At 33.6% G+C, this 72,089-nt stretch overlaps 3 protein-coding genes across 5 annotated transcripts; 2 read left to right on the forward strand and 1 right to left on the reverse strand.

Annotated features, from left to right (window-relative positions):
* The first annotated feature begins 12,428 nt into the window (after positions 1-12,428).
* On the forward strand, positions 12,429-15,434 carry LOC112789935 (DNA-directed RNA polymerase subunit 10-like protein). 3 transcript variants are annotated; one of them, XM_025832107.2, is made up of 5 exons: positions 12,429-14,008; positions 14,179-14,271; positions 14,384-14,442; positions 15,015-15,109; positions 15,212-15,434. In XM_025832107.2, exons 2-5 carry the CDS (start codon positions 14,236-14,238, stop codon positions 15,235-15,237), a joined length of 216 nt encoding a protein of 71 aa, XP_025687892.1. In that variant the 5' UTR covers positions 12,429-14,008; positions 14,179-14,235; the 3' UTR covers positions 15,238-15,434. The 3 variants fall into 3 exon arrangements, with proteins under 3 accessions (XP_025687892.1, XP_025687893.1, XP_025687895.1); XM_025832108.3 differs by having other exon boundaries at positions 13,747-14,008; positions 14,192-14,271; XM_025832110.3 differs by having other exon boundaries at positions 13,779-14,008; positions 14,189-14,271.
* An 8,977-nt stretch (positions 15,435-24,411) lies between these two features.
* On the forward strand, positions 24,412-33,013 carry LOC112789936 (protein disulfide-isomerase 5-4). The gene is made up of 15 exons (XM_025832111.3): positions 24,412-24,693; positions 25,753-25,843; positions 25,955-26,049; positions 26,694-26,751; positions 27,151-27,335; positions 27,441-27,498; positions 27,885-27,925; positions 28,072-28,146; positions 29,112-29,168; positions 30,626-30,692; positions 30,841-30,978; positions 31,161-31,382; positions 32,082-32,234; positions 32,323-32,400; positions 32,732-33,013. Exons 1-15 carry the CDS (start codon positions 24,653-24,655, stop codon positions 32,807-32,809), a joined length of 1,437 nt encoding a protein of 478 aa, XP_025687896.1. The 5' UTR covers positions 24,412-24,652; the 3' UTR covers positions 32,810-33,013.
* Positions 33,014-48,147: 15,134 nt separating this feature from the next.
* Positions 48,148-50,651, reverse strand: LOC112789937 (early nodulin-like protein 9). Its single transcript, XM_025832112.3, has 2 exons — positions 50,365-50,651; positions 48,148-48,923 (listed from the first exon to the last, which is right to left on the reverse strand). Exons 1-2 carry the CDS (start codon positions 50,561-50,563, stop codon positions 48,454-48,456), a joined length of 669 nt encoding a protein of 222 aa, XP_025687897.1. The 5' UTR covers positions 50,564-50,651; the 3' UTR covers positions 48,148-48,453.
* Positions 50,652-72,089: the final 21,438 nt, after the last annotated feature.

Consider the following 72,089-nt stretch of genomic DNA (forward strand, 5'->3'; position numbering starts at 1 on the left):
CTTTCATGCGGTCGTTGGATTTGGAGGCTATGCATGCACCGGAATTTCTCCAATATATGAATGCATGTATGTAAAGAAAGATAGTTGTATGATAGTTTGAAATAGTAGATCAATAAGGTCAGATGAGTAATGTATGTGATCTGTGGATTGTAATTTGTGATAATAGCATTTGAATACTTTATTAGTTAATTGTTATTATGGATTATATTTACTAGTTCTTTATGTAGATAGAATAGCTAAAATATAGACAATTATAATTATATCTGTTTAAGTGTATTTATTAATTGTTTAAATAATAAAATATTTATGACTGTTTATACATAATAAATGTTTTATTACTTATAATGTATAGAGAGATTTTAATTGTTAAGATATATATTTACTGATTATTTATTAAAGTATATATCCTGCGGTGTGATTGTAGCAGAGTTTCCTGTTGTGGTGGATGGTAAATTCACGATGGGAATGGAATTCAGTTCAAGGGAGGCAGTAATCAAGGCAATGAAAGATTATACCATCCGTAGAGGTATAGACTATCGGGTATATGAGTCAGAACCGACGATATTCTATGCTAAATGTACACAATATGGCGCAGGTTGTGATTAGTTGATCAGGGTTACCAAACTGCAGAAGAAGTATTGTTGGGAGATAAGGAGGTACAATGGTAGTCACACTTGTACCAAGTCTACCATTTCTTAAGACCATTCGAAACTGGATTCCAAGATAGTTGCAGAAGCAATTAGGCCATTGGTAGAGGTTGACCCATCTATAAAGGTGAAATCAGTCATTGTGAAAGTACAGTCGAGGTTTAACTACACCATCAGTTATCGCAAGGCATGGTTAGCAAAGAAGAAGGTGATGGAGTCAATTTTCGGAGGTTGGGAAGCATCGTATGAAGTTTTGCCCATATGGTTTGAGGCTATGTCTCACAAGGAGCCGTCAGCAGTGGTTCACTTTGAAACAATGCTTGCGTACTAGGGGGATGATTTGGTTCCTGATATCCGTGTACTACATCGAGTCTTCTGGAGTTATTATCCTTGTATTAGGGCCTTCAGACACTGCAAGCCAATAATGTAAGTGGACAGGACTCATTTGAATGGAAAATACCAATGTTCTGAAAATCGGTTCGAACCGGCCGGTCGAACCGCGAACCGGTGAGAATTACGATTCGGTTATATGCTAAAACCGGAAAAATAAAAACCGTTGTTGAACCGTTAAACCGGCCGGTAACCGATCAGTCGAACTGAACCAGAACCCAGCCGGTTTTTTTACTTTGCATAAAAATGCTCAAAACGCACTGTTTAGACGTTTAGCATTCAGCAAGTAAGCCCCAACCCTTACCAGTTGCCAACCCTAACTCCAACTCTCCAACGGCGCAGCATCACACCCTCTCTCATCCTTCCCATCACCCTTGAGCTAGCCATTCCTCTCAACGTCGACGAGCTCAGTCCCTCCCTTTCGTTCAGCCGCCGGACTTCCTGACGCCGTCGCCGGTTGGAACTTCGAAGCTCACTCGGTCCTTCACTCAATTAACGTCTCAGACTCTCAGTAGTGGAAGAATAGTCGTTGGGCTCGCCTCCTGCCTCCGTCGCGAAGCTCTGTTCCACTGTCGCCGGTGCCATCTCTGTTCCTGCCTCCGTCGCCAGCTCTTCGTTTCCAGCGCCGTCATCCTTCCTTGCATTTGAATCTGTAATGGAGCCTCTGTTTGATTTTGATTCTAATTTGTTTTTATTCTGAACTTTTTTATTCTTATTGTTGGTTTGATTCTGATTTAGTTTTATTCTTCCATTGTCCTCCCTATGGTTGATTCTAATTTGTTCTTTGGTGGGGTTGTTCTTGATTCTTTGGTTGGGTTGTTAATTTTTTTTAGTATTATCATAATTTCTAAGCGTACTTGATTTATAATCTACTTTCTTTTTAATTGTCTCTAAGCGTACTTGATTTTCTGGATTTAGAGTTATTTTTATTGAATTTTGAATTCATGCTTGATCTGCAATTTCTGTTTGATTCTTCTTTGTGTTCATGTAGCAATTTGAGTATGGGCTATAGAATACATTTTTGTAGTCTTTGCGTGATTTAGGCAGGCTTAATGTTTATTCGATCTGTTCTCTGCTCTTATATCTTATCCCCTTTGGGCTGAGCAGAATGAGAAGAGTTAGCAATTAGCTTGACTTTACTACTTTGTAGAGTCTTGTAGCTGATGCTATGGCATACTCAGTCATACTTTCTGACTCTTAATGTGAGTTTCTGCTGAAGCTATGCTTTGCACTGCATTTGTAGTGAGTGCCCTAATAAATTTTTGTACTCTCCTTCAGTAGCTAATTAATCTGGACAATTAATCTTGAGTGGGACATAGCTTGATGATTCAAATTATCCATGAATTGAAAGAAATTGGCTTGTTGCAAATAATAGAAAATCTTTGTGCTTCCAGAAACAAAGAGGGATTTAGACAGAGCAATATGCACATGTAACTTATTACCAGAAAATTTCTTAAAAGTCTTTTAATTCTTTAATTTTAATTCTCTCTTGAACAGTTCATTATTGGTAATGGCAATAACATGTATGATTTCACTTATGTTGCAAACGTGGCTCATTCCCATTTATGTGCTGACCGAGCTCTAGCTTCAGAGGGGGAAGTTTCAAAAAAAGCTGCAGGAGATGTACCTTTGAAAGATTCTCTCATTACATTTTTTGGTATATAAATATTTGTTTAGTTATGTAAATGAAGATTAAACATGGACATCTTAGAAGGCGGTGATGATGATCCTGCTCTATTGTAGATGGGTTGTTAGTTATTCACAGGTATACATTCTTTAGAAACCACGGTTGCTAACATGATGATGAGTTGATGATACATTTAAGGATAGAATTTCTTCTTTTGGGTGAATGACAAGACCTAGAAAATATATGTTTCAGCAAATCCTAATCAAATACTTAAGCTAAAATAAGAAAGATATACAACAAAAAACCTTATTCCACTTGGTAGGGTTGATGATTGATGACAAACTTGGATCATTTTGATGCTGCTATGTTATGTTTGATTGGTTGTTTTGTTTTTTGACTTTTGAATTTGTAGTTGAATGAGATTATAGCATTCTAGTTTATGTAGTACTTTTAATTTGAATGATATTTTAAAGTTTAGATTAGACTATAATTATATTTTCATGTGTTTATTTATATTTTATTTATTATTTTATTATAAAACGATTTTTTCGATTCAACCACGGTCGAACCGATTGAACCTATAAACCAGTGAACCAGTAGCTAGAGCGGTTCGATGATCGGTTCGGTTTTCAGAACCTTGGAAAATACAATGGTTGTTTATTCGTTGCAGTCTCACAAGATGGTAATAACAATATCGTGCCTATTGCATTTGCCATAGTGGAGGGAGAGACTTCTGATGCATGGTACTTTTTTCTAAGTAACTTGCGTCAATATGTGGTGACACGCATGGTGTCGGACTTATCTCTGATCGACACGATTCTATTAGGTCAGCTATTGGTCGTAGTAATGGGGCTCGGTCTCCTCGTAGAGCTTTTTATATGTTTTGTATCCGGTATATTGAGTCAAACTTCTTGAGGAAGTTCAAGGCACCTTATCTACAGAAGTTTATCGTCAATATCGGTAAGTTTGAATAACATGAACTCTGTTGTTATTGTAAATACGATTGAATAGAATGTTGTTCATAGTTGAATGTTTTTTATTGTAGGATATTCGAGGATGATTTGGGAGTACCAGATGCGCTATCAACGATTACGCAAACGGAGTGAGGCTTACACCAACTGGCTTGACTGGATCACACGTGAGCAGTATCCTTTGGCATTTGATGGTGGATACCTATGGGGTCATATGACCACCAATCTTGTGGAGTGCATCAACTCTATCTTGAAGGGGCACGCAATCTCCCAGTGACTGTGCTTGTTAAGGTTACATTTTACAGACTGAATGAGTTGTTCACTAGAAAAAGAGCCGAGGTTGAGGCTCGAATTAATGCTGGACATGTGTTCTTTGAGCTGGTGACCTCTAAGTTGCATGCAAATCAATGAGCATTGGGAAACATACAGGTTAGCTGCTTTGACAGAGAAAATAAGTCTTTGAAGTACGTGAGATGCCTAATGAGGTTGAGTATGCAGTTGACTTACGCCGACAACGGTGCGACTGTGGTAAATTCTAAGTTGACCGAATTCTGTGTTGACATGTATTTGCTTGTTGTGCAAATCAGCGGTTGGATTAGCAAGTGTACGTTCATGACGTATACAAGATGGACTAAGTTTGAAGAGTATACAGGGCTAGGTTTAAACCACTGAAAAATCCTACAACGTGGCCTGCTTATCATGGCCCTCGATTCATTGGCAATCCGTTCCTCTGATGGGTTGCCAAAGATCGGCCTAAGATGACCCGCTTCTTGAATGAGATGGACACTCGTATGTTACATGGTCCTAGGCACTGCAAGCAATGTGGTGCCGAGAGCCACAACCATAGTAGATGTCGTCAAAGTGGTGGTCCAAGTGCGGGACCAGTCGGAGAGTAGGAGTTACTATTGTTACATTTCATTTGACTTTATATTACTGTATGACATTGGCATTTTGATATATTGTATCCAACTCAATTAAAACCAAAATAGGTCACAACTTTTTAATTAACATAGTCGATCCATAAAGTCAAACCTAAATAGTAACAACAACCTAATTATCCATACAACTTAATTAACGTAGTCGATCTGTACATGTCCTTCTTGCAAATCATCCAACAACCTCCTGTAGTGCGCAAGCGAATGGTATCGGTAAGCATAGTTTTCACGATCCTAGTTACACCACTTGCCGTTAGAAATCTCTTATTTAACTTATTTTGTAAAAGATAAAATATAATTTCTAGTACTTCTTTCAATGCATATATTAATTCATTTTACCTGTTCGCAATCGAAAACACTCGAGGATTGCTGGGAATCGGCGCAAAAAATGGTATACGGATCCAAACCCAAGTAGGGGTGCACATGGCCCGGTCCGGTTCGAAGACCCGGTCCGGTCCCAAACACTTTAGGGACTAATTTGGTGTGATTTTACTGGGTTTAGGGCCGGGTAAGGGTCTCAAAAATAGACCCGGTCATTATTTCGGGTCAGGTCTGGGCCATAACTCGGGTCACCCGAACTCGGCACGGTGGCCCGGTCATCATACACAATTAATATTTTGTGTTATTAGTGTTGGATTATGGCTATTCTTATGTGGAATTTAAGTATTGTAAACCTTAATATTTTGGTTATTAGTCATTATAAGACTATAAGTTAATATTTTATTATTTTATGTTTAGAATGCATAATATTATGTTATTTGTATTGATTTAAATATTTGGTGTTATTAGACAATATTAGTATTGATTGTGGTTATGCTTTAATTTTGAAGAAGGGTTGATTCTTGTGTTATTATGTGAATGTTGTGATGTTATAGAATAATTATTTTCCAAAATTTAGAGGTTTAAGAGATGTAGAATCCAACTTTTGGTGATGTCGTGATAAAGTTGATCAAGACCCGGACTTCACCCGGTCTAGACCCAGCTTTAGTGTGGCCCGAAAATAACACGATTTCATCAGGTCTAGGGTCGGGTAAGGGTCTCATAAATAGACCCGGTCATTATTTAGGGTCGGGTTCGGGTCAACGCGAACCCGGCTTCACCCGGCCCCATGTGCACCCCTAAACCCAAGTAAGCAAAAGTGTCAATGGACCATCCATCTCCTTGCAGTCGACACGAGTTGCCCTACACAATGATCTATACAAGTGTGCGAGGCATGCGGAACCCAAACTAAACTGTATGATCCCAGCGAAGTTACGGAGCAAAAGCAGAAATTTTCAGTGCACTGCTGCACCCGACTTGTCTCCAAACAAAATTGTCCTAAATAACAACATTATGTGACACTTTACTACCTCTGAATGTGAATATCATCAGTCAACACTATGCGATCTTCAAACCCCTAAACCACGTCAATTTTATAAAGCTTCTTCTATAGTCTGTCTTTCTCGGTGCAATCCCAAACTGGTGCAAGCACTCGGCCTCCAAAGTCTCAAAACTACTCATGGTCAGTCCTGTAACCGAAATTCCATTTATCGGTAGACCAAGAATTATCGCCACATCCTCCAGCGTCACAGCACACTCACCAATCAGAAAATGAAATGTGTGAGTTTTTGGCTGCCATCTCCCGATTAGAGCATTAATAATTGCTGATTGGCATTGGATGACTCCAATATGAGAAACATGATAAAAACTAATCTCCCATAAATGCCCATCAACAATTTGATTGTACGGATCCAGCAACATAAAGTGATCACATATCAACATCCATAAACCCTACAATATTACATTTTCGTTATAATTACCAGTATATAATTATATTAACAATAACATAATTATGCTCACATCTCTATTATAATTACCAGTAAAATTATATTTCACACTCATATTTATTAACTTATAACAAAAACTAATTAACTTTAAATGCATAACCACAATAAGTTCAATAATGATAAATTATTTAAAAAACTTATATATATATTTTCTTTACTTTACAAAACATAACATAATATATAATAACATAACTAGAATAAGTTCACAAGTGTCTTTCACACTATTATTATTATTATTATTATTATTATTATTATTATTATTATTATTATTATTATTAAAAACCAACGTTATTATTAATAATAATCATAAAACAATATATTAAAATTGCATTTTAAGTTTGGTCTTTACTAATTTATTGTCAAAATTACACTAAATTATGTTAAGTTCAATTATCAATAATTATAAATAATTTATTAAATTCATATTTTTTTCTTAACTTAAATATCATAAATTCATACTTCTACTTCTAAATTCATATTTCTACTTCTAGTACAATACAATTAAAACAAAAATATATTAACAAAAATTTCCTTCCAACATATAATAATAATAATAATAATAATAATAATAATAATAATAATAATAATAATAATAAATTGATTTCATTTATTCCATCCAAAACATAATAATCAATAATCATACATGTCATTCCAAAACAAAACATATTATTAATCAAAATTATTCGCAGACTTTTAAACTAATTAATTCTACTCTATTAACTATTTCTAAAACTTAACAATAATCACACCACCCGTATACATTTAATTAGTGTTACTATAATATTGTTACTAAAATCTAATATGATCACTATTATTTTTATTAAATTAAAATATTAGATAATAAAAACTTACATAATTTGGATGTCCAAGATAATTAATAATGTGAAATTTTGGTTGATTCACTTCTTTAATTCTTGGTCTTTTTGGCATTGTGTTCAAATTCTTTTCCTGCTGCTATGTGGTCCACCAATAGCCGAAAATGGAGATGGTTGTGGGGTTGGGGAGCAAACAGAGAGGAATTTGTGTGTGAGAGTGAAAATGATGGTTACTGGGAGGGGGGTAACATTCCAAAGGGTTATTGGAAGCAACGAAGCCAACCAAAGACCAGCTGCATGCGTGCCACGTAGAAGCCAGTACCCAAATTGAACCCACTGTTTTCTGTATCGCCTGATTACTGTACTTGGACGGTCCGATTACAGTACCCCATCGGACGGTCCGATTTGTCTTGCGCAACCCTCTTATCCAGATGAAACACCATATATCTCCATAACCATGCTATACACCAACCCTCTCTCCATATTAAAATTTAAAAACTCTCTATAAACCCTACAAAAGAATAAATAGTATCATTTTTTCAGAAATTTATTAAGTCTAACATTTTTTTAAGAAACTTGATAATTATTGTTTTGTGGGAAATTGTATAGTACATAACTTATTAAATAAATAAAGGGGTAAATCACATATATAAATCAAATCCAGGCAAATATTACACAATTCTACCAAAAGAGAAAATGTTACAAAGATCTATCAGAAGGACAATTTCATGTAATTCGAATGAGACTCATTCGAATTACATAAACTAACAGTAATTTGAATCACCTAAATTCGAATGACTAAAGATCAACGTAATTTGAATTGAACCAATTTGAATTATGCATGTATTGAATCCTAGGGGTAATTCGAATCACATTGATTCGAACTACATGCAAACATGACCCACACTAGTTCGAATCAGCCTAATTCAAACTAGCCCACCATTTTGACACACATAATAATTCGAAACAGCCTGTTTCAAATTACACACGGATTTGGCTGCACATGGTAATTCGAATCCCACTCATTCAAAGTAAAGGGCTTTTCCCTATAAATAAAGTTCGAATTGAGCTCATTCAAACTATAATCCCAAACCCCTGCCCCACCAAATCCCAGAGAAAGCTCTTTCCTTATGACTCCAACAAAGTATTCAACATCACATTCAGCTGATGGGGGATAACCCGGACCAATTTTATCGTTTGGATGGGATCACTCATATAGCTGGTGTCATCTATGAAGAGGTTAGTGCGCACTTGTCCTTTTAAAATAGGATCTAATGTGCTGTTTTTATATTCTTGCCTTTTGTTTGTTATAATGGTTGTTGTTATTTACTGTTGTTTAGTTAGATAGAGTTGTTATATTAGTGGTTATATTATTGGTTTATTAGTGAGTACAAATAAACAGAAAAGTATAAATAGTAAGGGTAACAGAGGGTGAAACTAAGTTAGAGTAAGATTTTCTTTGTTAAGATGAATAGTAATCATTGAAGTGAAATTTTTATTTTAATATTATACTATTTTTAAGAAAATTTTTTTTAAGACAATATTTTTTTATTAACCCCAATTTGATGTATATATGATGTTATTTTCCATTTTAATCCGTAACATTATTTGTTAGACTAGAAGCTGTATTATTTGGATTAAGATGCGCATTAGTGAATCATGTTGTATAAATATGTTCCGAGCTAAGAGATAATCTGATACGTTCTTTATGTAGCCCCATCGATGTATCTCGAGCATGCGACGGCAGCAGGGTATGAACCTCGACAAGAGGTACATTCCGTACTTGCAAATGGCCGGGTTATACCATCTTGCAAGGCTGAACGAGAGTTGGTTTAGGTTGGATGAGCCACTGGTCAGTGCATTCGTGGAGCGCTGGCGGCCGGAGATGCACACCTTTCATATGTCATTTGGGGAGTGCACGATTACACTGTAGGACGTGGTGTACCAATTAGGGCTGCCGATCGATGGACATTATGTTAGTAGTTGCCTGACAGATTTTCAGACGTACATCGAGGGTGGTCGCCCAGCTTGGGTGTGGTTCGAGGAGCTGCTGGGTGTGTTGCCTCCTACGAACTGCATCCAGAAGTTTGCAGTGAACTGCAGCTGGTTCTAGGAGACATTTGGAGAGCTTCCTGGTGGTGCCGATGAGCCCACTGTTAGGAGGTATGCTCGGGCCTATATCATGATTCTGGTGGGGACTCAGTTATTTTATGATAAGTCCGATAATCGCATTTACATTAGGTGGCTACCATACGTAGCCAGACTTGAGGACATGGGTGGGTACAGTTGGGGATTAGCTGCTCTCTCGTGGTTATACTGATGCATATGCCGCGTGACGAACAGACATGTGGTCAAGTTAACCAGACCGTTACAGCTACTCCAGTCATAGTTGTAAAAACCGGACCGGACCGGTCGATTCGACCAGAAAACCGGTGAATCAGACTCTATACCGATCCGGTCCAGTGTTTGAACCGCACATGAAATTGAATCGGTCAAACTCGGTGTGAACCGATACGAACCGGTGAGGTGGTCTGACTGAACCGTTTGGAAGAAAATATTTCCAAAATGCTTAAGGTAGGGTTCGAACCCTTGCCCTCAAGGAAACAAAAAGGCTCCACAACCACCAAACCACTATGTTTTCTATTAAACTTTATGCAAATTAAAGTCCATATAGATATCTTCTATCAAATAGTTTACTTTTATTTAATTTATTTTAATTTTAATTATAAACTTACTCATTCTTAAATTAATTATATTTTTATTTAACAATAATTATAAACTCACTTATTTTTTTATAATTATATAATATCTATTAATATTATTTTTTAATAAATACTTGGAGTATATAATAGTATAAAAGATATAAACTAATTAATAAATTATTAAAATTTAAAAATAATAGTTATTTTAATATAAAAATAAAATAAAAATATTTATGATAGAGTAAAAATAATAAAATATTTATTGTTCATGTTCCATATTATTTTAAAATAACTTGATATTTTAAAATGTTAGTAAAAATATGTATTTTAAATTTTAATTTTAAACTTTTGACTATTTTTTATTTTTTATTTACATAGGACCGAATCAACCGGTTTAACCAGTAACCCAGCGGTTGAACCAATGACCCAGTGCTCCAGTGACCTAACCGGTTCGATCACCGGTTCGGTTCTGACAACTATGACTCCAATCATAGATCTTCTGGCGGTTTTTTGGATTTAGTCCTGCTGGATATAATACGTTCGGCTGGCCTTTGGCCTCAAGGTACTATTATATTCAAATGCTTTATTTGTCACAATTATTAGGTTTTAGGTTCATCCCATGCTATTATTTTATCCTATTCAATTTTTTATTCTATTATTTGGTGTTACCTTCATTTGGTGATAACCTGGGTGTTGGTTGCAGGTGATCAGGTCACAACCCTACAGCGAGCGAGAAGGGACCTTGAGTTGCGAGTTGGAGGCTTAGGATAGATCTCTTACAGGTTGGGGATATGAGTATTTCAACCACTCCTAATAATTAAAAGATCCCTTAGATTAGCAATGCTGTGTGACATATAATGATGTTTCGTTATTTTTTTCTATCCCTTAGAATTAGGTGCCCCACGCTGTAATGAAATCGGTGCCGTATCAATTATACCAACTTCTCTATCACCAATGCGGTTGAGATCAACTGCGAAAGACGGGAAGGCAACCACAATTTCATGAGGTGCAATCACAGGCACGGATGAAGATGCACCAATAGGTCTCGAACTAGAATAGGCTACCATTGCTGGAGTATGGGTATTCCGGTTCGAACCACCCGAGCTAGAGACCACATCTACAAGCTTTGCCAACAGCTCGGGTGTCTTGACCTCAAGAAACTGTCGACGACAATGGAACAAAACCTCCAAATCTTCATCACTCTCAATGACAAACGAATCGTATTTCACATCATCTCGCAAAACTGAAATCGGAATGTGATAGAATAACTTCTCAACCCGTTTCATGCCTTGCAACCCCAGTTTCTGTATTATAGAACTCAGGAACTCAACGAAGCTCATTGTAGGTTTCAAAAAAATATTGAGGGGATCCTTATCGGTAAACTTAATACCAAAATGTGTTTTTTTCTTAATCGACCCTCTATAGTGCACCAACACTAAAAAACTCTCTTCACTAGCCATTGTGTTTCACTCTAATGAAAGAAATTCACGTTCACACCATATTTACACACGTCGGGGGCTTAGTAATTTGAAACAGTCAATTTCGAATTATATATATAATTCAAAAGAGCCTAATTCGAATTACTATGTAATACCTTCCATGAATAATTCGAAACACTTTGATTCGAACTGCTCTAACACAACATGCATGCATAATTTGAATCAAGCTGATTTGAACTACCCTAGAAGTACATGCATGCATAATTTGAATTGAGCAAATTCGAATTATGCTTCTCTATTAATTCGAATTGGTTTAGTTCGAATTACTCTTAGTTTTCCTAATTCGAATGAGTCTCATTCGAATTACATAATAATATGCTTTTGGGTAATCCAGATAACGTTTTTGTCTTTAGTAGAATTTTGTAATTTTCTCTTTCATTTGGTTTAATATCGCATTTTACCCTAAATAAAGGGTACATAGAGTTACCGAGTTACGAGTTCTAAAAATTGATTTAAATCAATAGTTGGAATTGTAAATCCATAAAATTGACCAAAACCAATGTATTTGATATTTATTTTTAGCCATTAAATTACTATGTATACTAAAAAATTTCGAAATATCGACATTTATTTAAATGGATGAGTTAATTGACCATTCAATCAATTCCAATTGATTAGATCCAATCATAATATTTAACTGAATTTATTTTGACATAAACCTAAATTAATCTAAAATAAATCTATTAAATTGAATTAACCTAATTTAAAATTAATATATATAAATTCGAGTTTATAGAATAAATTAATAATTTAAAAAAATTAACAAATACTATATTATATTTATAATAAAATAAAGGATTAAGTACTTTTTTCATCTCTAAGGTCTAAGACCAAAATCAAAATCGTCCCTGACCTTTTTTTGTTATTAAAATCATCCTCAACGTTATAAAACGTAATAAAATCATCCTTTTCTACTTCAATTTTAATTTTTTTTACTAAATTACCCTTAATAATTAATAAAAATAATATTAAAAAATAAAAACAAAACACCCCTTCCCCTAACCCACCCACCCCCTATCTCTTCACTTTCTTCCCTCCCCATCTCCTTCCTCCTTTCCCTCTTCGGAACTCCCCAACACTAAAGAAGTCCTCTCAGAGACGCCCAAATGGAACCCACCACCCACCTTCTCCAAATTCCAACCCCAACAACCCCACGAACCCAAAACCTTCCATACAAAGAACACCAACATGATGAAGAATTACGAGAACGACGATACTGATGCATTATTTGCAACAACAGGCACCACCAAACCCCAAGAGATCTCCCAACTCTCTGAGAAAGTTTGCAGTTTGAGCGAGAGTGTCTCCGCCACAACCTTCAACAAACAAGATACGCGCCAAAGGATAGTAAACAGATCACCCGCCAGAATACAGAAAAATTGCTCCTTTTCCAGTGACTTCGCCGCCAGGACGGTCGGGAAGTCTCCAGTCAGGAGGTCAGAGCAGTCTCCAACGAGGAGGAATGGTGGGTCAGTGAGGCTTGTTTAGAGCAGGGACCAAATGGGGAACGGATTATCGAGGAACCAGACTCGCTGCCGTGACACCGATGAGAATTCCACCCGGCGTTCTAGGTCTCCGGCAACCCAAATCGACAACATAGCAACTAGATCTGTCGTGGGTCGGAGCACATCTAAGAGGAGAGGAACAAATTAGTCCCTTGCAAAGGTGAGACAGGCCGCTACATCGGCAGTTGAGAGTGGTGACCGAAAAATGGATAATCCGGCCATGGAGGAAGGAAAGTGGTCATCTTCAGCTAAAAATGAGTCTCTGGAAGGGGATGGAGGAGGAGTTGGAAGAAGAAGATGGGGAGGAAAGAAGGTGAAAAGATATCTGGGAGGAGGGGATTGTTTTGTTTTTGATTTTAATATTATTTTTATTAATTATTAAGGATAATTTAGTAAAAAAAAATTAAAATTGAAGTAGAAAATGATGATTTTATAACATTTTATAACGTTAAGAATGATTTTAATAATAAAAAGTCAGAAACGATTTTGATTTTGATCTCAGACGTTAAAAACAAAAAAAGCATTTAACTCTAAAATAAATTATTTTAGAATAAAAATATTAACTAAAATATAAAGATATAATATTTTATTATTAATTTTGCTGTAAAATATATATTTTAATTATAAAATAAAACTTTAAACCAAACTGAATCATCTAAAACATGACACAATCTCAATCAAAAAATAATCCTAAATAAGAAAATAAAAAAATCTTAAAATCAACACTTTTATTAAAATTTAATCGACACTTAACCAACAAAAAAAAGTAATCCTACACCATTAAAAATACTAGCAATAACTACAAATTACAAAAAGTTGGCCAAACACTCTTCAAAAACAAATCCAAATCTAATAAAATATACTTTGGAACCGAGTAGAGTCGGGTATTGAAATATTGAACACCCCTTACTGTGAGCAAAGCAACGGGGTTTCGGGTTTAGAAAAGAAAAACCAAGCAAAATAAGACCGACGAGAACCCTAAATCCTACCCTCTTCTCCCAGTAGCGGTTCCTTCTTCCCTTCGTCCTACGCAACGCATTCCCCTTCGCTGTCGTCGTCTCCTTCCGGTCGCCGGCGTCGCCTCCGTTCCGGTAGGCCCTCTGCTCCTTTTTTAATCCCTTGCTGTGTTGCTCATTGTTGCCGCTATGTTGTGTTGTCACTGCTGTGTTAATTGTTCTTCTTGTTGGTTATTAGAGTTAGCTTTAGTTATGATTTTTTATTCATGCGATTATGAAACTTTGGTTGATGATTTACTTTTAAGTTCAAACAAGAAGCTGCCTCTTAGAGAAGCTTCCAGAGTGTGCAGAGAAGGAGCAAGATGATTATCCCAGTCCGTTGCTTCACCTGTGGAAAGGTGATTTTCTCTTCTTCCTTGCATTTCAACACACTATTGTTCTTTCTTTTTCACGCTTTCAGGGTTTATTTAATAAGTCTTTGGATAATTGGTGCTCAATTTTTGTTTATAGGTTATCGGAAACAAATGGGATGCATATTTGGACCTTCTTCAGTCAGATTACTCTGAAGGGTCAGTTTTGCCCTCTTTCTTCATACTTTCAATTCCTAGTTTTCTTCGGTTAGGGTTTATAGCCTGTATATTTTATTACTGTTGCGACTGCCTTATTATATATGTAATATGTTACATCTTATAATCCTGTTATTGATTTTGTATTGCTATGTTATTCATTGCTAAAATTTGAATGTGGGGTTACTAATTACATACTTGCATATGCTGAGCCGAGTTAGATAGAAAGATTGATTTTATTTTATTTTTTGTGGTGACTTGAACGGCTGAAGGGTTGTTTCACTTGTTTGTCTATCTAATTAGTTATTAATTTATTGGATCTAACATGCTTGGCAAAACGGTAGTATGAGTAGTCAATGGTTTAGGATGGATGGTAAACAAATCCTGATTAGTTATGGTCTATTCAGAAGCTATTTGATTGTTGTACATTATTTTAACCTTTTCAATTCAACATGCATTTTCCTATGTTCAATATGTGAAATCTGGTATTGCTTTTTCAGTTTTCCTTAACTGCTGATGGTATTTTAGTTGATTAGTTAGGTCTAATAGGGTTGCCTTAACATCACGGATTGCAGAGATGCGCTGGATGCTTTGGGGCTGGTTCGTTATTGTTGTAGGCGTATGCTTATGACGCATGTTGACCTCATTGAGAAGCTCCTGAATTACAACAGTAATGTGTCTCTCTCTATAGTGTCATTGTTTTTTGTTTCTTCTATTCATGCCCATTTTCTAACTTAGCCTGTTTTGTACTTGATGTTGCCTTTGGTTTCAGCTCTTGACAAGTCTGATCCCAGTTAAAAATGATGTATGGAATTGGGTGCGCATGTCATTCTTCCGAATCACATGTCTATTATTTTAGATTTTACTTCTTGAACATACCTGTTCTTTCTTTTTGTTGTTGTTGTGACTGGCATATAAACTCCTCTGTAGATTGCACAGTGGCCTAAAGTTCTATGCCTCTTTTGCAGACTAGCTTAAGTGCTTTTTTTGTTTCATCTATTGTTTTCTCTTTTATTACACAGTCCTACCTTTCTCTCTCTAACATGAAAGTGAAAGTGCATAAAAATTTTCCACAATTGAATGGAAGGGGAAGTTTCCATACAGAAAAAAGGGGGGGAGGGGGGGGGGGGGGGTAAAGTGGCATCTTAAGATTTATCTTTCATGAAAACACAGCAAAATTAATTGACCAATGAAAAAATAAAAGGATCTTCTCCTCTCAACTTTCTTTCTTTCTGTGCTTTCTGTTTTTTGGATTTTAGAGTTTTCCCATGATCAAGGATCAATAATCACTCACTAGCATGAAAAACTAATGCAAATATTATACTACTAACTATCATGATTTTCATTGCCACTTCCAAGTAAAAACGACTTGTATTTGACGATGGAGATTTTTGTTCCTACTCTGAAAGGTTAAAAAAATGGCCTTATTTTGGCTTGTCTCCATATAAAACAACTCCAATCGAACCTGTCATTGAGCACAAACAAAGCTGTGTGTTTTGACTCACGGAAACTTTTGCCTTTCCACATTACTTTAGGAAAACTATATATAAAGTTGAAAGCTATTCACACCAGTTTCAATGAGGGTAAAAATTACACTATAAATCGAGAGAGTGAAATTGAGCTTATGAGTACAGCAGCACCCAAATAGGCATATCTCATAATTGTTGGATGTAGTATTACAACCTCAAGAAAAGGACTAGTACTTTTGAAGTTTGAACTAAATAAGGGTTAGTCAAATATCATATCATTAAGCCATCTAGTGTGACACATTGAGGTGTCACTGTTGTCTATTGATGTTGGATTCAAATGTTTTCACCCCCCCCCCTTCTAATTCCATGCATACTTTGTTTCATATTACCCTTAAAATTGTGATTGGCCTTCCCACTCTGTTTGATATGGATTAAATTTCCATTTTGGTTTTTGAAATTAACGTCATTATCCATTTTAGTTCCCGGAATTCAAAATACCTTATAGTGGTGCCCTAGATACACGTCCGGACATTATTTTAGTTTCTCAATTCTTTATGGTGTTGAGTCGGTGAACGAAATACTGAGGTAGCGAAATCTTGCCACGGTGAACACTACAACGACTAACTGATGCGGTAAGATTTGTTTTTGAATCCAGTGTAGTTCCTAAAACTCTAATTTATTCTCATTATTTATCTGAGTGCCAGTCTTTTCATCCTCTTTTTCTTATATTCTTTTTCTTCTTTTTCCACAAATTTAAATTTTCATTCCATTCAAAGATTCATTGCAAATATTGCTGATTTAGTAGATATTGATGGTCAAATGCGATGCTACGTGGTGGTGAGGATTCAGTTACTTCCCACTTGATTGCATTGCTTGTCCATCACACCCTCACCTCATTAATTAAACTATCCCATCGAATGTGAACTCATTCGCATGTTGCCCAACACGTTTTATTTTCGTACTCCCATATCATTAGGGGTGGTAGGAAGTAAGGTGGAGTAGAGTTTGGATCTAACCTTAATTCTAAGTTAAAATTTTTATATAAACTCAATTTTATTTTATCCGTGAGTTTATGATATCCCAACTTTAACTTTATCCGTTCTTAGTTTGTGGATATCCGATCCTATCTACAAATTACAAAAAGATACAATATTATTATATAACTTAATGATAATTTAAAATAGAACTAATTTTTATTTAAAAAAATATTAAATTATTAATTAATGAAGAATCTTGCATTTAGTAAGACTGTGTGAGAGGTCTTTAGTTCAACATCTATTTGAAATATATTTTTATATAAGTATATAACATATACATACATAGGGTGTGAGTTGATCGAGTAGAGTTGAGATTTAATCTACACCCTATTCAACCCGTACGAAATTCCTATCTGCACCCTACTCTATTCACTGTGAATTGAAGTGACAATCCTATCTGACTAAATTAAGTCAAGTTAAGTATTTGTCTCTATTCACTGTGGATTGAATTGGCAATCTTACCCGACTAAATTAGATCAAGTTAAGTAAGTTAAGTATTTGTAGACAAAGTGCATATTACCACTCTTACATATCATGCAAATTGATAAAAAAAAAAAAACAAGAGATAAAGAAAGAATGAAATATTTATGTTGGACTCCAAATTAGGCTTGAAATAGCTTTTCTGTAACAGCTTTTTGTTGCAAACCTTCTGTGCCATATTTTGTTCATAAATTTATCCAGATATTCTTTTTTTTTTTTCTTTTTAAGTTTTATAAAATGGGTCTTTTGAATTTAAATTTGTGAAAGAAGAAAAAGAAAATAAAAAAGACAAGAAGAAGGAAGGAGGAAGATAAAAAAGATTGGAACCCCTATAAATAATAAAAATAAATTAGAGTTTTAAAGGTTACATTGTGTCCAAAAATAAATATTGTCACGGCTAGCTGTTGTAGCATCATCATGGCAAGATTTTGCCACCTACCTGAATATTTCGTTCGTTGATTCATTACCAAAAAAGGTTGAAGGACTAAAATGGTGCCCCAACCTATATATGCGATATCATTATAAAAAATTATGAATTTTATAAATCAAAATGAATAATTACATAAATCTCAAAGACCAAAATAAAAATTGAATTCTTTTATATGTTAAACATGGAATAGCCTCCGAATTTCCAATTAGGAACGACGATCTATAATAGAAGTTCATTTCTTGATGGCGTTCGAGAAAAATATTGCTTCTATTAACCAGCTTGCAACTTGCATGGTCTAATTACAGATTTCAATCAAACTCTTTTTTTCATGGAATTAAGATCTCTTAATAGAAAATTTATAAGCACCGTTATAAAAAATGTCTAGATTAACAGAGGACAACCTAAAACCGTTATGGCTATACCTCTATTGAATTCATATAATTAATAACAAATTAACAATCATTCACAACATTATTTAAAATTTAAATAAAATAAATCATAAACTTAAAAAATAACTTCTAATGAAAAGCAGTAGAAATATTTACACATTACAACCCTTATTAGCACTATAACCTTTAGGTAACCTTTTTGTTTTGAGGATCATCTGAAATTGATGAGATTTGGGTTTGAACCTGAGATTCAATCTCTTTTTGATAAAAATTTCGATGTCTTCACCTAATGAGATAAAGTCGCTTGAAGTCTTTAAGTGAGGATGAAAAATGGTATCTGCAAGAGATTTTGATGTTTAAGTTAGTAAGAATTTTTAGATAAATTTTATAAATTAGAATTCAAAAATACCTGTGTATGATGGAATATTTATACAGTAGGAGTGATAGCCTTACTATCTTTTTATAACTTATCAGCCTATAACCATGGGTGGTTACTTCCCTCTTTTGTGTAGGGGTTGTTGAAATTCCTTATTTGAAATAATAGGCTAATTTGTACGGATGCATGTTGGTACAGCTAAGACCTTGATGTACAAGTAAGGTTGGGTCGTGGCTAAAGGATCCAAGCTTCATCAGGTCGGGCATATTTGGTATAGTGGACCTAAATTCTTTGTAGATTGGGCCTTATTCATTTTGAAGCTGGTTCTCTTTTCAAGCTAGGTTATGAACAATACCCCTACTCAAAGTTGAGTTAGATAAGTCGGACTCGAGTAATAAGATAGACAAATTGTATTTGACGTTGGCATATTGAACAAGTCATATGATTAGGTATAATCTAGTCATTATGCAAGTCGGTTTCTCGACGTGATTTTATCTTAAAAGATCGGTTGATTCGATATGATTTTGAATTGATGTGACATTTTGCACTTCTATAACCGTTTATGTATCTTTTGGTCTTCTCGGTAACTGTGCAGCATTTAATGCATAGTAATTTTACCTTTTTATTCTTATTTATAACTATAAAAGCTTGACTTTTCTTCTTCTTCCTTATTTTTTTTATTTCTTCTTCGTGCAAAAACTCTACTATTTTCTCTAAAATTGTTTTCTCCAAACTCCCCTTTCCTTAAAAATTTAGTTATTCATTGAAAATCACTTGATCGTTCAAGTCTTTCTATAAATTTTTTGTGTCACCTTTTTTTGAAATTACATTTGTAGTGCCTTCCTGATCGTTAAAGTTAGTGTTTTTCCTCTATCAATTTTCAATTCTTCTTGTTTCTTAATTGCTTTTCTTGCATGCTACTATAGATTTATTGCATATTGACAGTTACGGTATGATTTTGATTTTAAAAATTATTTTTAAGAATATTATTTTTAAAAGAGTGAATACTCATTCCAATCCCTTATAATTTCTTTAAAAGACTATAAGGCCCCTAATAAAAAATATCTATTTCGGTCCTTGATATTTAATTTCGTGAAACTGGTTAGCCCTTCTGTTAATGATCTCTTTTTAAAATATGCTTATGTCAATCACTAATATATCCTCTATTAATTTTTTTATAAGTAAAAACAATTTAAAAGTCACTAATAAATTTAATCAATGTATTTGAAAAAGTAACAAAAAATAAATAAAAAATTAAACGACTCTAACAGTTATCCCTAAAAGATAATGAGATTCCAACAAAAAAGAATTTGTCAATCTTAATTTGTTCTTAAGAGACAAATCAACTATTTAATATGTCATGTAAGCTTATTCTATTAATATAGAGAGAATATTGACAGATGGGCTAACCAGTCTCACAGAAATAAAGATCAAGGGCCGAAAAAAGATATTTTTTTATTGAGGACCTCATTATCTTTTGAGATAATTGTCAAGGGCTGTTTATAATTTTTTTAACTTTTTGAAAATATGATTTCTAAAATGTTTATTCCTGCAACTTCTTGTTGCTATTGTTGTCTTGTTGTATAATTTTGTGCCTTAGAAATCAGGGATCAAGAGTCTATTTTTTAGGTTTTTCGAATTTGTTGTAGTGCACGATGCTTTGGTACTGAAAGCTTGGTCTATGTTGTGTTTGGATTGGAAAGTGAGGAGGATATGAGTTGTATGGAGGTCAAGTTTAGGCATAGAATTGATGTGGTTGAACATTGTTGACTTGATGGTGTGAGGTATTTCTAAAAGTAAGTGTTTGATATGGAAGAAAATATGGTATAAGACTTTGATAAGAAACTACTAAAGGCCTCGGAGAAATTGTCAAACTTTCGGAGATAATAGGGGATTGGTGTTTCACAAAATTCACATATTTATCTTTCTTCTTTGAATGAAAACTCTTTTTGACATGGTTATCATCATTGCCAATGGGTAGTTTTCCAACTTTCGACAACATTTCAATTCTTTCTTCAACTGTTATGAGTTCTGAAAATGTTTTATATGTTGCTCCCACCATGACTCTAATATATGAAGATTCCGTCCCCAAGAAGTATGAACATGTTTCTGATTCAGTAAAAGGAGGTTGTACAATTCTTCATTGCTGACCAAGGGCATGGGAGGTGGGGTATCTTCTTCTTTAATCTCTATGTCAAGTCTAATGGGAAAGGATTCAATTGTAAATAGAAACTCATCAATGATTGAATCCATCCCTTGATCAACCTCTTCAAAGTCTTCAACCATGATATGCCTTGGAGGTTGTACACCCTCCTCAACATCAATATCAAGCTTCTTGGAAGAGGGCTCTCTAATTTTACATTCCATGGACTTACAACATCTCCTAGGTCTTCAACCACTTCTTCCGACTCAATTGTCTCAACTTCCTCCCCTTGTGACAATTCTTGCTTCAACTCCTCTTCTCCACCTTGAAGCTCCAAATTCATTTCCTCACTATGCTCCTTAATTGCTTCTCCACATTCAATAATGGGAGTGCCTTGATCATATATGCTTAGGAGGGAGGAGACCATGTTGCTAACGGCTTCTGCCATAGTAGCAATCATGACTTCTAGCTTCTTGAACTCCTTTTGTGTCTCTTCTTGCCTTTGGATGTAAGAGCTAATGTCTCTTTGTTGTTCTAGCATGAAGGCATGGAGAAATTTATCTATTGGAGGTGATGTGGGAAGAGAGGATTCATTGTTTGGGAGAAAAGGTTCATAATTGAAAGGTGGTTCCTCTTGGTAAGGGTATGGAGATTGTATATATAGAGATGGTTCTTGGGAGTAATTGTGTTGGAATTGTTGTGGTTCTACATATGGTTCATAAGGTGGTTGGTATGGTGGATAAGGATTAGGGTCATATGGAGGTGTTTGGTAATATAAGACTTGTGAGTATGGTGGTTCAAAATTATGTTGAAGATGTGGTTCATAGGCATATGGTGGTGGTTGTTGACAACCACAATGAAGATCACCACACACACTAGATTGATATGCATTAGGAGTGGGATTATACCTAAAAGAGACCGGAGGAGGTTGTTGCCAAGAAAGTTTATCAATCCCTTGAGATTCCTCCCATCTTTGATTGTTCCACCCTTGATACACATCCTCATTGAAGCTTCCATTCCTTACAACATAATTGTAACCAAACTCATAACCAAAGTGATGAGAATTCATAGTGACAAGAGAAAATAAAAACAAATACTAATAAGAACTAATAAAAACTAACTCCTAAAACAAGCAAAAACTAGCAAAGAAGCAAATTCACAATATCAACATATATACAATAGCCAATAACATAACACCATTGCAATTTCTCGACAACGGCGCCAAAAAATTGATAAAGAGGATTTATATCGGTTCGGAATTTAACCAAATAATTTCGTTGTGAGCATAGTCCAAACCGATAATCGATCTTCAAATCAAATTTTAATAATTGGTTGTCACATGTATAAACCCCAATAAGAATTAACCGAAGTATTCAAATCTCGGGTCGTCTCACAAGGAATTGCAATGAAGTGCTTAATTATTGGCTATGAAGGGGGCAAGGGTGTTTGATTTGGTATTTGGCAAGAAAAGGAAATAGCAAGAAAGTAAATGACAAGAACTAATAAAATAAAGAAAAAGAACTCTTGGTTAGACATAGGAATTGAGATCACCATCCTTATCTACCAACCATATATTGACAATTATGAGGTACCAACCCATTAAATCTACTTTTATGCTTGAAGTAAGTATAATGTCTACCCCCAACAAATTAAGTACGTCAAATAGGCTTGATCAACATGAATCCATAAATCCTAACCTAGCTACTAATTAACTTAGTAGTAGGCTAGAGTCAATGGTTATCAAATTGACCACTAAGGGTTCTCAAATCACCAATTCATTGAGACCCAATGACTCAAGGTCACTCAATTCCCTTAGCTTAGGCCAAGAGTAAAGAAAACTACTCAAAAACTAGTGAAAGCATTTCAACAAACACCTAGAGTGCAATAAAAGTAAACATTACAAAATGCAAGAATTAAAGGAACCCATAATTAACATAAGCAAGAAATCAACAACAGCAAGTAAGACAAACATAAAAAGAAATGAAAACATAAAATTGCATTGAAAGAAAATAGAAATTCAACAAGGGTTCATAAACATAAAAATAGCAAAATAAGGAAATTAACAAGAGAAACTAAGAAGATTAAGACAATAGAACAATAAAATATAAAGAGAATTGAACTAAAAACAAGAATTAAAAATGGATGTAAGGAAATTTAACCTAAACTACCCTAAATTCTAGAGAGAAGGGAGAGCTTCTCTCTCTAGAATCCTACCTACAACATGATGAATACTACACTATGAGTCTCCCCTCTCATTCCCTTGCCATCATTGGGTTCAAATACATCAGAAATGAGTTGGATTTAGGTCTCTTTGAGCTCAGAAATCGCTCCCAGTGTATTGCTCTTAAGTTGGTCACGTGTTGCTTGTCATGTGTACGCATGGGTCACGCGTACACGTCGCTGGCAACATTCCTGGTGACGCGTGCGCGTCACTGACGAATCTTCATCTCACGTGTACGTGTGGGTGACGAGTGTGCGTGGTCTTCAATTCAGCAAATCCTCATTTCTTCATGAATTCTCCATTTTTGCATGCTTTTTCTTCATTCCTTCAATCCAATATCTGCCTTCTAATCCTGAAATCACTTAACAAACATATCAAGGTATCGAATAGAATTAAAGTGAATCAAAATTAGCGATTTTTGGGCCTAAAAAGCATGTTTTTACTCTTAAGCACAAATTAGGAGTAATTCACAAAACCATACTATTTCATTGAATAAATGTGAAAAAAGTTGATAAAATCTCCTAAATTCAACACAAGATAAATCACAAAATTGGAGTTTATCAGGGGCACCCCTTTCTCCTGAAGTTACAAGGCTATTTTGCCAAGTTTCTTAGAGAGAGTTGTATTGCACTCCTAGGAATTCTCTACCTACCCATTGGTGTCACTTTCGGGTACATGTACCCTTTGTTAAAGGTCGTTTGAGCTTTTTCTGACATAGTAAGCGATGAAATACTTCGAGGAGTTGAAAATAAGCATAGATATGTAAATTCACAAATAGGTCAACTTTTTGAATTGCTACTGAATCGACGGGCAGTCAAGCGACAACTTGATCAACTGAAACATCTTAGTAGTCAGAGAAAAAGAAAATAATAGTGATTTTCATAGTAGCAGCGAACAAAATGAGAGCAGCCTAAATCGTGAAAATGGGGTTGTGGGAGAACTATACAAGCATCGTGCTGCTAGGCGAAGCAATAAAGTACTGCACCTTAGATGGCGAAAGTCCAGTAGCCAAAACCAGTAGTTAAAAATATCACTAACTTACGCTCTCACGTGTAATCTCGTGTCAATCAGCAAGGGTCACTTTGAAAGATTGAATAGTAAATGCTCTTGAGTGACAAATAATAAAGTAGTACCGTGAAGAGAAGGTGAAAAGAATATAAAATGTAAGTTTGACTATTTATGTATAAATATATGGTAATAAATTTTGATGATTAATTTTAGTGTATAAATATATTTAAAAAATAAAATATTAATTCAAAATATTGGCTAATATTAATAAAAAATTATTTTTTAACAATTTTATCAGAATGTTTGTTTTAATGGTATTCTTAAAATTTATTGACTTGTTAGCGAATTCTTTTAGTCAAACTTACCGTGCATTTACATTTAATAATGTATTAATTATAAACCCGAAAAGTTATTACTCTGTAAACAATTATCCTTCAACATTTAAAAAAAAATAAATCGAAATTCAATATTTCAATATTTCAATATTTTCCTCTTACCGTCATAGAAATTAAAATAGAGCTGAAGGGGTGAGAGAGAGGCAGAGAGATATTAAGAAGAAAGAAAGTGCTAAGAAGAAGAAGGAAGTAGAAGAAGAAGAAGGAACTGCTTCGATCTATAATCAGCTATTCTCTCTCTCTCTCATCCCATTTCGTCGGAGCCATGATTTCTGCCAGCAAACTCAAATCCGTCGATTTTTACAGGTCACAACAATCTCTCACTCTTTTCTCCTTTTTCGAGTTCGGAATTTTGTTCTTAGGGTATTTGTAGTGTGAAATCATCCACCAAGATGTGCATTCGTCTGCAAGATCTTTGGGTACTGTGTCATTTACTGTTTAATGTTGAGGCTCTTCAAGTGCATGATTTGATACGATAGTAATACTTTTGTAGCTGGGTATTAGTGAGAGTATAAATACGGAATTGTACCATTTTCGAATCATTGTAGAGTTAGAATTAGAATATAGGAAAATTGTTTGAGTTTTTGGTTACCAGTGTTTAATCAGTGACTTTTCGCACAGCGAACATTTTCACTTCTTCATTACCCGAGTCAATGAAACACAGCTTGAGCATGAAGAAAACATTGCAAGCACCAAAAGTTTTGAAATGCCTTATAAGGATTTGAAATGTTTTGTTTATGTATTTATTTATTTTCCAGTCATGTTTGACATGAATCACATGCTAGAAGCTAGGAGAGTTGATGTTATGAAGGATAGCCCATTATGTAGAGTTGTAAGAATACCAAGAAAAAAAAAGGATAAGAGGATGTTTGATTGAAGGGTGAAAATTGGATGGAAATTTTAATGGATAAGTTTGATGTTTTATACTAAACTTAAAATTGCACATGGAGCTTATTCATGAAATTCTGAGATCCGTTTTAACACCCCGTCCCAATCTAAACATACAGTTATTGGAATAATTAAAATAGATTCAGGATTACCTGGTCACTCTAGACTAGACTTGGTTAATGACATAACACAAAGGCTCTGTTTGGTCCATCTATCAAACTCTACCTAGTGGGAATAGATATCTGTTGCTGTTGTTGCTGCTGGGTTTGGCATGAATGAATATCTGATATCATATGCCTAAGCATAGCTTTGCATCCTGAAGTGTACATGCTTGGGGTCACGGTATAAAACTATAAAGGATCCATGTGGAGTAGTTGTTCTAAGTTGCTTGGATTTTTTATTGGTAGTTTGCAAGTTGCATATGTTCCATTTTTGTCCCTGTATAATTATGTACTTGCTGTTGTCTTCTGTTAACAGGAAAATCCCACGAGATTTGACTGAGGCGTCACTATCAGGGGCGGGATTATCCATAATAGCAGCTTTCTCCATGATCTTTTTATTTGGAATGGTAAGTGGTTTATGACTTCTTGGTTGTTTGTTGTGATATCTTTTGTCACGTTTCAAAATAGAATTAGAAGTAAAGTTTCATTTTTGATTTTATCTTACAACCTTGTTTCAGGAACTAAATAATTATTTGACTGTAAGCACCGCTACATCAGTGATTGTTGACCAGAGTTCTGATGGAGACTTTTTACGTATAGATTTCAATATCAGGTAGAAGCTTATGTAGTTATTTGCTTCTTTGATCATATATGACGTTTCTAAAAGTTGATGGATGGATATATCGGAACTATTTTTACTAGTATTAGGTAATTATCAGTTGTCAGGGGGGTCAATAAATTGTTTCTAAACTCTTGGTTAATTCACCAAAGAAAATAACTTCTTGAAAGCAAGAATTCTTTTAAAGAAACAATATAGATTAGTACTTTAAAGCCCAGTGCTAATTATGTGAATAAAGTACACTCTTCACATATCATTGATGCTCATTTCAGAACTGGGTTTTGGAACACTTTTTGATAAAATGAAACTGTCTTATCAGATAATTGTTGAACTAGAAGTGGGTTAGGGATCTAACTAGATGAGACTTAAAGGTCTGGCAGCCAATATTGTTATTTGTTGTGTCATGTTTGTTTGTGAATGTTATATGAAGTCACTAACCATTACGAAAGCGATGCACCTTTATCTCTCATACCTTATTACTTTGTCTAAGAATTTCCATTCCTTCCCAACGCTTTTACCAATTGTTGCTGCTGATAATATTCTACCTAGCATTTTAAGTTAATTTCATGGCTACGTAAATACCCTCCTCTCTCATTCTCCAACATTGCTGGCTGATGGCTTCACTTATCTTCTTGTAGTTTTCCTGCACTCTCATGTGAGTTTGCATCAGTTGATGTGAAAGACGTGCTGGGAACAGTAAGATTCTATTCTCTACTTTTTATGGAAAATTGCTCCTGGTTTAAAAGTTTTCTCTCACTCGGTTTTAAGTAGTGAAATGCTTCTTTTACTTCAAGCTTTGAGCTTAATGAAGGCAAATTTGTTATGTTTATTTAGACTGTCAGAACAATAATAATATCAGCATTTCTGCCATGCCATTTCCATTAATTTACCTTGGTAAACGACAAAAATATGCTCTACCAAATGAGCATCTCTCTTGCTCTGCAATGTCTCTACCTCAAATCATCAAATATTTGGTCCTTATCATATAGATTCTATATTTCTTATTCACTTTTATACATCCCTATCCTATGATGCTCTACCTTTTGTCTGAACTGTTTGAGTACACGTTCTTAACTTTGTACCTTTAATTTTCAGAACAGGCTCAATATAACAAAAACGGTTCGGAAATTTTCTATTGATTCAAGTTTAAGGCCCACTGGTGCTGAGTTTCATTCAGGACCCGTTGCAAATGCTGTTAGGCATGATGATGAAGTAGATGAAGAATACGATGAAGGTTCTTTTGCACTCACAGAACAAAATTTTGATAAATATGTTCATCAGTAAGTGAACTGATACATGATTGATAATTATTTTCTCCTTTCTTTCTTGTATATTTCATGGTAATTATGTATCGTTCACCTCATATTTTAATGAACATTTTGCAGGTTTCCGCTTACCATTGTAAATTTTTATGCTCCTTGGTGTTCCTGGTGTCAGCGTTTGGTAATATTTTTAGTCTGATTGTAATTAAGAAATAAGATTAGTGCCTGATTTCTTTGTTGTTTCCTATATTGATTATTTTTCTGATTCTTTTTCAACAATGTTGTACTGTTTCTTAATTGAAAAGTAGTAGTGGCAAAGGCTAATTCAAGTGCTAAGTGCATCTTTTCTATCAGTTACACTATAGTAGTAAGGAAAATATATTATGCAGAAAACTAATGTTATTCAAAGGGTGCTAATAATTGAATATATTCTGTCCTTGAAAGATTATTGGCCAATTTATTAGAAACAAGGCAAGGAATGACAAAATATTTCGTCTCTTTAATGAAAGATGGTAATGGTTAAAATCTTAATATTAATTTGTTATATTTCTTTTTATTTTCTTTCAGAAACCTTCATGGGAGAAGGCAGCTAAAATAATGAAAGAGAGGTACTGTAATTGTTGCTCTGTCTCTCTCATTTTTTGTAATTACACACTTGAACATCTACTGCCACCTTTAATTTGTGAAGTTGGTACAGTTATTGTATCCATCACTTCTCTTCAATGTACCATGTGTGTGATTACTTTTTATATAGGTATGATCCAGAAATGGATGGACGTATTCTTGTAACAAAGGTAGATTGCACTCGAGAAGGTGATTTATGCAGGAGGTACTATTGATATTTTTATTTTGGTTTATGATTTTGCATAAAGATGCTATTTCTTTCTTAAAGTTATTTAGCTTTTACGTTTTGTAAGTAACAATGTTCTAAAAATTTGACCCGAACCGGCCGGTTGGACTGGGAACTGTTTGACTATGCGGTTTGGTTGATAAGCCAAAACTGTCTTTTTGAGAACTGCCTGTGAACCGCTAAACCGTCTGAGGACTGGCTGGTTGAACCGAACCGGAAACCAGCCAGTCTTTTAGAAAACCCCCCAACACTCTGTCGTTTAAATATTAAAAAAGAAAGGGGTCCAGACTCCATCTCCAGCGCCTCCTCCATCTCTGTGCTCCGATCTGGTGCAGCACGATGCAGATCTGGTCTACTGATTCAACAAACAAATTTTGAAAAAAGAAGTGCGATGAGTGGAGGGTTATGTTTGGCAGTCAGCAATCAGTGTGAAGTTTTGTTGAATTGTCATTGACTTGCATCATGGACAATCACATTGACTAGAGACGATGATTTGTAAATTTTCTTCAGAACGAGGTGCTGAGATAACTACCTGATGATGCTGATGCCTGATGATGCCTGATGCTTGATGATAGGCTTTTGTTTATTTTGTTGGAAATGAAGGGAAATAATGTTTGGGCCATGCTATACTAGAAAGAACTAAATTGAAGCATTGAGCTTTTTGCGAGTTATTTAGCAAATTATTCTATCTTGTTCCGTATCTGCATTTTTATGAATAGGATGGATTTCATGAAGTAGGTTTATAGATATGCATACCCATAGTCCAAATATGACAATACTTGCTACATTGACTATTGAGGATGAAAGTAGTCATTGTAATTTATTTTGCTTTCTTTCCGATAGTTTCTTTTTTTATTCTTCTACTCACTATTTTATTATTTTTTCCTTCTGTGCTTTTGGCGTTCATAAGCATCTCATATCTCATTTTCAATATCAATTTCCAGGAATCACATACAAGGTTATCCATCTATTCGCATCTTTCGGAAAGGAACTGACCTCAGGTAACAATTATAACTGTATTGATTAAAACCAATGGTCGACCAACACCCTGCCCCCTAACCAGAAACAAGGGGGTTAAACAAGAAAAAAGAAAATATGAGAGATATGCTACTGCCTGCAGCAGCTGTTCCATGAAGTGCCACCTAAATTGCATTAATATTCTTATATATACATATGCTTGTACATATCATACTGTTACCTACCCAAATATGGCTGCAGGGGTGAGAGTAGAAGCTTCTAAGACTAAGAGAGGAAAGATTCTGCCATTACCTTTCCATTACAGCAGGAAGAGGAATGTAGAGGGTAAAAAGGGGAATAATAAAAATGGGGATATTCTTGTAATTAACATGCCACCTGGCACTAGTAGTGGGAGAAGCATGAAAGAATGTCAGGGGAGTGATCCTAACTGAATTGGTTGTCGGTGTAGGGGGTATTATTAGTAGTAACAGAGTGAGTGAGAGAGAAGTAGGAATTAAGAAGAGAGAATAGGAAGGCTTAGGAGAGAGGTTGGCTCTTCAAATCTCAGCCAAGCACCTCTATACTGTTCTTGTTTTTCTGCAGTTTTCTTTCATAATTCAATAATATCAAGGAGTGTGATCATCCTGATTCACCCCTTTTCTTTCTGTTTGGTTCTGTGTATGTCTTAATAATACTGATGATTATTAAGACAATCTAACTGCATTTATGTGGCTGGTTTTTCTTTTGCAAACCTCACAATAACAGGTCTGCATTCTGATATTTATTTGCCTTTCCTTTCTGGGTAAAACTAATATATATGATCCTTTTTCTTTCTTCTTTTTTTATTTTATTTTATTATATATATACTACTACATACATTAAATTTTTCCCCTACAATGCTATAGTTCATATCAAAGGGGGGCCTTGGAATAGTGGTTGTATTAGGTTAGACAAACTATATTGCACGCTTTGTGTGCGGCCTTTTTTAATGTAGTTCATATCCTTGTACAAATATGGATTCAAAGTAGCAGAATGTAAGGATGCAAATATGTGGTGTATTGAAAAAAGTAGGAAGGGAAATGACTAAATATCTTGGAAAATGTTCGACTATTATGAAATAATTTTCTGAAAACAGATGAATAAGTTGATTTATAACTCACTGATGAAATGGTTGCATTCTTAGAGCAGTTCACAGAAACCATTTGTGGTATATGACACTGTCATGTTTGCTTTGGGTGAGCTAGATATTTTAAAGGGAAATATTTGCATCGAATTCATTAGTAACAATATCTTATACAAGTTATCAATAGCGAATTGAGGCTCACCATATTTTGCTAAATTTGGCTACGCAATAATGTTATGGTTCCAAAATAGCGGATATTTGAGGATTTCTAACATAGGAGTGCATCCTGAACATTATATCACTCTGGCCTGTGAATGGTTTTCTAAATATTTGGATGTTCTGATTAATCTAGTTTGTTGAATGCTTTCCCAATTTCAGAAGTGACCATGGACATCATGAACACGAGTCCTATTATGGAGATCGTGATACAGAAAGCCTAGTCAAGGTTCAATCACACCCTATCTATTTTGAATTAGCATAATTTGGATAAATTTAACTTAAAAGTAGATTGGTCACTTAGGTTTATATGTAATTAAAACAACACTTCACTGTTGGAGAGTGCAACAGATTGATATGAGTTTTCTCCGTTGCAGATGATGGAAAGTTTAGTAGAATCTCTCCCAAAAGAATCTCAGAAGCTAGCATTGGAGGATAAATCCAATGTAGCAGAGAAAAGACCTGCACCATCAGCTGGTGGATGTAGAATTGAGGGATATGTACGTGTGAAAAAGGTATGCAACCAGGAATTAAGATGCATTTACATTGCACTGTTGTAATCAACCTTGATCGTTGGTTCCTTTTGATCATTTCTTTTTCATGCTAATTTAAAGTTGCAAAAAAAAAAAGTGATGTATGCTCTATTTCCCCTAGCTTTTAAGTATATTATTATCACAAACTGCCATGCACTCCTCAGGTTCCCGGATTCTTGATTGTCTCAGCTAGATCAGAGTCGCATTCCTTTGATGCTTCTCAAATGAACATGTCACATGTCATAAACCATCTTTCTTTCGGAAGAAAATTGACACCTAGGGCCATGAGCGATGTGAAGCGGTTGATACCTTACATAGGTAGCAGCCATGACAGGCTGAATGGTAGATCATTCATCAATCCTCGTGTTTCAGAAGCAAATGTTACTGTAAGTTTATTTTTTTATATAAGCGATTCTAATCTACTGTAGATAACAAAGTAGGAGTGATTCACAAGTAAATGGACAAATATAAAATGGGTTTGATGGCCAAAACTGAATCATACTCAGTAATGGATTTGCATTTTTTTATTATCATTTTTTCTTGAATAGATGGATTTCCAATTTTTAGTCCGAACTTAACAGCAGAAGGGGACAGTAGGGGTCGTGGAAGATGGTGTCACTCTAATGTGTTAGTGAATTTATAGAAAAATAGAGGAGTGAGCAGAAAGGGGCTGTACAAGTCCTGGAATATGGTATCACTTTATTATGTTATTGAATTTGTGGAAGAATAGAGGAGTGAGGAAGGTGAAAAAAACTGGATTTAGTTCTTAAGTTCAATATTTGAGTGATATTGAACTCAATTTATAGATAAGAAGTAGTTATGACTTCTACAATATCGATTATAAGGAGTAAGATATAACTACTATTCTTCTAATGCACTCACACATATCATTTTTGATGCAATACTAATCAATTACTAAATATATCAAGTCATGTGTATTATTCTTAACACAAATTATCATTTGAAGACTCCTGATCTTGTTTATTTCTTATAATTTCTGATAATAACCGAACTATTAGTATATTACATTTGGAGATTTATTGGAACAAAAATTTAATTCATTCATCGGATATTTATGTCTGCAGATAGAGCATTATATTCAGATAGTTAAAACAGAGGTAATAACTAGAAAAGGTTATAAATTAATTGAGGAGTACGAATACACAGCGCATAGCAGTCTGGCTCACAGTGTAGACATTCCTGTTGCGAAGTTCCATCTTGAGCTGTCCCCCATGCAGGTCTGTACATGGAGGTTATGAATTTGAATGAATTTGCACTATTTATGGTAATTTATCTTGGTTTTATCATTTTGATTTCCGTGTGCAGGTCTTGATAACCGAAAGCCAGAGGTCCTTTTCACATTTTATTACTAATGTTTGCGCAATTATTGGGGGAGTTTTCACGGTTTGTATTTGCTTTTATTTCAGTATTCTGGTTTTGTTCTTAGAGTATAAACCCCAATCTTATCCTTGAGCAAAGCCACGGATGACAAAGTTTTCGCTTAGTCATTCTTTATGGTGAATGACAAATTCATCTGATAAGAAAATGGTAAAAGAAAATGGTAAAGGATGAATGTCACTTTAAAATTTTGAGACTATTTTGTCCCATGTGTTTTGTTGGGGACAAGGTTTGGTCAGGGATATGATATTAGGGGTTCGCTCTTATTCTTATGCTGTCTCCTATTGGTTTTCTTTAATAGAATGTATTGTTCATTGTACTCTTTTTGTGATTTCAGGTAGCTGGAATTATTGACTCAATTCTGCACAACACAATTAAAATAATGAAAAAAATTGAGATAGGCAAGAATTTTTGATAAATGGTTGAAATTTTAGTTTAGTTAGGGCTTCTGATTTAGATATGCCCTTTTTTCCTATAGGTCATGTATCAGTTTATTTTCCATAGGTATGCTATATAAATCATAAAATTGTAGTAACTTTAATTGTTACTTTAGTTGAATTATGATTACAACTTTTAAGGATAACGGTAATGACTTTCACAATGGAAGAGAATTATACAATGTGTGTGTGCATTTTTGTGCGAGCTCCCCCATCCATTTGTTATGGGAACATGTATAAATTACAACATGCGCTTGTGTGTAGTGAATTTAAATGCAAAACAACTTACTGACAAGCTTTTGCAGTGAGCTATGTCCACAAAATTCATAATTGAGCCATTTTCTAAATGGGACCAGAAATTGATGGAAGCAATTTGAAGATTGAAGGAAGAGAAATTCAAATACTTGTACATTTACGGATTTGTTTAATACATGTTCCAACTTCCAATAATATGTTTAGAACATGTTATATTTTTATTTGTAAAATATGAAATAAAAAAAATAATTATTTCTAACAATGAAAGATTTAAGTGGTGATAATTTTTTTTTATGAAAAAACAAAATTGACATACCAATAAAAGACGGATTCTAATTGACAAAATTTTTAAAATACTAAAAATTTAATTAAAAATTTCAAACTATCCCTCTTAATTTAGCCTCCCACACTTGGTAGTGTCATTTACATTTAACAATTTGTTCTGTTATGGGTGTAAGTTTAATTTATCCATCTTCCACGATTTAGAAAAGGATTTTTTACGCATAAAATAAAGTTGAAGAACACTTTAATCCATGATCAAGACAATGATTAGAAGATTATATATATATATATATATATATATATATATATATATATATATATATATATATATAATCATTTTAATATGACTATATTACCGTAACTACAATGATTATAATATTTTAAAAAGTATTACTAAAATTAAAATAATATTTTTTTATTATTAAACAACATTTTTTAAATAATGTTGCTTAAAAATATATTATCAAAATATAAAAAAATTGACTTTAATTAAAATAATATTTAACAATACTTGCATCATCATACTAAAATCCACCATGTAAACATATAATTCATGGGGGCTATTTTTATAATGATTATCGTAGTTATACAATTTTGGTTATACTTAAAAAATGTTAAGGTTATAATAATTTTTTAATATGTGAAAAGTATCTGATATGATAGGGGGAAAAAAAATTCGGTGAAAGTATATATCTTTTGGTGTTCCACAAACGTTATTCTATGCTCAATAATCAATATATGCCTTCTTTGAAGTTAACCTTGGCATTTTGCTATTTCATTTGATCAAATATAAAAGGCTCTAATCAAATAGTAAGTTAGGGGCAAATATTTAGACCTCCCATCAATGGTATAAAGATTTAAAAAAATTACTTTTGTAACCATCAAAAACAAAATACAAAAAAAGTACAATCTTTGAAAGAAAAATTTATTATCAGCAGGTGAAAGACATGTCATAATTAAGATTATTAGAGAAATAATTCTTGTGTATACTTTCTATTTTAAATTACCTGATTCACTTTTAGATGTGATTCATAGGATTTTAATACAATTCTGATGAAATCAGAAAGACTGAAAGAAGAATATCATGAATTAATTGAGATAAAATGATAAGACACAAAAGAGAAGAAAAATTGGGTTTCAAAGACTTGTCTACACAAAATTTGGCTTTGCTTGAAAAATAGTTTTAGAGATTGGCTGTTAATTCTAATACACTACTTAGCAAAATGTTAAAGGATAAGTATTCTAGATATAAGTCTTCTTTGACTACAGACAAATGGATTAATCCATCTTGGAGCTAGTGAAATCTCTTAGAGGGTAGAAAAGTGGTACAAAAAGAATTATTGTGGAATATAGGATCAAGAGATGATGTTAATGTTTGGCAAAAATTCTGGCTGCCGCCCCTGTACTCATATCATATTAGTCTCAGTAATTAATCCAGCAACAATATATTTTCAACAATTAATAGAGTAAAGGACTTACTGTGTAACACCCTAATTTTTAACACCTCAAGATCGCATTAAAAGTCCAGACGTTACCTACCTCTATTCCTCTGATTTTATATTATATTTATTTAATATTGAGTTTTCACGAATACGAACCGAAGTTTTATTTCAGAAAACGACGAGTTTGTACTTTAAACCATTTAATCACAAATATATATTTACATAGCATTATATACATAGACTTATTTAAAGAATCTGAATTATAAGTCATATCCCTCTAAAAACCAAAAGAATAAAAGACGAGAGAAAAATAAATTCTAACAACTCAACTCGAAAACATAATCTTCTATACTTCTGTAACTCCGCACTAAACCTTTGCACCTGTAGCTGAAAGAGGTGAAAATAGGGGGTAAGAACTGGAGAATTCTTTGTAAGGTCGTGGTATATAGCTATATTCATTTTATTATTTATTATACAAGAATTCCACAACAGTATACTTACGATATTCAATAGATGGCCAATAGTAGCAAACCTCATAATACAAACAACTTTAACAAACTAGAGATATAGAGAAAATCACAAGTCAAGAAGCACACACACCCACAATCACAGAAACACATATCACAGAGAAATATGTGCAAACAAGTATAATGCATGTCTATCCTATGCAGGCCATGAGCTCATGTGTCGGTTGCCTACCCGCTCCCGACATTATCCGAGCACAAGTCCCATATATGCTTTCCAGATGCATACAATGTGCATATAAGTCTTACGGCCAGGCCGTATATAGTGTGACTTTTAAACATGTTGTAATATGTTTACATCTGAAAAACAGTTCACAGTGTGTGAGTGTCCCCACTATACATTTGACACTAAGGCCCAAACAAGGTCGTATATGCTCTCCTGTGGCGGACAGTCTTTTAGAACTTTTTATTTATCTTTGCCCTCTGCTCTCCTGTGGCAGAGATGCTTTCAGTTAATACATTCTTTTCTTTTCCGTGCTCTGCTCTCATGCGGCAGAGATCCTATTGTAAAAATTCGTTGGATTCTTTTAATCTTTGTTTTCTGCTCTCCTATGACAAAGATTCCTTTAATTAATACATTTCTTTTTCTTATATTCTCTGCTCTCATGTAACAGAAGTTCTTTAGTTTCTTTTATTATTTTAATTATTTTATTCTCTATTATTTATTGAATTATATTTTGACTTAACTCAGCAACATTTATCTGAGTTTGACTTTCAATGTCATAACCTCTGTAAGCAACCTCTGTCTTATAGGTGCGACTCTGTTGAACCGATATATGCAAACATAACCTTTATAAGCAACATCGGTCTTACAGGTGAGGCTCTCTCTAGCCAATGTATGTATTGATAACCTTTGTAAGCAACTTCTATCTTACAGGTGCGACTATTCCTTGGATTGGCCGATGTATCTCTGGAGAGCAAATCTTGATAGACTCATCACCATATCTCTGCTTATCTCATTTTTTTGTTCTTTCTTTCTTTTCTTTCTTATCATTCTACAATATGAATTATCTTTGCATTATTCCCTCACATTTTCCTAAGTTCCTTATGAAAAGAGAATCAAAGATGCTTAATTTAGATTTGTCTTTTTAAAATTTTTAGGACAATTTTCTCCTTACCCTTTTAGTATATCATAAATAAAATAATATCATTTAAATAAAATACTAATATATTATATTGATACAAATAATGCTAATATTAATAATAAAAGAGTATTAACATTATTATTTTATATTAAAACCTGCTTATTAACGTTCTATTCTTTAAGCTTTTAAATATTTTGCTTTTTAACCAAACATTTTATAAAATTACTAATTTTAATTTCATATTAAAAAAATTACTAATTTAATTTCATATTTCTAGAAATAATCCTAAACTCTTATAAAATATCCATTTTACCCCTATACTTTATTTATTATCCAAAATATTTGAAAACTTACATAATTATAAATTTTACCTTGATTTTTTATATACAAATATAATGTTAACCTTCAAAAATAAAATTTAATTACTAATCTTCCTCTTATACCAAAACCGAAACCCTTTACCTTTTTTTTTTTAAAAATATTACTTGTGTTTTAATCCGTTCTCGAGTTTTTCGATTACCGATTCTTCGTAACTTATAATTTAATTCCTCAGTCATTGAACCTCACCCATTTTATTCAAAAATTAACACAATGACAACCCCAAATCAGCCTCATTATCACGATTTAGACAACACAAACATGACCGAATCACAAACTACTTAATCACATATAATAATATATCAATAAAATTCAATATAAAGTCAACCAAACTCCATAAATAATCAATCACAACAACCATTCAATTCTCCAATATCCATTTTGATTTTGTAACATACAAAATCAAAATGAAGCTCCGAAAAAATTTTTTGACCGAGCTGCCGGAAAAAAACCGTTAGAAATTGATTCCTCCGCCATGAACACCAAAAGGCCGAACTTCAAGGGAGGGGGAGTAACTTCACCGTCAATTTCTACCGATCAAAAGTCACACACACATGCATAGTAAGCCACATTAAATTTTTTCTTTATTTCCTTTAATGGTTTCGGCTAGTTAAATGAAATCGTAGTATCCTAATGGATTTTAAACTCAAAGTATCATAAAATTTAATTTAATTATTTTTAGAAAAATATTTTTCTTTAAATGAAATTAACTCATTATTTAATTTTCAAAAAATTCGGGTTGTAAACACTGAAAAAATTCAAAAAAAAAATGAAATTCGTTCGAAAAAGATAGTTATATATTTGCGCGTTGATTGAAAAATTGGTTAGATTAGTGGCGCGTGAGGTTAATTAGGTTAAAGAGACTTGTACAGACTTGTATAAAAAAATGATTTGTACGTGGAGAATATTTATTATGAATTTATCTCGTTTAATTTATATTATAAACGAAATATGTGTATTTTTTCAAAAAAAAAAATACTCAATGTCCAAGTCTTTTGAGTAACTTAGTTTAACCAAATTATTTAAAAATTAAAACATATCCGCGCGCCACTTCTCTTTCCTTTAACGATCGTCACTTGTTCTTGTTCTTGGTTCCTTCTTCCTTTTTCAAGGTTGTTGTCGTCATCACAACCACCACCGCCGCTGTCGGTATCGTCGCTGTCACCACCACCAATGTCATCGTCTTCTTCTTGTGTTGTTTAATTTTTCTTCTCTTTTTTTCCTCATCATCTCTCTTATTATCATCATCATCGTCCTCGTCATCTTCATCTTCTTCTTCTCTTATAAATATTCAGAAAATTAGATCACAGAAATTTTGATGAATAACATATAAATTTTGATGCACAACACATAAATTTTTGTATACAACACAAAAAATTTTTAAGGATCACATGTCCAAAATATTGACACGCAATCAATAAAATACGCACGACACATAAATTTTGTGAACAACACAAAATCTTGTTGCATAGCATAGAATTTTTAATGTGAAGCATAGAAATTTTTGGAGGACATATTGACTCACCCAACTAACAAAATACATTCGCAACAAAAATTTATGTTATGTGCAAAGATTTGTGTGATGAGTAAAAATTTGTTTATTATATCGATTTGTGTTATGTGTAAATTTGTATGTTATGCTTCGAAAATTTGTGTACTATATCAATCAGAAAGCGTGAAAAAGGAGTAGTGACGTATGCACGTATTTTTTTGTTGGACTTTGCAGAAATTTGGTTAGACTTAGTTACAAAAGGATTTATACACGTAGTATTACTTTTTTTTTTCAAATTTCATATATTTCATTTGTAAATGAGATAAAGCTAAATAAAATCGTGTCTTATCTTATTTATAATATAAATGAAATGCATGTATAATTATTTTGTTTATACTATAAATGAGATATGTAATAACATAAAAGCATAAATAGTATCGAAAATATCCATTTCAATAAATAAAATAATTAAAATATTTATTTAAAAAACAAATTCTGAAAAATCATAGTACTATGTCGTCGTTTTCTACGATGATTTATGTGCAAATTATAAAATATGGTACCTTGCCACTGTTTATATAAAATAAAAGGAAAAAGAAAAATGGTTTAAAACAATATAATAGTGTGCACTATTAAAAAATTTTTTTAGAAGTCACTTATTTTTTTTTAGCATTAATAAAAACAGTTATTAATATATTTATTGACAATTAGATATTAATTATTTTATGTTTTGTCATTAAAAAATTTTAACGATAATTATATAATTGTTGATAAATTTTTTTAAATAACTGTAAAATATATATAATTATATTTATAACCTATAATAATAACGATAAATATATAATTATCATAAAAATATAAATTAAATAAAATATACTTAAATTATTTATGTCATTGTCTTTAAAAATTTATCACTATAAGTAATTTTTGTGGTAGTGATAGCTTTGATTTTATTTTATTTAGATGTGTTGACATACTTGATGGTTAAGACAATTAGTGAGTTACTTGTGTGTGTGTTGTATGTGCATGCTGCATGGTGTTAATTAATATGAGGAGTCTGTAGTGTAATTTTATCTATTTAAGGAGTTAGTTAAGAGATTGTCTAGTCAGCAAATAGTTAAAATGGTATGAAAGGTATGACTTTAGATATTTATCAGATAACTAGTGATAGAGAGTAGTATAAATAGTTAGCTCAAGTTTATTTGTTCTTTGTAGTTCATCATTCTTATGAATCATTCTTGAATTCCCTCTCACAAACTCTCTTCCTCCTCTGTTCTCTCTTGACATGGATCACCAATTTTTACTCATGGTGCGGTGAACTTGAATCAAGAGTTGCTTGAGGTTGTGATCCAAAGGATGCGTTTTTGATTCAAAAAGGAGCATTTTCGAACATTCTTTTCGGACTTGAATCCTCCAGATGATAAACTCAGATCCAATGAACTCGTCAAGTTCACAAAATGCGAATTTAGGAAGCATCGATTTGCAGAGTTTGACGTAATTGATTGCACAAATCAACGCGATACAGAACGCGGCTACAAAAGCGAATCTGAATCCGTTGATGGATCCGATGAGTCCGTATTATCCGGGGAGAGTTTAGGAGTTCCTCTCATTGGTAAGGTACTCAACCATCAGAACTATCATACATGGTCTGAGGATATGTGGTTTCCATTGAAGTCTAAAAATAAGGTTTGCTTTATGGACGGATCCATTCCTGAACCTCTGAGCCAAGATATAGCGCAAAGTGTGTTGTGGAATCGAAAGGCACTGAACTTCTGGAATGACTTGAAGCTTCGTTTTCACCAGGGTGATGTGTTTAGAATTACAGAACTAGAGGAAGAAATGTTCTCGATTAGACAAGAGGATATGAGCATCACAACGTATTTTACCAGATTGAAGGTTATTTTGGGAAGAGCTAGAGAATTTGAGGCCATTACGGAGTTGTGCGTGTGGTGAAGACTGCGAGTGCCTTGAAACGGTGAAGAGATACAGGAAGGACACTTACGTCGTAAGGTTCTTGTGAGGATTGAACGAGCAATATGGAAATGTACGATCACAGATTAGGCTTATGAAGAGCTTGCCTGATGTGGAGAGTGCTTTATCATTGATGATGCAGCAAGAGAGATAATCATTAAATCCAGAGAGCTATGATCCGAAAGCTCTACTAAGTGTTGCTGATAAAACGGACTCAAATACCTCTCAAGAGTACTCTGCAAGAGGCAGAGGTCGATATGGTGGAAGGAGCGGCAGAGGTCACAGATATGGAGCTGGCAGAGGTACAAAGAAGTTGTGTTCTTATTGTGGCAAGAGTGGCTACTTGGTAGACTCATGCTATAAGAAGCATAGTCTGCCACCGCATTTGAAAGATTGAAAGTGTCAAGAAGTTGCAAAAGTCAACAATATTACTTCTGAGAAATGTGAAGCAGAAGAAAATAGCAACACAACTTCACTTTATGAAGATGATGGTGAAGATTCAAGTGAAAAATTTACTCTAGATCAAAAGAAGGCATTACTAGCACTCTTGCAACAAAATGGAGCTTAACCATTTTATAGTGCTAATCAGGTTTCTAACTCTACAAGAGGTAAAAACATTATAATGACCATAACTTCCCACAAAGGAGCCTCCTGGGTAATTAATACAGGGGCTACCATTCATGCCACAAATGATCTAAACTTGTTTCATACATATAAACACATTAAACCCACAAGAGTAAAATTACCAAATGAATACACCTTAGTTCCATGCATAGCTGGTACAGTGATTTTTTTCAGATTTTTTGTACCTAACTGATGTGCTGTACTTGCCGTCTTTTTCTTACAATCTAGTGTCAATTTCCCATCTGATTAATTCCTTGAATTGTCAGCTTGTGATTAATAGATTTGGTTGTGAGATACAGGATTCCAAGACTTAGATGAAGATTGATGCAGCTAATGTACAAGATGGCTTGTATAAAATGAAATCAGACACAAATACACTTCCCAAAGCAATTTGCATGAGTATTTTTCGTAGTAACAACCAACAATTAGGTGCAGGTAAGACTGATATTTTAGCATCTGAACTTTGGAACTTGAGATTAGGTCATGTCCCATCCAATAGATTTAATGTAATGTGATGAGTTTGAAAACTAAAATTTATTTTGACGATCAACAAACATTATTGAAATAATTAATTACAAAATTATTAATTTGATTTTCATTTAACATATGTTAATTAATAATTTTGTGATACAGATTTTAATTGGGCCGAACAGAAAAGTAAAATTATTGCAAGACCGATATACTTAAAACCAATCAGCCTTGATTAATGTTTCCTATATTATATGGCTGAAGCAATTTATGATTAATTGGGCCAGAATTCAAACATTATCATAAGCCCAATTTGTTTTGCATGCTTGGTCCAAAAGAAAAATGGAATTCGGACACAATGGTTAAAATAATGAAAACCTAATTCATTGAATCTTGGCTGCATGCTTCCAACGGATTTCTTTCTTTAACATGTGGTGGAATTCAAATTTTATCAAGTAAAGTTAATGCAGTTCTTGGAAATATGAAAGAGAAAAGGTCAAAGTGATTTGATGGCAATTAAGGGTAGCTTACACGCTACTACACAAAGTATGGAGAATTACACCTAATTAATTTATCTTTGATAATACTCATAGCTTTGCTTTTCTTTTCTCTTTCTCTACTCTTTCTTCTTTCTTCCCTTCGGTCATATCACAGGAAACTATAGAAGCTAAGTTGAGCTACCAAAAGAAAGAAGGAGCTACATGCATCAAGACCATCAAAATGATGGCACGAAAAAAAAAAAAAAAGTATGCTGTGACTAAGATTCTCATTACTTGTGGTAAGATTTTGTGATGAGATCTTGACTTCTTCATACCAAAAATGGTTGAAGAGATTCGGCCAGCAAGGAGAAGATTCTTGGAGGGATGACTTGTCTCTGATTCTGCTCAACCACCACAGGAAGTAGCTAGGGTGGCTACGTGATGGAAGAGGCAGAGATTGGAGCAGATAAAGCTATCATCATCATGAAGCATCAAGGGCCAGAAATTCATCTTGGAGAGCAAGCCAAGGATGGAGCGCTCGGATTGATGAAGAGTGATGATCAAAGAAGGACTAGAGGTAATTGCATGTTGGGTTTTGCATGGGTTATTGATGATTGGATTTTTGACGGTTTAGAATTTCACAAATGAAATCTCGTTGAAGTATAGTCTCTAAACCAACAATAATCCTTTCATGCAAAAATTTGTTTGTCACAAGTACAAACCCCTAAAATCTATAAACCGAAGTATTTAAACCTCGGGTCGTTCTCCCTAGGATTTACAATAAAGTGTCTTGTTATTGGTTGTGAGTTATTTTGGGGTTTTTGAGATTATAGACAAGAAATATAAATGGCAAAGAAAATAAACTAACAACTAACAAAGCTCTTGGCAAGATATGAGAACTAGAAATCCTATCCTAGTTATCCTCCTCAATTGTGATGAGAATTGTTCATTGCTCCCACTTAGTTAACCTCTAACCGTGGAGGAAAGTCAAGTGGATGAATCAATTTGATTCCTCAAGTCCTAATCAACTCCTAAAAGAATGACTAGCTTTAGAGGCATTCAAATCAATTAGCAACTTCTAATTATCAATCAACAAAGGAATTAGATAACTCAAGAGTCACTAATCACTCTACCTAGGCCAAGAGGATTAAAATCTATACTAAAATCCAACCAAGTATTTCATCAAACACTTGGGAGGCACAAAAGAAAATCAAAGCAAATTGACAACAAGAATAGAATCTAACAACATTTATTGCAATGAATTAACAACAACAATCAAGGAAATCACAATTATCATGAATTACCTCAAATTGCATTATTGAAAGAAAACAAGGGAACAACAATCTATCCAAAACAAAATGAAGAATTACAATTATTAAAGCACATAACTAGAAAGAGGAGGAGGAGAAGATTAAGAATTGGTAAAGGAAAAGTGAATCAAAGCATGAATTAAACCTAGATCTAAGAAGAAAGATTAACCTAAACCTAATCCTAATTCTAGAGAGAAGTGAGAGCTTCTCTCTCTAGAAACTAACTCTAAACTAATCCTAATGAGTGTGAATGAACTAATCTCCCTTTGCTCTTCAATCCTTGGCTTTAAATAGCATCTTTGGCGCCAAAGTTGGTTGAGATTGGGCCCCACAACCCTTCAGAATTCGTTGGCCACGTTTTTATTAAAAAATCATAAACCAGCACCGACGCGTACGCGCACATCACGCGTACGCGTCCATGGGGTAATTCGCAGGTGCGCGCAAGCGCCAGGTGCGCGCGCGCGTCCATGGCGAGTCCAACTTCTTTGACTTTTCATGATTTCTCCACTTTGCATGCTTTCCCTCTTCACTCCTTTGATCCATTCCTAGTCCTTTTCAATCTGAAATCACTAACAAACATATCAAGGCATCTAGTAGAATCAAAGGGAGATTAAAACCATCAAATTAAAGGTTGAAAAGCATGTTTTCACATCTAAGCACAAATAAGGAGACAATCACAAAACCATGCTATTTCATTGAATAAATGTGGGTAAAAGGTGATAAAATCTCTTAAAATCAATACAAGATAAATCGTCAAAATGGGGTTTATCAGTTATCTCTTCTCCCTCTTTGGCCGAACCGATTTTGTTCTTGGAGAAGAAGAAGTTGGCTTGGTTTTTGGCTTCAAAGGTGGAGGCTTCCCTCTTCTATAAAAAGAGAGAACAGCCACGAATTGAAGCAAGGAGAAAGTATGAGAGTGCAAGGCACAGGGTTCTCAGAGCTACCTGAGCTAACAGATTTCTCTTCTCCTTCAATGTATTCTGTTTAGTATTTTTCTGTTTAATTTTGTCATATCTTGAGTCTCATGGAAAAAGCAAATAGTAAGGTTTGTATGAAAAAGCCATAGAGCGAAAAAAGGCAGAGAGTGCAAAATTAAAAGAAAAAGCTATAGATGTCCTTAGAGTTCCTTTGTTCATCTATGTTGTGTTTTATGATTCTGTGGGAATCCCCTTGTAAGTTGGGTTAGCACTTTACAGTTGAAATCTTGGCAGTGACCAAATCAAGTTCAGTTTGGGATTAGATTCTGGACTTGTCCCAAATAGGAAGGGTAGTTCTTAGGGAGAATTGGTGCTTATAATCAAGAATGATTATAGTGAAATTCCATCATCTTTGTGATGGAGACTGGATGTAGGCTGCACTGCACTTAGCAGCTGAACCAGGATATATTTGGGTGTAATTTTCTCTCTCTTCTACTCCATTTCCGTTTCTGCTGCACAGGAGATAAAACCGCAAAATATCTCGTGCCAAGTGACGAGACAAAAAGAAAAGTCTCGTGGCTAGGGACGAGACAAAAAAATCAAAAAATCTCCAAAAAGTATTACAAAGACCAACAAGTATTCAGAAGTAAAAAATGGGCTAAGATTCAACTCCCCTTCTCTTAGCCACTAAAACCATCGTAATGAAAAAATTACATCCATCACTTGGTGACATTAATAAAATTGAGTTGACAAATCCCTGTGATGCTTGTTACTTTGCAAAGCAAAAGAGACGCTCATTTCCCATTAGCAGCTCTCACTCACTCAAATGAATGCTTTGATCTAATTCACTTAGACATTTGGGGTCTCCTTGTAACTTCTTCCATAGGTGGGCACAAATACTTTGTAACAGTGGTGGATGATTATAATAGGTTCACTTAGACATACTTTTTAAAACTCAAGTCTAAAGCTACTATACTTGTCCCACAATTTATTCAAATGGCTAAAACTCAATTTGGAAAAGATGTTAAAATAGTGAGGTCTGATAATGGAAAGGAGTTTCAATTGGGTAACTTTTATGCATCTAAGGGAATTATACATCAAACCTCTTGTGTTTAAACTTCACAACAAAATGTTATAGTGGAGGGAAAGCACCAACATATTTTGCAAGTTGCTAGAGCTCTTTTATTTCACTCTCTTGTGCCAAAATACTACTGGACTATGGCAGTAGCTCAGGCCGTGCAAGTAATTAATCGATTGCCTAGTAAGTTGTTAAATGATCAATCACCTTTTTAGCTCTTGTATGAAAAAGTTCCCGATTTTTAAGCATTTTAAAAATTTTGGTTGTTTGGCTTATGTTAGCACACTTAAAGTCAATAATAAAAAAAAAAATAGATGCAAGAGCTAGAAAAGTTGTTTTCTTGGGGGTATAAATAAGGTGTGAAAGGATATATGTTTTTGGATTTGAAAATCAGAAAACTTTTTTTTTTGTCTCAAGATGCTATTTTTTATGAAAATGTGATGCCATTTGTTTAATGTATGAATCCTGTACCTGCTATAAGTCAATCACTACCCATCATCACTAGAAATACTAATGTTTATACGATGATGCCTTTTCAAACTTGCATATTCATAATGCACCCATGAATGTATCACAAAATGACACTACTATTGAGACATCTTTAGCTAGTGATAGTGATACAGTGGTTAATCATGCATTACCCCCACCAAAATCTCATGCATCAACTTCATTTACATTTAATGCACCTATTGTTATTTCTAATCAGCATAACATGCACACACCTAGAAGATTAACTAGGAAAAGACGAAAACCATTACATCTAAAAAAATTTCATTGTATGCAAATCACCTCTGATAAGCTTCACCAACTCTCAATAAGATACCCGATCTCAAACCAAAATTCTTATTCACAATTATCACCCTCACGTAAGGCCTTTTCTATTGTTGTGCCTACCTTGCATGAACATAAATACTATGATGAGGTCATAACACATTCTTGTTGGAGAGATGCAATTAAAGCTAAACTAGATGGTTTGAAACTAAATAAGACTTAGATATTAACCACGCTTCCAGCAGGTAAGCACACTATTGGTTGTAGGTGGATCTTCAAAATCAAGTTCAAACCCAACGGCACTGTCGAAAGGCACAAGGCGAGACCCGTTGCCAAAGGGTTCACTCAAACACCCGGGTTTGATTACTTTGACACTTTCAGTCCGGCCATTAAAGCTGCGACAATCCGGATTCTATTGTCTATTGCTGCTGCCAAGAATTGGCACATTCAACAACTAGATGTGAACACTGCTTTTTTCCATGGGAATTTGCACGAGGAAGTTTATATGAAGATTCCACCAGGTCTATCCGTTTTGCAGTCCAATCTTGTGTGCATATTGAAAAAATCTTTGTATGGGTTAAAGCAAGCGAGTCGACAATGGCACGAAAAGCTATGCTCAAAGCTCTTTGGTTATGGATATACGCAGAGCAAGCATGATTATGCTCTTTTCACCAGATCCACTAACAATGACTTCACCACAATGTTAGTCTACATAGATGATCTCGTATTAGCTGGGAACAATTTGGGAGAAATTGAGCACATAAAGGGATTATTGGATGATGCCTTCAAGATCAAGGATCTTGGAAAATTGAAGTACTTTATTGGTATGGAAGTAGCTCAAAATAGTTCCGGAATTGCTTTATATCAGCGAAAATGTGTTTAACCTGTTCTCTGAGTTTGATATGATTAATGCAAAACCTGTCTCTACTCCCATGGACTACTCCACCAAGCTGTCCAAGGATTGTGCAGCCCCTTAGATGTTTCCTTGTATAGAAGACTGGTTAGGCGTCCCTTGTACCTTACTAATACAATACCTGACATTAGCTTTGCTGTTGGCAAGCTAAGCTAGTGTCTTGACTGTCCCACAATTGGCCATCATCAAGCAGCACTTAGAGTTCTCAAATACCTGAAGCTAGTGTCTTTTCTTTCCGGCTTCCTCTGATTTGATTCCAGCTGCATATTCTAACTTTGACTGGGTCGGTTGTTCCGACACTTTTTAATTTGAATATGGAAACAAAAATAGTGTTGGACTCGGATATGGGGAATACAGGTACTTCACAGCATGTGGTGTCAGTGGAACAGAACTCGGACCATGCGAGTTTTCCATCCGTAAAAAAATTGAAAACGGAGGATCCATTTTCTAGCTTCCGAAATTCATATTTGCCATTTCTTAAGCAAAATTTTAAAATCAAACAACTCGCATGGTTCGATTTGTATACTCTGAGTTTTTTCAAATTTTTTAACACAAATTGGACCCTCCGATTTATATACTCTGAATTTTTTCAATATTTTAAATACAAATTGAAAGGTCCGATTTGTGTACTCCTACAATTTTAAAAAACACAAAAAATTACTATGTTAAAGTATATAACTCATTTTCCTTTCATATCAAAATTTTTTAGCCTTGTTCCGATACACAAAAATCTTTGACTGGAGCGTGCTTCTTTCTGGGACAGCATTAGTTTCATGGAAAAGCAAAAAATAGGTGACTATATCCTGTTCTTCATCGGAAGCCGAATATCGAGCTCTTGCGTCTGCTGTTCGTGGAGCTCAATGGCTGGCGTTCATGACGAAGGAATTCTGTATGCCTCTTACCAAACCTATTCCTCTTTACTGTGATAGCAGCTCCACACTTCACATAGCGGCCAATTCCGTATTTCACAAACAAAGTATATAGAAGTTGATTGTCATATCATACACGAGAAATTCCAAAATAGTTTGGTCAAATTACTTCCTATTAGAACTGATGAACAGGTTGCCGATGTGTTTACAAAACTCCCTTTCTCCTAGTCCATTCAAGAGTTGTTCTCTAAGCTTCGATTGTATGATTTCGTTACATCCAAGCTTGAGGGGGGTGTTGACATACTTGACAGTTAAATAATCAGTGAGTTAGTTGTGTGTGTTATATGTGTATGGTGTTAATATGAGGAGTCTATAGTGTAATTTTATTTGTTCAAGGAGTTAGTTAAGGAATTGTCTAGTCAGCAAGTAGTTAAAATGGTGTGAAAAGTGTAAAACCCTTTCTTTTAATCACATAAAAAATGGTTTTATTCCAATCATTTTCAACATGTACAATATTTTTACATAATAATCTGGTTAGAAACACACAAAAGGTACATTCTTGTCAGCTTATTCTCAATCTTCATCATTCACAAACAAACACCAAACTGAAGACCCAGTACAAACAATACCGGCGAAATCAAAAGTATAGAGGAAAATAAAAAAGAAAGAACAAAATAAATTAAAAATAAATATTGTCTTCTTTAAAAAAATTTAAAAGTATATGAATAATAAGCACCCACAACAAACATATATACTTGAGTTTACTAGAGAGAAAACATGAGAGCTGAAGAAGCCATGGATATTGCTACAAGCGAAGCAGCAAAGTTGACGAAGGCGGAGGCGGCAGCATTAGGAGGATGATGTCCTTCACTGGACGGTGCGGGTGTTGGATTTGTTTCCACAGTTCCTGCAGGTGGAGGAGAAGACTGCCCTTCTTGGCCGGTCGGGGCCGGTGAAGGCGCTGATGGCGGCTGCGGCGAAGGTGGCGAAGAAGTGGGACTTGCTGTGGAGGAGGTGCGGTTGGTTCTGTCGGCCATGACAATGACGGTTAGCTTCTCGTTCTTGAGGCAGTTATCTTTGTTGCCGCTAATGAAGAAGTATGGGCCTGATTGGGTGAGCTTAAACACTGTGTGCCCGTCTGAAAATTTTGCATATGGTGAGTTTGTGTTGCAGCTTGCATAGTCTTCGCTCTTCACCTGCAGCACTGAGTCTTGCCCAGATTGGTAGTTGAACACTGAATCACAGAACACAACCAAAAAATTATCAGAAGGAAAAATATAGGAACACAATGAATCTAGTAAACAATGAGTCTAATAAACAATGTAGTTATGTATATGATAACTTCTTTTCTCTCGGTTTGTGGTTTTTGTAGCTTGTGATTTTTCTAAGGATGTATTGTGTTTTTATTTTATTAAACCAATTTTAAAATTTATTGTTAAAGTTATTGTCTACCTAATAAAATCTCAAAAAATACTATATATACATTAAAATTAGTCAATTATTAATATAAAATATACAATAAAATACAAATATACGATAACTGATCTAATAGTTGAATTTTTATATATACATAACATTATTAAATAAATATAAAAAGCATTTAAAATATTTCATGAATATTTTTGTATCTCAATAATTTTAATCATTAATCTCCATTATAAAATATATATGCAGTAGAGATTAATAGCTAAAATTACTTAATCACTAATATTTTTAAAATATTTAAATTTTTTTCTTAAGTATATATATACACAATTGAAAGTCTTCCATAGTGGTAGTAAACACAAAAACTTAGTATATATTACTAATGCTTTTTATAATATATATTTTAATTTTTTATAACTAATACATATATATATATATATATATATATATATATATATATATATATATATGAAAATACTTAACTCAATATTTTTTAAATTAATTATTTTTTAATTGAAGTACAAATTAATTAATTTTAAAATAAAAAATAATAATGAATATAAAAATAAAATAAAAATTATTTATTTTGAAAAAAATAATTTATATAATTATTTAATTATATAAAAATATTTAGATCTTGAAATTATTCTTTGGATATAATTCATAGATTATTATTTTTATTGTGTCTAATTAAGATACTATATAGTAGTATAAACTAATTATATGTCTATTTTTGTATTAATTATTTATAGAATTCAACTTAATTATTCTTAAAATGTTAGTAAAAATATGTATTTTTTAAAATTTAATTTTGGGTTTTTGACTATTTTTATTTTTTATTTGTATAGTACCGAGTCAACCGATTCAACCAGTGACCTACCAGTTGAACCAATGACCCAGTGATCCAGTGACTTGACCGATTCGATTACCGGTTCGGTTCTGACAACTATGCTTTCACTTGTTGAAAAGTATGTTGATATTTTCGAAACTTAAACTCAAGATTTTTTAATTATAATATAAAATATTTATTATTTTAATTAATTATATATTTGTTAATATTTAAAAGGATGATATATATATATAATTTAATAGTATCTATTAATACACTAATATTTATATCTATATATAAAAAAATACTCTATTGATTATACATTAGAAAACTATATATTTTAACAAAAGTATGAATTCAAATAGTTGAAGAAAAGATCAGAAGAATTTGAAATGTTCATTAGGATTGAAGAAGAAGTCACCTAGAGAGTCTCCAATTTGAAAACGGCTCTTTTCTGCCCATGAATTGAAAGGATTGAAATTGGAATCACTTGGAACACTCCAACCCTTTTGGCCTCCAACTATAAAATCATAGGCAGCACCCTCATGCACCAAGAGTAGCACACACAGCAACCCTAATGAATGAACTACTTTATTAGACCTTAAAATTGAGGTAGCCATAGGTGAGAAAAAACTAAAGGGTATTATTGCAATAGCAACTCAAAATTGGTACTAGTGTTTTGGAGGCCAGAGAGGGATGACAAAAATCTGAACCATTATCAAGGCTTATATAGGTGTGAGGTGCATGGAAAATTTACAAACTGTGGAAGGGAAGCTTTAATTTTGCAACTTTTTATTATTCTCCCCACACTTTGGGTTTACTTTGATTCTGGTGCAAAGCATAAGTTCACTTTTATTTTCTATACTCAATATAATATTAGCTTTTTGAATGAATCTTTGATATAGCTTGATATGTGGGTTTGTGCTTTGCTTTATTGTCATTAAGGATGAATATTCATATCTTGTGAAATGAGGCTAAGGCTAGCTAAGACTAAGATTTATTTTATACATAAAGTTCAATTTTGATTAATAGAATATGTTTAAAAATTTTATGGTATTATCTAATAAAATTGATGTGTTTAAATTATTATTTGAATAATAAATTAAAAATATATCTATTTTTATTGATATAATATTATTTAATTAAATTTTTATGTAAAACTTTTGGGGTACAAAAAAAAAATTAAACATTTTACGCATTTAACATTAAGAATTACACATTCAAAATTCGGTTATTGGCACTTTGGAATTTGGATGTACAAGTTTCACATTTTGGATATGTTATATTTTGTAATTTTGAATGTATAATTTTAGGATTTTAAATACCCTAGATTTTATTTGTATAATTTTGTTAATCATGTTATATATACATTAAATTCATCTATAAAAATTAGTTATTAGAATAAAATACACATTAAAAATAAATTATATATATTTATATATAAATATATAATAACAAACTAATTTTAATGTGCAAATTAAATAATATTTTTTTTATTAACGATTGTTGGCAAACTTTTAATGTATTATATATACATTAAATTCAACCATAAAAATTAACTATTAAAATAAAATACACAATAAATATATAATAACTAATTTTAGCATGTAAATAATATTTTTCGTTTTTATTAACTATTGTTGGCGAACTTTTATTATACCTAACACCTGTAGTTAATGCGAAGCTTGTTTTGTAGCGGCAATGCATGATTAATGACGTGTCTGCATTCCATTGGTGCCTGGTCTACGTAGCTATACATTGTATTATGGTAGATTAACACTATGCAAGCAATTTAGGAGAATTATATATACATATACTACGATACTATTTACAATAGGGGTGTACATGATTTCAGTCACAGATCCATAAATTTTAGGTGGCGGAAGCAAATATATAGCACATAAAAAATAAAAAAAAATCGTATATACATATCAAAATACATAAAAATAAATAACATGAAAATATTAAATAATTTTTTATTTATTAATTATCAATATTGATATATTAATAATTAGTAACGTGGTTATTAATTCAATTTTTATAAATTAACTACATAATAATAATAATAATAATAATAATAATAATAATAATAATAATAATAATAATAAATTTGAGTAAAAAAAATTCAAGGATATAAATTTCAGTTAAATAAATTCTTAATTTATAATGCTATAGTTAGTAATGTTTTATTTTTATTAAATTGATCTAATGAATATTTTTAAATAAAAATTAAAGTTTAATTTTGATGTACTGATGATATAAAATATTTTATATGATTGTTTAATTACGTATATTTTTTTAGATAATTATTTATACGATTAATGTAAAAAATAATTTTTTTATGACATAACATTATATATATATATATATATATATATATATGTATGTATGTATTTTTAGATGATCATTTACACGATTAATGTAAAAAATAATTTTTTTATGACATGACATTATTTATATATATATATATATATATATATATATATATATATATATATATATATATATATAGAAAGAGTTAGCTAACATGTATCCTAAGAGAACATGTTTAGAGTATAATAATAAAAAAATTTAAATTTTTAATATAATTAATATATTAAAAAAAAAAAATAATTTTTTGTCATATTTAGAGTATAATAATGAAAAAATTTAAATTTTTAATATAATTAATATATTAAATAAAATCAATAATTTTTTGTCAAACATTTTTTTATGGTATTTTTAAAATTGGCTCTGATGGCATAGTTTAACAAAATTCTTAAAATATTTTAACACAAAATTTAATAGGTAATTTTTTTTTTTAATGTGGGGACAAGTATAATTTTTTAATGGGGCATATATATTTATACATATACTTTAGTATACTTTTTTAAAATGTTAGTGGGGGCACTTGCCCCCACAACTTATATAGTGCATCCCTTGCATGGTTCAAAATATTTTAGGAGTTAATTTAGTATGATTTTATCAGGTCTAAGGTTGGGTAAGGGTTTCAAAAATAGATCCGGTCATTATTTTGGGTCGGGTTTGGATAATAACTTGAGTTACCCGATTGAATTCAGCATGGTGGTCCGGTCATCATACATAATTTATATTTTGTGTTATTAGTGATGGATAATAACTATTCTTATGCGAAATTTAAATATTGTAACCATTAATATTTTGTGTTATTAGTCATTATAAAATTATAAGTTAATGTTTTATGTTTAAAATGCATAAGACTTTAGACTAATGCATAATATTGTGTTATTTGTATTGATTTAAATATTTGATGTTATTAGACAATATTAGTATTAATTATGGTTATACTTTAATTTTAGAGAATGATTGGTTCTTGTTATATTTTTATATGTAAATTGTGAAATAATGGTTGGAGATTAGGTGATTTTTACATGCTAAAGATTCAGTTTTTACCTAATTTTTACCCGGTTTTCATCCAACCCGAAGATGCGTAGGTTTAATCGAGTTTAACATCGGATTAGGGTCTAAAAATTAAGTCCGATCTATATTATGGGTCAGATCTAAATTAAACCAAATCCAATGTGACCCGACCATGTACACCCCTAATTCACATGATCCTTTATAAAGATTAATTGGTATACAAATTAAATTACCCCTGTTAAATATTATACCACATATATTCACAACTAATTGTCCATTTTTAAATGTTCACATAATTTAAGGAAATAATTATAAGGAACATTCAAAGATTAAAGGTTGTTTAAAATTACCTTTAGTTAATCATTCTTATTCTCTTATTCCAACTATATTATTTAATAGGTGTACAACTGATGGTAAAAATTAATGTTAACTGAATTAATTTTTCAATTGGACAATTATGTTGTAGAAAAAAATGAAAAGTAAATGGTTGTAATATATATTTTTATACTTAATCTCTTCCCACTTAGAATATGTTAGTTGAAGGGTAAAAATGGAATAAATTTATTTAAATAAACTATTTATTGTTTCATCCCTTAATCAAACATACCCTTATTCTCTTTTTCCCGTTCATCTAATAAGATTACTAATAAAAGAAATTAACTATTATTGATCTATAAATAAAAATTATTCTATATATCTAAGTAAAATTTCTAAAATAAATAATTATAATTGGTGTTAAATTAAAAATATAATTGCGAGTAATTAATAGTTTGTTAAATGAGGCAGCTCAAGAGAAGAATATTACTATCCGGAGAAATAAATGGAAGTGGAGGGCTTAATTTCAGTATAACTAGTAATTTCTACTCAGTAATAATATTACGAAATTGTAAGTTTTTTAAAATGAATTGTATCTTAATATTTAATTTTGATTATAAATTCTAAAAATTAATAATATCTATCTAATATTTTTGTAATAAATATTAAACATCTTCTTGTATAGTGAACGATTTTATGAATTAGTAATTTTTTGTTAGAAGCCTACGTGAATAGGTGTCTTTTAGTCAAGATAAAAAAAATAGGCGTGTTACCGTGACAAAATAGTAATATCAAAATAAATAGTTCAAAAAAAAATTTGATAATAAATTTTAGAAATTGTGGTATATAGGTAAAAAGTACAGCGAAATAGAGTGAGTAGTGAAGAGAGAGTTCTTTAATTTAAAAGAAAATTTTAAATTTATTTAATTGTTATAAAATAGAGTATTATATAATATATTTTAATTATGAAATTAATATTAATAATATATAATAAATTTTAATTTTAATTATAATAAAAAAATATTATGTGATATATTTTTATTACAAAATTAGTAAGAATATAAGAGAGATTGAGTGAATAAAAGAGAAAAAATATAAAAAATAAAAATAAAAGAGAGAAAAAAAACCTTCTTAATTAAAAAAAATTAATTCAAAAAAGTATTATATAATTATAATATATTTTAGTTATAAAATTAATAATATATAATGAATATCATAAGCTTATTAAGTTACCAATTAACACCCTTTCCAAACAGAAAAAATATGTAAATCTGTATCTTTTAGCTTGCACAGTAGCACGCCCGGCCCGGCATGTTTTTTTCAGAGGACTTTTGATCTTTTACCCTTTTCCTTTATGATCTAAATCCTTCTTGAGTAAAATTCATCAACCCTTTTTCAGAAATGAGTTTCCTCAAATGCTTTGAGACATTAGCAAATAGCAATATAAAGTTTTCGTTTCCAGGACTAAAAATAAAGGCTTTGCATGTTTTTTATTTGAGTAAACTATCTATTCGGTCCTTGTCAATTTTTTAGAATGATAATGCAATTTCTCAAGATAAAAAAGATCTATTTCGATTCTTATCCTCTATTTTCGTGACATAATGCGATTTTTGTGAGTATTTTTCCGTCAATTCTGAACAAAAAATGTTGACGTACCAGATTCAAAAATAGACAGGGATCTAATTAGTTTTAAATTCAAATTGATTAGGGTTTATTTGTCTTTTCCTTTAAACAATATTTTTTTCAAATTATTTCTTTATTTATTATATTAATATTTTTTTCAATAAATTATTGAATATATGGTATAATAAGTACAAACTAATTAATAATTATTCAAATTTAAAATATCATTTATATGAAACTAAATAAATAATTTTTAAATATAATTTTTAAATATATAAATAATAAACATTAAAATACGGTTAATATATTAATAATAATAACCTTATGATATACCATTAGTATTATGATCTAGATTATTTTCACAATAAAGTAGAAACTATTGAATACATTATTTGATATACAGTAAATTTTTTTTAGTAATAACAAATTTAATTTTTTATCTCTTTAAACTAAATTAATAATTCTATTTGATATCTTTGCATTAAAATACACTATGAGTAAGCTATTAATACTAAATGAAATAAACATAATATATATATATAATATTATCGATTTTAAGTGCAAACAAATATTCCTTTAAAACTTGTTATTTTGTGAAAAAAGTAGAAGTTTTATATATGTTTATGATGGAAACTGGACCACCAAAAGTTCAGAAAGTTTGACCTACCACCTCTTTAAAGGTTGCATTGTCATTTAAATTGTTTTTGTTATTTCTTATACTTGAAATTTTACCATTGCAATCGAAGCCATCTCAGTCGAAGCAACTCTAAAAAAGGACTTCCTCTCAAGTTGCTGATGTCGATGTTTGTTTTGTTGCAAATTCAAATTTGAGTATTAAATTCGATTCCCACCTTTTTTGTTTCTTCCTAACAGGTATTTCCTATACGGGGTTGGTAAAAAAATTTTATGTGATTCGTACAATAAAAATTTTGATCAAATCACACATCACAGTAAACTAGACCTTCTAATTCTTTAAGAGGTTTATCCAAAAGATTCGCGATATAACTAGGAAGACGTTTCAAATACCACACATGGGTTACTGGGCATGCGAGTTTTATATAGCCCATTTTTGAAAGAGAATAAAGAAAAAAGTAAAAAAAATTGAACGGCCTGACCATGTATCAAGAGCCAATCTTCGATAAAAGAGAAGGTTCCATCGGAACAAAATTCCCTCTGATCGGGAACTGGATTAGCCTATTCATGTTGAAATAGAAATTTTTCAGCCTATTGTTAATCCGTCTGTCCCTGTTCCGACTTCGACTCAGAATCCACCATCGACAGCAGTATCTCATACTCCTTCCTTTGAGACTCGAGCTTAGTGGCTCGACACTTTCATTAGATGGTTTCTTCGGCGGTCAAGTTCTGCTTGGACTTACGGACCAATCTAATACCATGGGTCCCCACATAGCACCCTTTAATGAGAGATGGGTCACATATGCTTATATCGATGTCTAGTGGTCAAACACTAGATCGATATTTCTTGAAGCTAACATTCATATGTTTGATATAGCAAGGTCCATCGTCAGCTTCGATCTCTCCAATCCTTCCATCTTTATCCCTTTGTCTCAGCAGGAAATCTAGCACATCTTCCCCAGCCTTCAAATAAATTGTTCTTTCAGATTCAAACATGTCAATCTCGACTTGACTCTTTTCACCGACTATGTCAACAGCAGCAATATTAATTGAGCAATCCATTTCCTCGATTTCATCAAAGTTTGAAGGTACTTGGTAGGAATCTATATCCACCTTCATTTTTTGTTTCTCAGCAAACTTGAGGATGGTGTCAATTACCTTCTAAATCAAATTCTTGAAACATACACAATTATTAGTATGATATTTAAGAGCTTGATGAAATTTACAAACTTTTGATTCTTGATTTCTGTTACAGAAGGCATTCGTTTTTTCTCAGGAAGAACGAGTTGTTTGTCTTTTAATAACATGTCGAATATTTGATTTGCTTTAGTAAGGTCGAAAGAATAACTTCTTTCGGAGATTAGTCTTTTGCTGGATTAAGAGATCAATACACATAGGGAGGCCCATCTTTTAAATAAACTGCAAAAGCAGTTTTATTATTCGACTCTTCTTCAGTGATGCATTCTAAAAAAGCAACTTCTTTATTGAGAAAGGATTTTTTTCTCGCTTGACTCAAATTCCTCTTTTACTTTATTCAATTTCTCAATTTGCTGAACCTTGTCAACTAAGTCGAGGAACCGCTGATTCACTAGCTTCTTTCGAATAGAAAAGTCGAGACTATTGATAGCCATTTTGACTACTTTTGGTTCCGGAATAGGAGTAAAATATTTATTTCTCGTATTCTTGAAATATATTAAATAGTCATCGATCGACTCAGACTTTTCTCTCTTGACTCTCTTGACTGTGAACAGATTAGTCAAAGTCACTTTCATTTTTTCTCTAAAGAATTGATTTTGAAAGCCTCTTTCTAATTGTACCCAACTATGTATTGAGTTGGGCTGCAAGTTTGAAAACCAAGTAAAAGTATTCTTTGTCAAAGAGGAGGGGAAGTATTTCATTTTCAAATATTCATTGCTTGCCAACTCCCCTATTTCGACTGTATAACAAGCAATATGCTCGACTGTCGACTCTCCACTTTCATTTATGCTCCATCATAATTTAGCTTGCAAGACATAGTTAGGAAAAGGAGAAATAAAATAGGGTTGATTAGTTATTCCTATATTAAGTCCAGCTCAATTCAATATTTGTTCGATAGCTTGAGTAATATTTTGCCCATAAGTTTGGGTAGCATTGTTAGCTCCAGCTTCATGCAATACCCTATTAGGATCTTCCCTTTTATTCAATGTTACTGAAGGATTGTTTATATTGAAACTTAGAGGGATATTATAGGGTGAATTGATAATTCCTGCAATATCATTGACACGTCGAGCTACCAGCTCTATCTTAGCTAGCAGCATTGTTTTCAAGAATAGGATTCAAGACTGTAGCCATCAACTGAGTCAGCATATTAACTAAGTCATGATGACTATCCTCTATTTGCTGTCAAAACACAGCTAATGACTCGACTGTGTTTGAGGGATTTATACTTGCAGGAATTTGTCTTGAGATCTCAGGGAAGATAGATTCTCCCTTAGCCATAGTCGTCGATCCTCTTGGTTCAGTCAACACTTACCTAGGTATCAAAATTACATTTGGAATGATATTTTATCCTGACACCGTAGGTTAAGGTTACTGCATAGGTATCGACTGTACGGGTATCGACTGCACGAGTATTGACTGCATGGATATCGAACCTAAGTATGGAGCATTATTTATAAGATGCTGATAAAAATTATTAATAATTTACAGTTGAAACATTAGGGTTATACCCTTCCAATGTAGGGTATTTAGGAGGAGGCATGGGATTATACAGTGGATTAGTCCTCACGCTACCACTCTCAGGATGTATTGTCACCTCAAAAGGTGGTGAATAATTATATGACAATTCATATTGGAGCCATGTTGAAGGTTGTCCTTGTATACCCCGTTAAATTAGCAAATAATTAGTCAATAAATTAAATTTTAATAAAGGAAATTAGAAATGTAAATTTTACAGATAAAATAGAGTTTATTAAAACAAGAATTTCGACACTAATTTCAAAAAATTTGGCCCAAGATTAGGTCAAACGGGCTGAACCGATCGAACCGGGCTCAAAATGAGCCCAAGGCCCAACCCACAACCCATTAACTAAATGAGCTGAAGCTCATTTCATCCCAAACCAAGGAAACATGTTCCTAGAAAGGGAGAGCAAGGAAGAAGGGTTCCAAACCCTTGAAACCATTCCAACCTCCATAACTTTCCACTCTGAGCTCCGATTGCTGCACCGTTTGTGGCCACGCGACCACCGTGTCGAGCTCTACGATTCTACCAAAACAATTTCATAGGTAAGCCACTCTATCACCCAGTTTCTCTATCCCTTTCTATTTTCAAAATTCATTAAAGTGGTGGCGAGATTTTACTTCCTTGATGTTATAGGACCCAATTAGCTTGAAGAAGACCTTCACTCTTGCTTGTGTGACGCTTGGATAAGGTGAGGATTCGAGAACCCTAGTTAATTCCCTGAATTTATGTATTGGATATTGAATTTGGGTATGTATGTGTTATATATATGTATTAGGTGTGTATATGTATATGTTGGAGCTTGAATTGTATGCTTTGGAACTTGGTGGAGGTTGAGTGCTTTTTGCTTGGGTGATTTTGGACCTTTTAGGTGCCTTGGTGGTATCTCAAAAAATACGTAGAAATCGGCCAAGGTATGGTTTAGGTTTCGCATATTTAATATATAATGTCGTGTGAAAACTTAGACTAGAGAACCATAGGATAGGTTGGAATGATTATGTATGTTGGATGTTTAGCATTAATGATATTGTAGATGATATAAGTACGTAATGTGTTGGTGATCATGGTTATAGTGGAAATAAATGCTCCTTGGGTGTTTGGATATTGTTAGCAAGCTTGATAATTTGATTGTATAGTATGCATGATAGAATGATGATGATTTTGTTGATGAGAGCAAGAGATTTAGGGTGTGAATGGGGTAAAAACTAAAGTATGATGGTTTGTGATATGATGAGTGACTAGTGGAGTTGTATGGGATTGCTATGAAGTGTATTTGTGCTGGATATATGTATAAATAGTGGGGATTGAATGTGGTTATAGTGAAATTGAGGTTTGAGCTTGTGAAAAATTGGTTTGGACTGAACTTTGGCGAGTCATAACTTGGCTTCCGAACCCCTAAATGATTTCAAACTTGTTTTGTATAAAAATTGGGTCCGTGAAGTTTACACCGTTTGAAGAACGGATGAAAAATGATTTAAAACAGAAAAATTATGCGCGTCGGAAGTTTGGGATTAAAATTGGAAATTCTGCAGCTTTTTCAAACTTAGCAAAACTTTTGGAAAAACGTACACTCACGCGTACGCGTGGTCCACGCGTACGCGTGACTCGATATTTGCATACGCGTCCTGCTGCTCGTGACGCGACCAACCCTTTCGGGCTGGGATTCACGCGTATGCGTTGGCCCCTGTTTCAGCAAAAAAGAAAGGATTTTGTGTTTTTAAGCCAAATTTCAAACTTCTAAACCTCTATTTTCACTTTTTTAGCCCCAGATCATTGTAGTAACTCTAGTAGTAAGTTGAAGCTAGAAAATAGAGGTAACTTGGAGATGAAGTAAAGGTTAAAAATGATGAGATTTGGGATGACTGTGTGTGGCCGAAATGGTCGAGATGGCAAGGTCTGGGTGCGATCCCGCTTGCGTGTTAACTTGAAAATGTGTTCAAATGACAAGTTGAGGATGGAAGTTCCCTCTCTTGTCGTGAAGTGGATGTGGGGAAGGTGGAAAGGCACTCTCCTTCGTATTTTTTCTCCCACATTCTTCCCTGGTTGCAAGGTGGAAAGGCACACTCCTTCGATGTGGAAAGGCACTCTCCTTCGTGAAACCTCCAGGAGAAGGTGGAAATGCACTCTTCTTCATTTATGATCCTCTTGGAGATGCTCAACCTATATACAAATGTTTGGATTAGCTACCAGATGTGTCAGGTTCTGGTAAAGTAACCGACGCGTGAGCTCAAGGCCAGTAGGATAGACATTCATCATATGCATTTGTGTGATTTTGTCTGATTGTGCATTAATTGGGTTTGCCTAAATGATTATAATATTCTAACTGTTATACTTGATATTTGTATTACTTACATCCTACTTGTGTGTGCTGTTGTTTATTTGTCTTTGTAATTTCACTGAAGATGGAGGAACGGAGGGAAGGCGGAGAGATTTAGGGTTTTAGTTGAGTTTCAGGTAGATCTTAAGGAAATTCTTTAAGTTTAGAAAACCTTAGCGAGCCACCCTGACTTATGGTTTCTGCTTTATTTCTTTAAGCTTTATATCTAAGTGTCGGCATTCTAGGATTGCCTCTGGCATTCCCACGACCTTATATATTATGTGCATGGCACCTTTACCATGCTAAGAACCCCCGGTTCTCATTCCATACTGTGTTGTTATTTTCAGATGCAGGTCGAGAGACACTTCGCTAGGCCTCTAGACTTATGAAGCGGAGTGGTTCCTGGGTTTCCTTTGTGTTATATAGTTTATGTTTATATGTACTTAACGTTCGCTCCTAGTTAAATATCTTTTTCACTATATATATATATATATATATTTCACTTTTAGAGGTCGTAATACCTTACCACTTTAGTCTTATGACTTAAGCATAAGATTAAGTGTGGTAGGGTGTTACAGCCCTTCTGTAATGATAACAGGAGTACCACGTCGACCACTACTGACTACTATATGGGTAGCTTCGACTCCTATATTTCTCATACTAACCTCGCCTGCCCCTTCAGAGTTCGACCCATCAGTCGAAGTACAGGCATGATCAGACATACTTATAATCTTACCACTTCGCAATTGCATGCAAAGTTACATGGCACTTAAATTTACCCAGGGTCCCATTGGGCGTGCCAATTTGTTTCACTCGTTTTTCATCGACTTTGACAGATAGTGTCGAAACAAGCTTGTATCATAATCTCATTCAGAGAGCGGATACGACTCCTCTCTCAAAGGATGAGCTCAACTCGGATTTACTTATCTAGTGCCTCAATTGAATCGATGTACAGCAAAATGATATTACAGAGTGAATTGCAAAGTGGTAATCAAAGAACTTGTGCAGAAGATAAAAATAAAGATGAAATAAGAATAAAAAAAATAACGAGAAAATATTAAAAAAAAGTAATAAAAGATACAATAAACTTAAAAGGGATGAAAATAACAATAGAAATGATGGAATAACGGAAAAAAATAACAAAAGAAAATAAAACTTAAAGGAAAATAGGAAAATGAAAAGAAAATAAAGGAAAATAAAGAACTTGAAAGAAAATGGTGATGTGATTGATGTCATTCAACATTCTCATGCACAAGCACTCTATTTTTTTGTGCATCCGTGTGACTGAAAATTTCTGCAGAGTTTTGATGTGGCTTTGGAGTAGGTTCGAATGGATAGTTATTTTGACTTCAATCTTCCTATTTATAGAGGAAGAATTTGGTAGTTGTTCTCCCCATGCTCATTTTGCAGCTTGTTCCTTATTTTTTACCCATGTTCTCCATTTCAACTTGAGGATCAAGTAATAGTTAACTTAGCTTGAGGGTCAAGTAAAAGCCTTAATGTTGAAGGAAAAACAGTAACTGCTTTTCAACTTGTTTTTCACGTGCTAAAATCTTCAACTTTGACTTTCCTGCTAGTTTTGACAATCTTCGACCTTGACGCTCTTGCACAATCTTTCTTCGACTTCGACTTGCTCGTATCTGCATCTGTTACTAGCTCCAACTCTTTAGATCGATACAATCTGTATTCGAAACTCTATAGTCAAAACTCATCTAAGTCAAGGAAACTATCTAGCACCAACAATTGTTGGCAATCTTCGACTTCGACTCCTCTTGCTCAAGTATGCACATTCGACTGACCATTCGACTTAATTTTCAGCTTAATACAAACTACCGTCGAGATTTATCTCAGTGTTAAAAAACTTATTCTGAAGGCCAAAATACTTCTCTTACTACTTTCACCTAGTTATTCAAATTGATACAATCCTTATGTCGACCTTCAGAGAGTTGACATTTACCCGAGTCAAAATATCAATTTTGAGTGCCAACAAATGTCCCTGTTGATCGAAAAATATTTTCGATACAAGTAAGATGAATCGAAACAAGTTGCATGGCCCTTTCGAAGAAGATACAGGGTTGAGATAAAGTTGAAAGTAATCGGCTCTAATTTAGGTTCGATTGTGCTGCCAATCGGAAAAGTCAAATCGAGTAAGAGTCTCGATTAGAAGAATTAGGAAGAGCTTTCAAAGAGCTGTTCGAGTGTTGATGGAAGCGGGAAAGTTTGTGGCTTCTATCACACGAGAAAAATATTGGAAATATCCACAATCACACAATGGGAATGGTTACCAAGAGTAATTGCATTTCAAATTTGTGATTTTTCATTTAATTGTAATTAATTATCATCAAATTAACCGTTATATAAGATAGTCTATAAATACTGTGAAGTGTTAGGGAATAAGGGTTGGAACTTTCACTCAGAAAAAACACTCTAAGCATTCTCACATCTCAGCGATTCCCTGAGTTTGCAATCGAGTTACACTTTCTGTAGGGTTCCTTCCACTATCTTTTTCAATTTATTTTTCTTTTCTGTAAAACTTAACATTTCAATTAAGTTTATTCTTCAAGTGTTCTTTACTTCCTTTGTCTATTTTACCTTTCTGCACTTTATTTTGTTTGATTAGTCTTTCAATTTAATTTAAATTATCGTTATTGTTGTTCTTTTAATTTTCAAGCAAATCTTCCTTTTCATAATTTATTTAGCTTTTATTTAAGAACTTTAATTTCTGAATTGCACTTATCAATTTTACAAATTTATTTTTATTTTTCATTGTCAAAACTTGTTTAATCAAAGACGTTTTGATGCACTTCTAGAAACTGGTACTCGCACAGAGGAGTTGGTTTCACTCCCAGACCATTAGAATCGAACCACTATCGATTTGCTAAAAATCGACAAAATAAATTGGCACGCCCAGTGGGACAGTTTTAAATTGAAGTGTGTCGAATAATTACTTTCCAGTAATTTCTTAGTGTATGCGATTATGAAGTGGAAAGATCATTCACATGGCTAATGAATTATCAAATGTGAATGGTGGTTCATCCACCAATGATAGCATACCAGTATCCATGCAACAAGCCGACGTGTCTTCACGTTTGGAAGGTGCAATCGGAACTGAAAGCATAGTCGCCACGACTATTCAAACTAGAAATATTGGACGCAATACTCGTCCACGTGGCCCTGCGCCACCGTATCAACCTCCATTAACCACTGGTTGGCCACCTTATGGTCTTCCTGCTGGTTATACCCCACCGATGGGTGGATTTATGCTGCCTATCCGGTTTAGGAATGCAAATGGAGTGAATAATGTGCAAAATCCACAACAACACTCTGAGTATTCTCGTGAGTATCATGTGGGCTCCACTTCGAATGTTGCGAATTTAATGGCAGTGTATCGACAACAAGTGGAGGAGAGTAACCAGACTTGGTTAATTTATTGACTCAGCAAATGACTACAATCCTGAATCCCATGATGGCTGATCATGAATCGAGATTCGAGCGTCTTGCTAGACAAGTCGAGAGGATTGCTCAAATCGTCGATTATGATGAAGGCGAGAGGCATAACGCTCGAGGAACTATTGAGGGTATGGAAAATATTTTTCAAAATAAAAATCATATTCCAAATCAAGAAAATTCTCGCATGGTTCATCAAAATGAGAATACCGATGATGTTTTACATGGATTACGTGGTGATCATTATCAGGTCACCTGAATTGTAGATGAGGTTTTAAATCGGGTTGGATTAAATGTTGGTTTTATGAATCAGCCACATTTTGTGTCTGCTTTTTCCCAAATAGTTCAAATGGTTAAAGTGACAAGAGGGGTGAAAAATCCGAAAATAACCACAAAATTTGCTGGAGAAGTTGGAGAATTGACAACTGAACATGTTGCTTGTTATTTGGTCGAGATTGGGAACCTAGCCAATGATGAAAATTTGAAAATGAAATTTTTTTCTTCATCATTGACGAAGAATGCATTTACATGGTTCTCAAATCTTAGACCAAATTCGATTACAACATGGAATCAGTTAGAAACTGCTTTTCATGCTCAATTTTATCGAGGGAAAATGAACGTAGCAGTTACCGATTTAGTAGCTTTGAAACGTGAAGATGGTAAAACCATCGACGACTATTTAATACGTTTCAAAAATGCTAAAAGTAGGTGCTATGTGACATTACCTAAAAAGGAGAGAGTGAAAATAGCAACCATGGGGTTGGGATTTTATATGCGCAGAAAATTGCTTAATGTGCATATTTCCGACTTGGCTCACCTGGCTAAAAAGGTTCGGCAGACTGAGCTTATGAAAAAGGAGAAAGAAAAACATAGAACTGAACAGAGGTCGAAAAGTAAACCGTTTACTCGAAAAGAGAAGGTTGCTTATGTAACCATGGAATCTTCAGAGGAGGAAATCGATTTTGAAACAGAAATCGATTTGGACGAACTTAAGAAAGGCCCTCCATATGTTTGTTCTTTATTGAAAAAACTCCCTGGTAGTAAAAATTCGAATGATTTAAAACTTAAAAGTGGAAAGAAATATAGTTTTGATATCTCGGAATCTGATCAGATTTTCGATGTGTTGCTTAAAGAAAAACCATTGGTTTTACCTGAGGGTAGAACTTTGCTTTCCGTAAAAAAATTTGAAAGGAAAGCCTTATTGCAAATTTCATCAAGCAACAAGTCATTCGACTAACAGTTGTGTCCGTTTCAAGGACTTAATTCAAGAGGCAATCATGGAAGGACGTTTGAAATTTGATGATGGCAAGAAGGATATGAAGGTTGCTGTGGATCCTTTCGAAACTGATGCCAATTATGTGGAACCCTGCTTTGGAGTGAATATGGTGGGGATGTCTTACGACTTTGATGTGGCTTTTGATGATTTTGAGTCACAAGTGAGATCTGTGTATCCTAGAACAGGGGACGGTTTATTGGACTTCTTGGTTCAGCAAAAGATCAAAGACCGGGACGTATCTCTGTGTCCACGATGTAATGCTATTTTTGATGCTGAAGCAGCAACAATCTTCGAAAAAGAGAGAATGAAGAAAGAATTGGCCCATAGGGAGGAACAAGCACGTCAAAGACAGCCAATTCGACGTGTGGAGGGCTCAAGTTCCAATATCCCTCAACATGATGTGAATACACCTTTGAGCCGATCTCAGGCTATTGGGGTTCAATGGATCAGAAACTGTCAAGAGTTTCAAAGGCATGATGATGAGCGGATAATTTATGCGCTTTTTGGCATTGTTTTTAGATAGTTTTTAGTAGGATCTAGCTACTTTTTAGTATATTTTTATTAGTTTTTAAGCAAAATTCACATTTCTAGACTTTACTATGAGTTCGTGTTTTTTTGTGATTTCAGGTATTTTCTGGCTGAAATTCAGGGACCTGAGCAAAAATCTGAATCAGAGGCTTAAAAATGACTGTTGATGCTGTTGGATTCTGACCTCCCTGCACTCGAAATGGAATTTTTGGAGCTACAGAAGTCCAAATGGCGTGCTCTCAATTGCGTTGGAAATTAGACGACGCAAACTGGTGTTCAACGCCAGTTTTCTGCCCTATTCTGGCGTTAAACGCCATAAACAAGTTGCAAACTAGAGTCAAAAGCCAAAAACAAGTTACAAACTGACGTTTAACTCCAAGGAAGACCTCTACACGTGAAAGCTTCAATGATCAGCCCAAGCACACACCAAGTGGGCCTGGAAGTGGATTTTTGCATCAATTACCTATTTATGTAACCCTAGTAACTAGTTTAGTATAAATAGATCTTTTTACTATTGTATTAAGGGTTTTTTTCCCTATTTTCGAATTCATATGCCATTTGGGGAGGCTGGCCACTCGGCCATGCCTAGACCTTGTTCTTATGTATTTTCAACGGTGGAGTTTCTACACACCATAGATTAAGGTGTGGAGTTCTGCTGTTCCTCGAGTATTAATGCAAAGTACTATTGTTCTTCTATTCAATTCAAGCTTATTCTTATTCTAAGATGTTCACTCGCACTTCAACCAGATGAATATGATGATCCGTGTCACTCATCACCATTCTCACTTATGAACACGTGCCTGACAAACACTTTTGTTCTACCTGCGAAAGCTAGAGTGTGTATCTCTTGGATTCCTGGTCCACGATGCATGGTTGCCTCTCCTGACAACAGAGCCTTCCATTCCATGAGATCAGAGTCTTCGTGGTATAAGCTAGAATCAATTGACAGCATTCTTGAGATCCGGAAAGTCTAAACCTTGTTTGTGGTATTCCGAGTAGGATCTGGGATGGGATGACTGTGACGAGCTTCAAACTCATGACTGTTGGGCGTTGTGACAGACACAAAAGGATCATTGGATCTTATTCCAACACAAGTGAGAATCGACAGATGATTAGCCCTACGTAACTCATAGCTGGACCATTTTCACTAAGAGGATGGACGGTAGCCATTGACAACGGTGATCCCCTACATACAACTTGCCATGGAAAGGAGTATGAAGGATTGGAGGAAGGCAGTAGGAAAGCAGAGATTCAGAAGGAATAACACATCTCCATACGCTTATCTGAAATTCCCACCAATGAATTACATAAGTATCTCTATCTTTATTTCATGTTTATTTATCTTTTAATTATTAAAACTCTATAACCATTTGAATCCGCCTGACTGAGATTTACAAGGTGACCATAGCTTGCTTCAAGCCGACAATCTCCGTGGGATCGACCCTTACTCACGTAAGGTTTATTACTTGGACGACCCAGTGCACTTGCTGGTTAGTTGTACGAAGTTGTGAAAAAGAGTTAAGATTACAATTGTGCGTACCAAGTTGTTGGCGCCATTGAGATCACAATTTCGTGCACCAAGTTTTTGGCGCCGTTGCCGGGGATTGTTCGAGTTTGGACAACTGACGGTTCATCTTGTTACTCAGATTAGGTAATTTTCTTTTTGTTTCAACCTTTATTTTATTTTCAAAAAGTTTTCAAAAATCTTTCAAAATTTTTCTTCTTTTTCATTTTTCTAAAAATAATTTTCAAAAAAAATCCAAAAAATTAATAAAATCATAAAAACCAAAAATATTTTTGTGTTTCTTGTTTGAGTCTTGAGTCAAATTTTAAGTTTGGTGTCAATTGCATCTTTTTAATTTTCAAGAAAAAATTTCGAAAAAAAAAAATTCATGCATGTGTTCTTCATGATCTTCAAGTTGTTCTTGACATGTCTTCTTGTTTGATCTTCATATTTTTTTGTTTTGTGTCTTACCTAGTTTTTCATATGCATTTTTAGTTTGTTAGTGTCTAAGCATTAAAAATTTCTAAGTTTGGTGTCTTGCATGTTTTTTCTTTTCTTGAAAATTTTTCAAAAATAAGTTCTTGGTGTTCATCATGATCTTCAAAGTGTTCTTGGTGTTCATCTTGACATTTATAGTATTCTTGCATGCATCATTTTTTTTAATCCAAAATTTTTATATGTTGAGTCATTTTGTGATTTTTCTCTTTCCTCATTAAATTCAAAAAAATTAAAAATATATCTTTCTCTTATTTCTCTCATAAATTTCGAAATCTTTGGGTTGACTTAGTAAAAAACTTTTAAAATAAGTTGTTTCTTGTTAGTCAAGTCAAAATTTCAATTTAAAAATCCTATCTATTCAAAACTTTTTCAAAAATAAAATCTTTTTCATTTTTCTTTCATGTTTTTTCAAAAATTTTATAATTTGATTTCCAAAATCTTTTTTTTTCTTATTTTTACTTCATATTTTCGAAATTAATGCTAACAATTAATGTTTTGATTAAAAAATTTGAAGTTTGTTACTTTCTTGTTAAGAAAGGTTCAATCTTTAAATTCTAGAATCATATTTTTTAGTTTCTTGTTAGTCAAGTAATCAATTTTAATTTTAAAAATCAAATCTTTTTAATTTCCTTTTCAAATCTTTTTCAAAATAAATTTCAATTATATATTTTTAATCAAATCTTTTTCAATCATATCTTTTCTTTTCTCAAAATCAATTTCAAAATCTTTTCTAACTTCTTATCTTATCAAAATTGATTTTCAAATCTTTTTCAACTAAATAATTGACTTTTTTGTTTGTTTTACTATTTCTTATCTTTTTCAAAACCACCTAACTACTTTTCTCTCTCTAATTTTCGAAAATCACCTTCCTCTTTTTCAAAAATATTTTATTTAACTAATTGTTTTAACTTTTAATTTTATCCCTTTTCTTAATTCTCGAATTCTAACTATTTTTTTAATAAAAACAAAAATATTTTGCTTTTCTTCTTAATTATTTTCGAAAACTCCTCTCTCATCTCCTTCTATTTATTTATTCATTTACTAACACTTCTCTTCATCTTAAAATTCGAACCCTCTCTTCCTCTCTGTGTTCGAATTCTTCTCTTCTCCTTCTCATATTCTTATCTTCTTCTACTCACATAAAGGAATCTCTATACTGTGACATAGAGGATTCCTCTTCTTTTCTGTTCTCTTCTTTTTCACATGAGCAGGGGCAAGGATAAGAATATTCTTGTTGAAGCAGATCCGGAACCTGAAAGGACTCTGAAGAGGAAGCTAAGAGAAGCTAAAACACAACACTCTGAAGAGGACTTTACTGAATTTTTCGAAAAAGAAGTAGAGTTGGCCGAACCCAATAACAATGGTGGAGGTGCAAGGAAGATGCTTGGTGACTTTACTGCACCAAATTCCAACTTCCATGGAAGAAGCATCTCAATCCCTGCCATTGGAGCAATCAACTTTGAGCTAAAGCCTCAATTAGTTTCTCTGATGCAACAGAATTGCAAGTTTCATGGACTTCCATTAGAATATCCTTTTCAGTTCTTAACTGAATTCTTGCAGATCTGTGATACTGTTAAGACCAATGGAGTTGATCCCGAGGTCTACAAGCTTATGCTTTTCCCTTTTGCTATAAGAGACAGAGCTAGAATATGGTTGGACTCTCAACATAGAGATAGCCTGAACTCTTGGGATAAGCTGGTCACATTTTTGTTAGCCAAGTTCCTTCCTCCTCAAAAGCTGAGCAAGCTTAGAATGAATGTTCAAACCTTCAAGCAGAAAGAAGGTGAATCCCTCTATAAAGCTTGGGAAAGATACAAGTAACTGACCAAAAAGTGTCCATCTGATATGCTCTCAGAATGGACCATCCTGGATATATTCTATGATGGTCTGTCTGAATTGTCTAAGATATCATTGCACCATTTTGCAGGTGGATCTATTCACCTGAAGAAAATGCCTACAGAAGCTCAGGAACTCATTGGCATGGTTGCAAATAACCAGTTCATGTACACTTCTGAAAGGAATCCTGTGAGTAATGGGATGCCTCAGAGGAAGGGAGTTCTTGAAATTGATGCTCTGAATGCCATATTGGCTTAGAACAAAATGTTGACTCAACAAGTCAATTTGATTTCTCAGAGTCTGAATGGATTGCAAAATGCATCTAACAATACTAAAGAAGCATCTTCTAAAGAAGAAGCTTATGATCTTGAGAACCCTACAATGGCAGAGGTGAATTACATGGGTGAAGCCTATGAAACACCTATAATCCCTCATGGAGAAATCATCCAAATTTCTCATGGAAGGATCAACAAAAGCCTCAACAAGGCTTAAATAATGGTGGAAGAAACAGGTTTAGCAATACCAAGCCTTTTCCATCATCCTCTCAGCAACAGACAGAGAATTCTGAGCAGAGCTCATCTAGCTTAGCAAACATAGTCTCTGATCTATCTAAGGCCACTCTAAGTTTTATGAATAAAACAAGGTCCTCCATTAGAAATTTGGAGGCACAAGTGGGCCAGCTGAGTAAAAGAGTCACTGAAACTCCTCCTAGTACTCTCCCAAGCAATACAGAAGAGAATCCAAAAAGAGAGTGCAAGGCCATAACCTTACTTGGCATGGCCGAACCTAGAGAGGAGGAGGAGGACGTGAATTCCAGTGAGGAAGACCTCATGGGACGTCCTCTGCACAAAAAGGAGTTCCCAATTGAGGAACCTAAGAAATCTGAGGCTCATCTAGAGACCATAGAGATTCCATTGAACCTACTTTTGCCATTCATGAGCTCTGATGAATATTCTTCCTCTGAGGAGGATAAAGATATTACTGAAGAGTAAGTTGCTAAGTACCTTGGAGCAATCATGAAGTTGAATGCCAAGTTATTTGGTAATGAGACTTAGGTGGATGAACCCCCTTACTCACCAATGAACTGAATGACTTGGTTAGGCAGACATTACCTAAAAAAAAATAAGATCTTGGTAAATTCTTAATTCCCTGTACCATAGGCACCATGACCTTTGAGAAGGCTCTGTGTGACCTGGGGTCAGGCATAAACTTAATGCCACTCTCTGTAATAGAGAAATTGGGAATCTTTGAGGTATAGGCTGCCAAATTCTCATTAGAGATGCCAGACAAATCCATGAAAAAGGCTTATGGGAAGGTAGAGGATGTGCTAGTAAAGGTTAAAGGCCTTTAAATCCCTGCTGATTTCATAATCCTAGACACTGGGAAGGATGAGGATGAATCCATCATCCTTTGAAGACCCTTCCTAGCTACAGCAAAAGTTGTGATTGATGTGGACAGGGGAGAGTTGATCCTTCAATTGAATGAGGACTACCTTATGTTTAAAACTCAAGGATCTCCCTCTGTAACCCTGGAGAGGAAGCAAGAAAAGCTTCTCTCAATGCAGAGTTAAATAAAACCCCACAGTCAAACTCTAAGTTTGGTGTTGGGAGGCCACAACCAAACTCTAAGTTTGGTGTTGAACCCCCACATTCAAACTCTAAGTTTGGTATTGGGAGTCCCCAACAATGTTCTGAACATCTGTGAAGCTCCATGAGAGCTCACTGTCAAGCTATTGACATTAAAGAAGCGCTTATTGGGAGGCAACCCAATTTTATTTTTCTATGTTATTTCCTTTTTTAGGTTGATGATCATGTGGAGTCACAAAAATAATTGCACAAATTAAAAAAAATAAAAAATAGCATTAAAAATAGCACACCCTGGAGGAGAAACTTACTGGCATTTAAACGCCTGTAAGGGTAGCAGAATGGGCGTTTAACGCCCAATTTGGTACCATTCTGGGCGTTAAACGCCAGAAAGAAGCACCAGACTGGCGTTAAACGCCAGAAAGAAGTAACAAACTGGTGTTAAACGCCAGAAATAGGTTGCAGCCTGGCGTTTAACGCCAGGAAAGG

Source organism: Arachis hypogaea, chromosome 3, assembly GCF_003086295.3.
Source record: "Arachis hypogaea cultivar Tifrunner chromosome 3, arahy.Tifrunner.gnm2.J5K5, whole genome shotgun sequence".
NCBI classification, from domain to species: Eukaryota; Viridiplantae; Streptophyta; class Magnoliopsida; order Fabales; family Fabaceae; genus Arachis; species Arachis hypogaea.

Coding starts and splice junctions, on each gene's coding strand:
- LOC112789936 (XM_025832111.3), top strand. CDS start 24,653: ATGATTTCTGCCAGCAAACTCAAATCCGTCGATTTTTACAG. Junction 30,979..31,160: donor GATATGTACGTGTGAAAAAG/GTATGCAACCAG, acceptor TGCACTCCTCAG/GTTCCCGGATTCTTGATTGT. Junction 31,383..32,081: donor TTTCAGAAGCAAATGTTACT/GTAAGTTTATTT, acceptor TTATGTCTGCAG/ATAGAGCATTATATTCAGAT.
- LOC112789937 (XM_025832112.3), bottom strand. CDS start 50,563: ATGGCTACCTCAATTTTAAGGTCTAATAAAGTAGTTCATTCATTAGGG. Junction 48,924..50,364: donor TCAAATTGGAGACTCTCTAG/GTGACTTCTTCT, acceptor TCTGTGATTCAG/TGTTCAACTACCAATCTGGG.
- LOC112789935 (XM_025832107.2), top strand. CDS start 14,236: ATGATTATCCCAGTCCGTTGCTTCACCTGTGGAAAG. Junction 14,443..15,014: donor CAGTCAGATTACTCTGAAGG/GTCAGTTTTGCC, acceptor CACGGATTGCAG/AGATGCGCTGGATGCTTTGG. Junction 15,110..15,211: donor GAAGCTCCTGAATTACAACA/GTAATGTGTCTC, acceptor CTTTGGTTTCAG/CTCTTGACAAGTCTGATCCC.